This window comes from Anas acuta, chromosome 2, assembly GCF_963932015.1.
Source record: "Anas acuta chromosome 2, bAnaAcu1.1, whole genome shotgun sequence".
Classification (NCBI taxonomy): domain Eukaryota; kingdom Metazoa; phylum Chordata; class Aves; order Anseriformes; family Anatidae; genus Anas; species Anas acuta.
Window position 1 is genome coordinate 78,366,310 of NC_088980.1, and position 72,089 is coordinate 78,438,398.

The following is a 72,089-nucleotide window of genomic DNA, read 5'->3' on the forward strand; positions in this document are numbered from 1 at the left end:
GCCAACTCTTTCAGAATGGTTTTCTCCAAACCAGTAACCAGGAAACCAGATGTTGGCTTCTTCCTTGAAGAAACTGAAAGACTTGGCAAGGATTTGTAATAATTAATCTCTTGACTTTGAGGTACCTAAATACAACAGATATTTCCTACTTTGTATTAGCCAAATATGTTATCACTCCTTCTAAGATTAGAAATACACTGTAGTCTTTAGTATGTGCTAGAAAAAGCACAGTTTTTTTCAGCACTTGCCTTACCTGTGAGATTTTTTACTACTTTGCAAAGCCCCAGATTCACTGTATGCTGCATCTTCAGCTGAGTTTCTCATTTTTGTGGTGGTGTCTTGAACTTTAATTCTTGTAAATTGATGTGAAGACTACCTTTCCTTTGCAGCTAAGATCTAGTTTCTTGTTTTGAGTCCAGTATCTGGAACTGAGTACTATAAAAAGAGCATTCACCTTCTCATCAGTAAAGCAGGTAGAATAGAGAGTTAGAGCTTAAAAGGCCTTGATTTGCAGCTTTCTTCTTTACCATCAAACTGGAGCTTTGAAGGTGTGCTTGGCGGTGTGATTGTCTATGTTCTTGGCTGTTTTCTGTTGTGCTGTGTCATGTCTTTGTAGCAAATATCGTTGCATCTCTTTAGTTTGAATACTTCAGTTCTGCTATGCTTTCTGATGTGTTCATATGCTCTCATCTGCATGTCTGTGTTCCAGTGTAAGAAGGATTCCCTTCGCAGTTATTCAAATTATTGTTTATTTTCCAAAGCAAAGGTAGACCAACTTAAAGGTACTAAGGGGGTTGGGACTAATTGCACAGGTATTAGAAACATTACCATTATGTTTACATAGTATTAGAAATGATTCAGATAGTTTCATGTCTGCTCTTGTGCATTACCTTTTGAGAAAGATCTGCGCCACCTGGAGGCAATTCAGTGAAGGCAAGAGAAAAAAAAAAAAAAAAAAAAAAAAAAAAAAAAAAACACTTCTGCAATATATACCCTAATATTTCTCCTCAAACTCATATATTTTACTGCTGTATGCCCATATGAAGAGAACATAACAGCTGCCCTGTAGGACAGTCCATGTATTTCGTGTTGCTTCATTAAAGAGTTGGAAAATATCACAATTTCCCTTGGCATTTGGCAGATGGGTGTCAGAGTACAGTCCTCTCTACTGTAAAATGATGCAACTGTCGGATTGCTTCGTTGAGTCTCCTAATATTAAAGTGATTAAAGCTCCAATTGTTTCTCTTTGAAAGTTGTTACCCTTCTCTTAAGCAGTGGTATGTGTAAGATAGGTAGCATGCAGACGTTTAAATAACAAAATTTGTATTGCAAACAAACGGGAGGACTGAATGATAGAAACTAATGGCAACAGAATTGTGACCTGGAATAACCTACTCCATCCCCTGAATGCTATTGTGACTATTTACTTCAAACAGGTTTTCTAAGCTCACTTTAATTTATTCTGTCAATATAATTTTAACTATGTCCTTTGGGATATGAAACCAGCATGATACGGACCTCACCCACTAGGTGCTCTCTTTCCCTTATCCTGCGATGGGTATAACTCCCAGTACTACCCCTGCCTATTTGTGCTCTAACAGCAAGAGAGCAAATTCGATTTACTGAAATAAACATAGAAAACAAACCCTGTGTTTTAAAAGCTAATTTAATTTAGATTCCTTAATAGAAGATGCCTAAAAGATCAAGGGTACAGATCACTTAGGGCCTGGAAAAAAACTTATCACATCTCTTGCAAGTGTGCAAACGGTAAATCATTTCTAAACTAGTTTCCAAGAAAAGTTATTCTTTTTTAATCTGTGCTATTTAAGTCCATGATTCTCTTAACTTAGATAGATTTCCCAGTAAAATGTACTTTGAAGCAAAGGGGTCTTTCAGGGGTCATTTCAATTTCTACAGGACCACTTACTGGTTAATGTGTACATTCAGAATACAAAGGCAAATACAATTTGTATGATGTGGGTTAAAGACGGTGATGAAAGACCATGTAGGTTCTTTTAGAACTGCTTACTCTCTTGTAAAAATGCATAATGATTTGTGAAAACTGTATCAAAGGGTAATATTAAGCAAAGCCTTCTAGTATGCTTTCATCTGTCATTCTTAGGCAGCAGTGAAAAAATCTTATTTCTTGCTTTTAGTATGAATGTCCATCTGTCTCTTTCAGGATGTTGATGCAGACAGTTCTGGTCCTGTTCTGAAACCTGCCAGGCTGTGCCTCTCCCTCACGCTGAAGTTGTTCAAACTGCAGTAGTGAACAGTAAAAGGAGAAGAGGAGACACTTTATAGCCCTATGGCAATTTTAAATGCGACTTGTACAGAGAATTGTGTGGGCTTTAAATGTTACTCATCCTGACCTGGCTTCACCTCTGTCAGGATGTTTTCATCTTTCCTTTTCTTTCAACAGTTTGCATCTGCCCCTCAACACCACTATTTCCATCCCTCTCTGCCTCCTGTTTTTATCCTTTCCACCTGCTCCACCTAGTGCTCTTGCTCATCACTTTGTTTATGTTTCAGTTAAACCCCAGTGCCCCTTTCCATCTCCTCAGTGGAGGCAGACCTAGACTGCCCTGTAACATGTCTGAGTGAAGAAAGTCTCTTACTGCTTTGAAAAGACGATCTCCCTTCAGGCACCCTCATAGTCTGGAGGGAGATTGCCATATTGAAGGTTATTTATTTTACTGTCCTCATTTGTATTCTGTTGTTAAGAAGTTTTTTAATGTTTTTATATCCTCCCCATACTCAGATTATTATAAACAATTTTAGTTATCATTGTTTGGCACTCTAAAATATGCAAGATAAAATTAACTATTCAAAAAACTACCCAATGAACGCTGTCATCACCATAGCGGATTTAATTACTGTACATTATTAAGATGTGAGACAAGCTGGCAAATCATTGCTTTATTCCTTGAATTATCATACAAGTAGATTTCATTTGTTCCTAAATGCCAAATGTAAAACAAAAAGTGGATTCCTTCTCCTCTTTGCCTCTAAGTAGGCTCATTAATTTCAGCAGGGTAGGACTAAGAAATTGTCTGTTCAGAGGAATGTTTCATGCTGTTAAAAACCTGTTTTGTCTACCCACTGAGAGTCTTAACATAATTCTTCTTTTGGGCCATTTATATGAAATGTTAGTGTTTCTCGTAAGCAGACTAATTCAGCTCTCCTATAATTCAGTGCATCAAATCTAATTTTTTTCAAAAGCCTGCATTGTCAGTAGTACCTTAAGTTTACACAGTGATTTGCTGCTCAGTTAAATTACTTCAACAGTAAAACTAGGAACATCTCACTTAATAGGCATTTCAAGTAAAAAAAAAAAAAAAAAAAAAAAAAAAAAGTTGAAATTGAGCTATTGGCGGGATACATGCTATGACTTCAGATGAACAGAGACACCTCTGTTTTTCAATACCAGCAGTGGTCATAAAACTAGATTTCATTCAGATTTCAAAGTAAGTGATAGCTCTGGATACTTCTCATTTTGTAGGTCTTTGAAGCTTGCCCTGAGAGACTTAATTCTCAGCACGTTTGGAGAAGGAAGGTGTTTTAAAATATATTGACTTTGACACCCTATATGTGGGGGTGCTTTGCATTATTAATGATTCTAGGAAATAGAGGTTTACAATACTACTGGACAAGTCTGTCCAGCAATTCATTGTCAAAAGAATACCTGCTTGTTCTGTCGGCTGTGCCAGGGGTGTGAAGGTAGAGGGCCACAGGCAGTAAGCCTGCAAGAAAGGGATGAGAACTTGAGCCAGGAATAAAGCGTGGGCTGGTAGGGGATCCTGGTATCAAATGTAAACCATCCTGGCCTCATGACACCGCCATGCAGTAAAGCTGGCTAGAGACAATTTTGATCTAAACAACAAAGCAGACTGCCCTCAGCACAGCTCCCAGTTTACTCACTGTTCACGAATATGAAAAGAGTTGTAACTCACTTCTGTGTTGCATTGCTTGGGAAGAAAATCAATAAATGAGATTTTTACCACATTAACGAACAGCAGTTCTGACACTGCCCAGCACAAAGAGCAGCGCTGGTTCTGTGCTCTCAAGGACCTTGTGTCCGTGCAGGGAAGCAAGAAGACATGTTCCCATGAGTTAGGCTGTGAGAGCGTGGTGCTGGCCCAGGCTCGTTGTTGGGTCCATGATGAATCAATTGCTAATGGGATGCCTGTCGGGAATTACTCCTTGTTAGTGCTTCAAGTCTTCCTCTAATGTCCACTGGACTAGCTAACAGGCAGTCATTCCTCAGTCCTATATTCTGAGGGTCTGTCATTACATGGGGCTCCACATCTCTTGTCTTTCACAGCAGTTTCTGCTGAGTTCATAGAGTTATGAATTAGAATAGTTATGAATTAGAAACATGGGAAATAAGGCTGGAAAGATTCATCAGTTGTGAAGCTTTTTCCTTCAACCATCTTAGGGTGGTCATTTCCAAGTAACTGTTGAAATGAACTCTTTAGGAATTTTGCTAGCCACGGCTTGTATCATACATTTTCACTTGTATGCTCTTGTAGCTGAAAAACGTGAGATTCCAGGAGCTTTATTAGAAACTGCTTTAGTAATTCTGAAAGCCAGTCTATACATTGTGCGAAGATCCCTGCACCCTGTTTGAAAATCTCAGGAAAAATAGTTTGAAGTTTAATCCACCTTGTCTTTGCTGAAATAGTTCAGGAGATTTTTTAAAATACCTTCTAATGTTTCAGTGTATCTGGAGGAAACATACATGAATTTATGAAATACAAGCTTCCTGGCATTTGAGGCTTTTCTGCAAATGAGGTGTAGGAACCTTAGTTGCTGAAGTAATTCTGAAACTCCCACCTACTGCCTAGGGATTTTAAATTATTTTTTAAAGAAAGATACTAAGCATTACTTGAAATTTTAATATATGAATTCATTTGTCTTCTGCCATTGCAGAAGTATTTAAGGAACAGTTTCCAGTGAGTGGTTTAATTTTCTTGGCTTATTCATCAATAACAGCTCTGTGCTTTCACACTGTTGATCTAACCATCTGATAGTAATTAAACTACTCTGCACACCCGCCTCTAAGATGTTACAATACTACTTTGAGACTGAAACAAGGCAGTTCTGGAATAAAATTTAACTCTGACATAAAACATTAATGGAGATAGAGAGCTTCTCTCTGCTGTTTCCCATAAGTCTACAGAATTTGGATTACCAAATGAAAATGAAGCTGTTAGTGAGCTTGTTTAACTTTCATTGAGTCTGTTTTAATAGATGTGTTGTTTCAATAATAATAAAAAGCAGCATAATTAGCTTCCTTAGCATTAAATGTCTTCTACTTTATTTCATTCTTGCTGGAGTTATCTTGAAAAGAGGCAGTGTTCTGAATGCCCAAGTCAATTCCTGCATGCACAGATAGGATTTCACTGTTCTTATTTAGCAACTGCTGCTTGTGCCAGACTCCCACATCATGACTGGGCCATTAAAGTGGTGCTTGCAGCAAGCCTCACTTCATTCTGCAACCTCAGATAGGAGAGAGCATATGATATTTTGCATCATGTCTCCATCTACTTTGCTGGACTGGGCAGGAGAGATGAGGAATCTCTCCCTGGTCCCCTTGGTGCACTTGGAAATAAAACAGTGTCCATGCCTGAACAAATGCGGTGCAATGGTATGGTAAAACTGAAGCTAACCATCAGTGGACATTATGATGTGCCATAGGCTCTCCTCCATCTCCTCACGATGCTTGGCCAGAGGGTGGCTGGGGGTTATGGGATGCGTTTGGAGTCAGCAGGGGTTGAGGGTGAGCCTGGCGTGGTTCTGCTGCTCTGCCCTGGGTTGGAGGGAAGAGCCCAGCCAAGTCAGGCCTCTGGTGTTGTGTTTTTGAAGGATAAAACAACAGTGACATGTTGCATTGAGGTGGAGCTACAGCAGCCAGTGTTCATACGTGGAGGGTCTAAGGACCCCTTTGGCCTCCACTGTAGGCAGCAAGGATAAAAGTGGTGACATCTCTCATGCTATAAGCAACTTGCTTCTGAGTGCATTGCATTAGCATATTGAGACATGACACTGAGCTTGACTTAGTTTACTTGCTGCTGTGTAAGCCCGGGGATTTGGGATATTTTCTTTGCCCTGTGTGTCTTACAAACAAAATAGGTGGTAGGAAGTGTGGAACGCAAGACCAGGCAGATTGGCTGATCAGGGAGTGAAATCTTGAACCTCCTGGCTTCCAGCTCAGTGCACCAGGCACCAGAGCTCCTTATGCCTGTAGGGTCTCATGCTGCAGTTGCTACAGGATCTGTGGCTCAGCCTCCCAAGGCAGTCCCTGACTTGGACAGCCTAAGTTTGTATTTGGGAATGTACAGGATCTCAGTCCTGCAAGATGCTCTCTTTCCTATGCAAGATGCCTAGAGCTGTTAGCCCCTACAGCTGATTTCTTTTGTACATCATGGGAAGGAGAGGAAGTTCTAATGTCAGTTTTCTAGGTTCATTTTTTGATTATGGTCTCTTTGTCAGTATGTAGCTAATCAGATATTCTCAAATGCTGCCCAGAAAACAAACAGGACATAAATGTTAGCTAAAGATGGGCTATTGCATGGAAAGTCAGAAGATTAACAGTACTACTTAAGTCATCCAAATTAAGTAAGATGTAACGATGACTACAATGTAGTAATATTTGGGCACCTCTTAAGTTTTTAAATATATATATAATTAATATGGTGACAGTGAGCCTACTGTTTCAGTGATAATCAGATTATATTTCATAGGACCTCGCTCGGTCTTGGTCTGGATAAAAGTGGGTCAAAATGTTTGCCCTCCAGTAATGCTGGAAAAATTCAGGACAACATCATTGTCCCTCATTTTACTGTCCCTTGCTTTCTGCATGCCCAGGTTGGGAACTGAAGGCTTCAATGCCGTCAGAGTGCTGTCAACAGTCTCTAAACCAGGCCTCCAAGGAAAACCACTGTGGACTCTTATTAGTAGATGTTACAACGACAGCTCTTCCCATAGAGAGCTAAGAAGGTCTCAGAGTATTGTTGCCTTTCTCATAAGTGTAAGGAACAGTAGATATAAATGTGTATTCATTTATGCATGTACACATAAATCTGTGCATATATGTGTGTGAGAACATAATTAGGGAGCAACGATTAACAACTTTGATTGTTTTTCCCTATGTTTTATGCTATTGCATTAGTCTTTATGCAGGGCTAGGGATTTTCTTTGCTTGTTTTAATGCATAAAAACAGAGAAAGGTGCAGAAATAAACAATGGTTATGTTAATATGCATGCATCCCTATTCTAAACCCATTTCTTTTCCACCTAGCTCCTCTACTGAGTATGTGATAAGTGCAGAAACCTTTCTGATAGCACAAACAAGCATACAGCAAACAAATATTTTTGGAAGGGTACTCATGACAAGCTCTCTCTTCTGAATTATGTATTAGCAGTATCAAGTACATTGTTTAACTAAGTTGCATGTCCACAACAGTTCGTAGGACATAAATGGCTGAAAAGCTTCACAGACTACTCAGGGCTGAGATGCTTTTTTTTTTTTTTTTGTCATTAATATTCTAGTCTATGCAAAATCTATGTATTTTAGTGTCTGCATTTTTATTTCTCTAACTCTGACTGCATGTAGTCCTTGAATGGTTTAAAAATGTATGGGTACTGCCCTGGGATTGAATACGACTGCCTACATTGAGATGCAGATGTTTTTCAAGCAGCTAAACTGCTTTTAGTTAATGCATTTGAGCTGTATCTGCTGACAGTTCCTCCTTCACCTTTTTGTTATGTGTATTTTATTGGAAAAACACTCCTTTCTGCTCATTAGTCTACAGTAATTTATGGAGGATGTGAGTGTGTAGCAAACACAGCTCCAGATTACAAATGCCACAAAGCCTGGGTGTACTCAAATTCAGGAGTAAACTTTGGGAATTTGGTGGTGTAGTGTTACGTTAACCCACTGGCAAATCAGACCGAAGAAATTAAGCTTCTTCCCTGACCGCGTGTCATTTAGGGTGATTCCCTACAGGTAGCCAGGCTGTCAGGGAATTGCAATACTGGCAGGTTTCTTTACTTAAATGGTGAGGCTTGGCACAGGAATGCTCCCAACGCTGGGTGCTTGTACGGGGCACTCCTGTACTTCTTGCAAGCTTCCACATGGTGGCACAGACGGTTCATTCTAACAAACCCCTCCATCGGGCTGCAGGGGGAAGAAAACCTGGCAATTTAAAGTCTGGAAACGTCCTATTAGCTATCTGTGGGAATGGAAAGTGTGCAGGGTGCTGCTGCCTGTTTAATCCCCCTCTACCTGTGCCTTCTGGACCCTCCAGTGCCTCCTTGCAATGCTCATAATACTTGTAATACTGATTATAACTTTCTCAGGGAACATTTATTTTCAAAAAGTAATGTTAGCAGTGGATTCTATATAGTCAAATTTTTACTTCTTCTTGTTGAAGTGGTTAAACCTGAGCTGTTTTCCAAATTTGTTCTCTTGTTCTGTAAACAATGCCTGCAAGCAATTGGGGGGCGGTAGAAAAAAATTCTGCTTCTGTAACTTTCTAGAGGAAGCTAAAATCTCCATCTATGAATGCAGGCACAAAAGACATCACATCAGTGGGAGCTGGCATTGATTTGCTCCTCTGCTGTGTAATGATGCTGTTCCATGAAGCAAACACTGCACATTGCCAGTCCTGCATGCTAAGTGCATATTGTGGGTCTGTCTGCAGCCCTCTCAGCAGTGGAGATCTGAAGGCTTGAGATTCGTTGTCTGTATCTTTCCCAGCAGCAGGAAAAGATTTGATTTACAGAAAAAGAAAAAGAAAGTCACTGAGAAGTAAAGCTGCATCGCCTAAGAGACTTCATTTTGGACTTCATGATCTTAAGCTGTACACCTGGTTTCCACCAATGTACCTATGAGGATGTTCTGAGACTGGGTTCTGAAGTTAGCGGCATTGTCTTGTGCTGTACCAAGTGCCAGTAAAACAAGGCTGTAAATCTCTGCAGCTCTCTTTGGGTTGGGAAATGCTCCTTCTTCCTAAATCTCCTCTTCTCTCTGTAGTCCTTATCTTAAGGAAATAAGCATCAGGCTCTGTCTTGCACAGAAAGCTCTTGATCTGGCATTTCCTAGTGCCATAGGGAAAGAAGATCTGGCCCTGCTGTTTTGCTCTTCTCTAGACCTGTGATGTTACCAAGAGCAGAATCTGGTCCTGCTGGGAGTTGATATTAGATTTATCCCCCAGTTCCCCCACCCAGTGTCCTTCTCAAAAGAAAGATGTGTTAATGCTCCTGCCTCCTTGTCCTGGCCACTTGGCCTTCCAGTAGGAAGGTGAGGACATGTTTCCATCCATGTTACTGAGACCACTGCCACACAGGTCCTTTGGAGGTTCATCCTTGTTCTATGTGATGGCAATGATGAGGGAAAAGGCTGAGGAGAACAGGGATGGTGGAAGAGGGGGAAGAAAAAAAGATCAAACCCTTGAGCAAAAATGATGTGGGCAGAGTTGAAAAAAATAAAAACATCAAAACAATACTGAGACACAGAGAGGCTAGACAATCTTTGTTCTTGCTTCATTTCATATGAAATATTAATGTGAATTATTGGTGGCTAAGGAGCTGTTTTTCCTTTCAGGAGAGTCCTTTAAGGGTTAAGAACTTGAAAATGTTCTTAAATTGCTAGTAGATAAATAGTTGAATCAATCAAACTATTCTGATTTTGAAACATTTTTCTGTTGCATTTTTTTCCTCAGTATTAGTGTGCTGAAATGTCTAGACAAGAAGACACAGAAAAATAAAATATTTCCTTTTGAAACTGTAATACTGGGACATATCAACTATATTTTTTTAATATTAAAAAAAAAATCCCTGCTTAATCTAGAGACTCATTAAAAATAATCTTTTTCCCATTACCAATTCTGTCAACTCTACTTAAATTGTTTTAGCAGCAAATATCTGACCTGCTCTGCTTAATTAACATTGTGAGTCATTTAAGATTCCCTTGTATTGTTTGATGCCTGTAGAGGCATCACACAAAAAGCCTTGCCATACATTTTTTTCCCTTTAACTTGCATGGAGTCACACAGAAGATAACCAAACTGTTTCTTTCCCAAGCTGTGGGAGAAGCTAAACACTTATATTTGTATTAACGCCTCTAACTACTTGGGAGGCACTAAAATAATGCACTGGCTGGGTGAAATAATACCTAGGTGGCATTAAGTCATTAATTTCATTACTTGTACAATTATGAACACTGACTGAAAAGCACAAGCAACACAGTCAAGCAATAAAAATAATAATAATAAAAACAAAACAAAACAAAACAAAACAAACAAACAAAAAAACTAATGCAAGCTGCTCCCTTGTAGGAGCTGAAGACCCTTGGGAAGTGATATGCTTCTGCCTGCTCAGCCCAAGGGAGCGGAGTCTGCTGCCAGGTTGATAGACCCCTGAGAGTGGCCAAGGATGTGTCCCACACATTGAGCATTGCCCTGGTGTGGCTACTCAGAAAATCTGAGGAGAAACTCAAAGAAAATGAAAAACCTCAATTAGGGCAGAGCAAAGAGGTTTGTCCAGTGAGCCTGGAGCAGGTTTCCACCATCTAAATGACCTGTTCAGCCCCCCTCTGACTTCTCAAGTGCTCCTGTGGAAACGTGCTGCCAGGAGCATGCTACAAATGTCACCTTTTTTTTTCCTACTGAGACTAACAGATTCAGAGACAGCATCTGTGAGAGAAAATTGCAACTCTCAATGTGTCCTACTGCATCTTGAGGGAAATTTCAAGGGATATCTTGGAACCACTCTCAGTAATTTTTAATCCACTTGTTACTGTAGAAATTTATTAAGAGATTATGAAAACCGCAGTGTTTAGAGGTGTTAGCTTGAATCAAACTTCCAACATGAGTTCATGCTCAGACTGCCTAACTAAACCAGTGGCAGTAGAGCTCCACTGTGCCTTTTGAAAAAAAAAAAAAAAAAAAGTACTTGTTATTAAATAGTTGTAAGGTTTTAATAATAAAGACAATAGTAAGTGTGTAATTGTGTTCTCCGAAGTGTCTATGTACACCACTATAACCGTCTTGAATTACCATTGTGATAAATACAGTATAAGAGTTAAGACGACATTGTTTAGTTTGGAGTTGTCATGACAGAATTGTAAGTACTGTACTTCTTTGTTTTCATTTGATGTCATATAATCATCTCAGGGACCACGTACATTTGAAAAGGGAGCTGGGCTCCAAATATTAAGAAAGGTAAAATAACATATGTTATCCCTCTGCTTAATTAGCCTTAAGAAACACCAAGTCGTTTTAAAGAGGAAATGCTTTCAAATTAAACCTATTTATACATTTCTGCAACTTTTAATATTTGATTTACAACGAGTACACAAAGATAACTTTCTCCTAAACAGAGGTACCCAAAACCCTGGCTACACACCGCTGAGTGAGAGCTGAGTGCTCTCCAAAATGCCTCTCCCATGGGGAAGAGATATGGGTATGTAGCCCAGCAGGACTCCAGCGTACTGGGGCCAGGTGCCTGATCTAAAAGAATGGTAGATTAATACAAGTCTTTATGCTACAACTGCTCTTCTTGATACCTCTGTGACACCTAAGTATTATCTGGTGGAAATTCTACCAATGAGGTAAGTCTGGAAATTATTTCTTTAATCTCATTTTATACCGTGTAATGACTGTTGCCACATTTAGTGTTGCAGATCCATTTATTTAAATGAATGATATGTACCCACTTAGAGCAATTACCAGGAAGTCAGTGAAACCCACTGACTGGTGTTACAGCCAGAAGATAGCTTGGACTATTTAACGATGAAAGTACTTGAAAGGTCTTGACTCTTATTTTGACACTTTCAAAAGGAAATTTGGGAAAAGTGTGTGCAAAGGCAGAGGAGGGAAAGGAAGGGAAATGATGATTAAGACACCTAAAACCTTTACTTACAGAGAAATTAAATGGTTCAACTGATTTGAACTCCCCTTTCTGAGAGTACACAGGGGAAGCAAATGGATGGGAAGGTGGGAGATGGAAGTGGTTCAGCTGATAAGAAACCTCCTTTTCTTGAGTGAGGGGGTGGGAAAAGTGGTCAGAGAATAAGAAATCTATTATCCTTCTAACAGCTTTAGCTGTTGTGAATCCTGCCAGTCTACCTGATGGAAATATGGAAATGTACAGGGTACTTTGCATACATATAGATAATGCTATGTTGTACTCAGGCTTTATAATGTACTTTGAAATATGTACAGTCACTTGACAGGAGAAATAAACAGCAAATATTAAAGAGCACCAACTACAAACTTTGAATATTAATTCAAAGTATAAAGACAAAAGTGTAGTCTTTAAGCACAGACTTAAATCTATCCTCACAGGCAATAAAATAAAGACTTTACAACTCATGCAATGTAGGTGTTTGTAAAACCTCAGTCACCTTATTACTTTTTGGGGAAATGATCAGTCATCAGGCAGCAAGGATTAAAATGCTCATTTGAAAATATGTATTACTACTGGTGCAGAAACAAGTCTTCTGAGACAACTAAGTCCCTTTCAAAGCCAAGCAAAACTATTCATAAACTCAGTTTAAATTTGACCTCTAGTTTCAGTGAAAAAGAGAACCGAAAAACATTTGGAAAATCCACATTTCTAATTTAAACTTGAAGGTCAAATGCAGCTAAAGCTAGCACAGAAAATAAAAGCAGATAGTAGCAAGATTAATGATTCAGGAAAAATTCAACTCTTTTGGGGAGGAGAGGGGTATCCTGAATGACTAAAAATTATTTTTTGTTTCAGCAACTGAATTAAAACTCACTCACTGATGGGGCCACTAGGAGGCCAATTAGCCTGCTGCTGTGGTTCAGTTCAGAGGAAAAAAAAAAAAAAAAAAAAAGTTAAAAACCTGAGTATAGAGAAGTATCAAGAAAATAAAAGAATTAAAGAGAAATAGTTAACTGATTCAATTCTGATTTATTTCATAGCCACTATTATTTACATATCAGTCAGTACTTTTTACATCATAGAATCATAGAATCATAGAATATCCTGAGTTGGAAGGGACCCTTAAGGATCATCAAGTCCAACTCTTGACACCGCACAGGTCTACCCAAAAGTTCAGACCATGTGACTAAGCGCACAGTCCAATCTCTTCTTAAATTCAGTCAGGCTCGGTGCAGTGACCACTTCCCTGGGGAGCCTGTTCCAGTGTGCAACCACTCTCTCTGTGAAGAACCCCCTCCTGATGTCAAGCCTAAATTTCCCCTGCCTCAGCTTAACCCTGTTCCCGTGGGTCCTGTCGCTGGTGTTTATGGAGAAAAGGTCTCCTGCCTCTCGACACCCCCTTACGAGGAAGTTGTAGACTGCGATGAGGTCTCCCCTCAGCCTCCTCTTCTCCAGGCTGAACAGGCCCAGTGCCCTCAGCCGTTCCTCATACGTCTTCCCCTCCAGGCCTTTCACCATCTTCGTAGCCCTCCTCTGGACACCCTCCAACAGCTTCACGTCCTTTTTATACTGTGGTGCCCAGAACTGCACACAGTACTCGAGGTGAGGCCGCACCAGCGCAGAGTAGAGCGGGACAATCACCTCCCTCGACCTACTAGCGATGCCGTGCTTGATGCACCCCAGGACACGGTTGGCCCTCCTGGCTGCCAGGGCACACTGCCGGCTCATATTCAACTTGCTGTCTACCACGACCCCCAGATCCCTCTCTTCTAGGCTGCTCTCCAGCGTCTCATCGCCCAGTCTGTACGTGCAGCCAGGGTTTCCCCGTCCCAGGTGCAGGACCCGGCACTTGCTCTTATTGAACTTCATGCGGTTGGTGATCGCCCAGCTCTCCAACCTATCCAGATCCCTCTGCAAGGCCTTTCCACCCTCATTCGAGTCCACAACTCCTCCAAGTTTGGTGTCATCAGCAAACTTGCTCAAAATACCTTCTATTCCTACATCCAGATCGTTTATAAAAATATTGAAAAGTACCGGCCCTAAAATGGAGCCTTGAGGGACCCCACTAGTGACCGCCTGCCAGCCTGACGCAGCGCCATTCACCATAACCCTTTGGGCCCTGCCCGTTAGCCAATTGCTCACCCATCGTATGATGTTTTTATTTAGCTGTATGCTGGACATTTTGTCCAGTAGGATCCTATGGGAAACCATGTCAAAAGCCTTGCTGAAGTCCAAAAAAATCACATCAGCTGGTTTCCCTTGGTCCACCATACGGGTGATCTTATCATAAAAGGAAATCAGGTTAGTTAGGCAGGACCTACCCTTCACAAACCCATGCTGGCTGGGACCAATGACTGCTTTGTCCCCCAGGTGCGCCTCAGTAAGTTCGAGAACCATCTTCTCCATGATTTTACCAGGCACTGACGTGAGACTGACAGGCCTGTAATTGCTAGGGTCTTCTTTCTGACCCTTCTTGAAAATCGGCACAACATTTGCCAGCTTCCAGTCTACCGGGACCTCTCCAGACTCCCAGGATCGTTGAAAAATAATGGTTGTTTTCATTTGGAAAGGCATTGTTCTGTGCCTCAGAAAAGGATGCAAACTTTTGTACAGTGAAAGAATTATCAGGTTAATCATGGAATCATCATAGAAACCAAGATGGAGCACAAAGCAAGAGTAAAATGGCCTTCTTCTGTGTAAGGAATGGAAGTTCAAGCACACTTACTACCTGGTTAGTGTCAGCTGTAGCTACCACCCAGGTGCAGCCCTGTCTAAGTGTATTCACATTTGAAACAGCTTGTTCGAAGATAAACTAAAGTTTAATAGCAGCTGCCACTTTGTCCACTTTCATGTGTAGGTATAGAGCTGAGATTACAACTTTAAAAGCCAGATTCACCTAGAATCATCTACGAATCTGCTGTTTTTGCTGTAGATATTTGTATGTAATCAAACTTCTTATTTTGCATGCAAGGTTTTCTAGGACTTGTATGTTAAAAAAAAAAAAAAAAAAAAAAAAGCCATATTACTGTCCATATATAAACCATATATATTTTTAGAATTGGTAAAGGTTTTTACTTATATCAGGAAAATGTTGAATATAATATAATATTGTGCAAAATACCTAGTTCCTGATTATTTTGAATTTCAAATTCAAAAGGAGAAGAAAACTATTTCTACTATACCTACTTGTAATGCTGTGTAGTCTTTTTACTCACCCCAAGTCCCATAGAATGCTACATATCATTTCAGAAAATTAGGACTTACTTTTACAATGCATCTGTTCTCCAAATGAATGGAAATTTTAGTCATTTCACTCAATGACTGGTTTCACAGTATGGCTGCAATAATAATGCCAGGTATTTCGTGAAGTACCTGAATAATGTAGGCATTTCACGTAAGGACCAGACAGAGCAGTCAAATTGTGTAATAGAATACCTGTTGCGTTGGTCATTGTTCTGAGTGACTATAACTCAACCATTTCACAGAACAACAGATTACACATGACAAGATGCATATTTAACCTTACTCCTTTGCAGTTTGCATCGCCAGCTGGACCCACCACAGTTCACGTTTGCTCAAGTCCAGGCTGCTGAGTCCTGTCCTGGTTTTGTGGTCCCTTTCCCAGCTTTGTGACATCTGTGAGAGCGCATGGAGAGAGGGGAGTTGCTCCAGCTGCACCCAGCCCTACCAAATCAAGTGGTAAGATTTCGGTCTAATTAGCTGCCTCATCCAGCTCCACTGTGCAAGTCCAAATACTGGGGAGGAAGTGAGGGGATGTGAACCAAGGGAAGGAAGTGGGGTTAGGCTGCCAAGGAATCTGTTTTTTCCTGCTTCTATCTGAAGAGGAGGTTCACATGTCTAAATAAAAAAAAACAGTGCTTGGTCTGGCTGAAACATCCAAGGCTGAGTGGACCTTTATGGCTTGGCCACCTGTTCAAACAAAACAGTAGTCCAGGCCTTCTGGGCTCTTGTACAAAAAAACATCCAAACCTCTCATCCATGGCTGTTTCCAGAGTAAAGTGCTGAATCTGCTCTTGTGACAAGCATATAGTGGAAATAGGACAGAAGAGGGTGCTTGCAAACAACAAGTGTTGCTTTTCTCTAATGGCTTAGATGTTTTGTTTGCTCATTTCAGCATGAAATAACCAACAAATGCCACTTACCACTTTATTATTTTCCTCCATCTCTTAATTATATGAAAACATCAGCACTTTGTTTAGTCTTTAATTAGCATAATCCAAGTACAAAGTTCAGCCTGTGCAAGGACACAAGGATATTGATTACCTGTCCTTTCCACCACAGAGCCAAAAATCACTTCTGTGCTGTGTTTATTAATATATGTTCATAGCAATAGCATTGAAATCTATCACTGTGATCAACATTTATTTTCAGGCAGTCAATGGCCATTGACCCATGCAAATAAATTACCGTAGTGAATTTTGCAGTTGCTTGCTCAGACTCTTATATCAATAATTGACCTACTGAACGCTTATTCTTTTTTTCTTCCCTTGGAGTACAAATGATGCACACAGATGTGAGCAAATATATAATTAAGAAGCAGGTTGCAAATCATTTTCCTGTTTTCTGTCTACAGACACATGGTACATTTCTTATTTCTACCTGTTGGTGTCAGTAGAACATCCATTTTATTTACCTGAAAGTCAGAGCAGGAACAGTATTTGAAATAGGTGGAACTTCAGATAAGGAACTTTAGATAACTGTTGGCTACGAGAGATGTCTCTCCGATTTTGTAGATACCAGTAAAATCTTCCTAAATGATTATTAGACTATAGCCTACACTGCAAAGTTTTGGTCTTGATTCCAAATCCAAATATCCCAATGTTCAGCTGGATCACAGATTTTCTCTGTTCTGCTAAAAACCTAGAGAAGTCCTCTAACTGTGGGGTCTGACTCTGGCCTTTCCCAAGGATTTTGAGAGTTCAGAAACAAAATCTTAGTTTGACCCAGATCTGACCATTCTGATTTGGAAAATCAAAAAATGTCTTAGATCGGCTTCAGACTTCCTTCTTTATTAAAAAAAAAAAAAAAAAAAAAAAAAAAAAAAAAAAAAAAAGAGAGAGAGAGAGAGAGACAAGAAATAAATGCATAGCAAAAATGATATGTCAATTTATTTGTGCTCCTTTTATATTTGATTTGAAAAGGTCACCACTTTTACACAACTTCAGATCTGTTTCCTTTTGTTGTTTCAGGCAGCAAAGAGGGAGCCTTAGCAGGCAGATGGCCTGGTAGTTATCGTAAGGAGCAACATGTAAGTTCAGGGATGCAATTTCAATGCAAGTCTTGTGCCACTGAACTGGAAAATCTCTGAGATTCAGCTTTAGCTTGTTCACCCTAAAGTTACTATTTGAGGTAGAATGCAAGCTCAATAGATAAGTATTATGTTTATTGTGTCTGATGGGATTATTATTTAATGACATGATTCTATAGAGGGTTTTCTGAGTTATTCATGTGTCTTTCTTCAGTTCAAGACAGAATTAAAAGATTAAGGCTAAAAGATTTATTTTTTATTTTTTTGTCAGAGCTGTGAGGCAGAATGCAACTACACTGTCTTGCTCTTCTACACAGTTCGCCTCCAGATATCCCCAATATCCATATTTTGTTTTTGTTTTATGGTTTTAAAGTTAATCTCTGTTTGTCAGGGCCATAAGGGCACTGATAGGCCTTAATGGTGCTGACCAGCCTCACCTGGGCCCTCCACCGCTGGGCCCAGGTGCCCCATTTCAGCTCAGCTGGGAACCATTGGTCAGGCCTGAGTTATGCTGCACGTCCTGTCTCTGGCCCTGCTCCCTGGATGAATCTGGGACTCACATTGTAGTCCTGTCTTCAGCCCTACATCCTGCTGTGCTTGATACTATCAAAAAGATTTTGAACAGAAAGTCTCTCCAGTGTCAGATAATTTTGTGTGGGAGTCACAAGACGCTTAACCTTACAACTGCTTCTGGGTGCAAGAAGACCGATGAGCAACACTGGGAACTTGAGGAGGTAGATGGAGGTCATGTACTTGGAGACATGTGATGACCACCCTTTGTGTGGGATCCAGCAGCTGTGTCCCGTTATAGAGACCTACAACTGCTCTTTAGATGGAAAAACACTACCAGCCCTGTTAGATGGGTGGATGCCCTGGATCCTAGGGCCCCTCTGTAGGACAGTTCAGAGGAGCCTATGCATGCTGGGGCCTAGAAAAAGACTCCTGTGTAGATACATTTGGGGACAGTCCAATGACTTGTTTACTTCTACGCTCTGAGCATCCTATGGAAGCACCCTACACTGCAGTCTGGGTAGGTGTGATGCTGTTCTTTAAATGTTTTATGGGAGAAAGGAAGCATGTGTGTGAGGCTACTTACAGAGTTTGGGTAATGGACTCAGAGGAGAGATGATAAGCATCACCAGCCTGTTGTCTGTAAGGGCTGTAGTACTTTCTGACGATATTTCTTCGGCATTCTGAGAGAGGTCTCTTGCATTGTCACTAACCAAGTCAAAAGCTGTTTGTCCCATTCCCACCTTGTAATCAAACTTACTTCCCATGACTGTGTCAGCTGCGTGTGTAGTAGGACAGCTGTCCTCAGCTTTCCTGCCATGATTCTGCCGTGCATCCTTCCTCTGACTGGCAGCTTATGGGCTGATGGTGTTGTCATGATGCCATGTAGAGCAGAACTGCAGATCCTTTCTCTGCCTCTCATAGTCCCAACTTGGAGTGAGCAGGTGGCAGTGTTTCCCAGACAAAGTGAGCATCAACAGTGTTGTGATACTAAAGTAGGCTTTCTTTATTCTAAACAAGTAAGAAGTGGTGTGGAGGAGTTGAAATCCTGTCATATGTTGACTTATACAAAAGGTAGAGAGGAGAGAATATCTGTAAATCAGGACAACTTCTATTTCACCTTTGCTGCAAGCTTAAAAGCTGGATGTATTAATCAGACAGTAGGTACTAGGAAACCTTCTCACTTCTTTCTGCAAAAAATCAGAGGGGAAAACCTAGGAAAAAAAAAATCTGAAATTTGATTGAAGTGTTGATTCACATGAGCAATTCTGATAGGAAGACAAAGGCTAATGACTTAAAAAAAGTTGCAATGTAATTATGACTATTTAACAAAAACATTACATGATTCTATAGAATCCTACAGATGGAAAAATGTTTTCTTTTTGAAATTTGTATTTGTCAGTGGGAAGATGAAGTAGGATAATTGTATTTAAACTACACAAGGTAATGAGAAGTAACAAATTTCCTTACTCTGTTAGCATTTCTTATTCTACAGTCTAAAGTATTTTAACATCTTCTTTTAAAAATCAGTATAAATTGGCACAGTGGTCTTGATAGAAATCATTGTTCTCTGGGGACATAAACCTCTGTATACTCCCTTGTTTTCCTTATCTTTACCCACATCTCTCTCATCTGTCACAATTCCACAATATTCAGTGTTAGTCAGGTATGTCAGAAGTTTTATTTCTTTCCCGTATGAATGAAGATGTACTATCACAATACTTTTTATTTGTCATATGAAATCTACACAAAACATCTTGATCAATCATTCTTGTTGTGTGGCTCATGTTCAGTTTACACACCTGTGTAATTCATTTCATGACACACCAACCTGTTAAATCATAAAATGCTATTATTCTTGCTTCTTTGAATGACTCATGTAGTTTAGTAACAGAGCATTTAGCAATAAACATAATATAGGCTTTTCCCTTTTAGCAAAATTTGAGCAAAAATAGTCCTTTCTGTATTTCTGGTAGGAAGTACATGTTTGCATGAAATAAGCATGAGATGGTGCTGGGTACAGTATAAGTCAGTTTATTTTATACATCAATCAAATATTTGCAGAAGGAACAGGTCTGCTATTTGCTCAGCCTAGCAGCTATGGAATCTTAGTAGGATATGAACTAATACCGTGATCCTTGTCATGTACTGTGCTGAGAGACTTGGGGGCTCTTGTGGACAAAAAGCTTGACATGAGCCAGCAATGCATGGTTGCAGCCCAGAAGGCCAACTACATCCTGGGCTGCATCAAAAGAGGAGAGACCAGCAGGTAGAGGGAGGTGATTGTGCCCCTCTGCTCTGCTCTTGAGAGGCCCAAATTGGAGTTCTGCTGCATCCAGGTCTGGGATTCCCAGCACAAGAAGAGTGTGGGTCTGTTCCCAGGTGACCTTATTGCAGTTTTTCATTATGTAAAGGGGGCTTATAAAAAAGATGCAGAACAACTTTTTGCTCAAACAGATGTTGACAGGATGAGGGGGAATTGTTTTAAACTAAAAGAGGGGAGATTTAGATTAGGTATTAGGAGGAAATTCTTCACTCAGAGGGTGGTGAGGCCCTGGCACAGGCTGCCCAGAGAAGCTGTGGGTGCCCTATCCCTGGAGGTGTTTTGAGGCCAGCTTGGATGGGGTTTTGGGCAACCTGATCTAGTGGGTGGCATTCCTGCCAATGGAAGGGGGTTGGAACCAGGTGGTCTTTAATGTCCTTTCCACCCAGAGCCATTCTATGATCTCAAGAGACCACAAGTGATCAGGACCTCCGTTTGTGCTTCATTTGAAAGACTTTCTAGTAGTTGGGTACATCTGTGTGTAAGATTGACTCAAAGTAGGTCTGAAAGGCAGAGTAAAAGAGATCCAATTTAGAAGAGAGAGCATTTCCTACAGGTTCACCATGGTGCCAATTGCTTTTGTCTGTACTCAGTTTTCTTTGGAGATTTCCTGTGGAAGAAATAAGCACCATTCATTCTCACCGCTAACTTAATGTAATTCAAGATCTTTCCATTGCAAAGAGTATAAAGTACAATTGGGTGTTCTAATCATAGTAAGTACTGTATAATTAGTCTTCCAAATGAATGTTTCCACTCATCAGGATGACTAAATAACTTGTTGAGTAAAATTCTTAATTTACATAACTAAAAGCCAATAACAGCTTCATCTCCCTTCATCTGATTATATTCTGGTTTTATATCCACATTTCATTGGCCACCTGCCACTCTCTAAAGGATAGGAGGTAATTAGAACCAGTGATAGTGCACTATTGTTATACTTTTTACAGCACAGATGCAGTTGGGTGCTATTATCATATCTGATACAATTTTGTGGATAATATCATTATGTCTTTGCTGCCCATAAATTTAATTGGAAATGTGAATCAATTGAAAATGCATTTTAATCTCTGCATCATGATACATTTTGCTTAACATAATGGTACTTCAAAGTTTTAACAAAATATGTTCCACTTTGCGCAGACAGCGAATCCTCTGTTGCCTCTAACTGTTCTGTATACATGTATACAGGCGTAGAATTTTTTCACTGTGGTAAAATATACTGTACAACATGCAATAGAAAGTATACTGAAGTATGGCTTTTAATATACGTAGCTGATTTAAAAAAAAAAAAGGCACGAACTTTACACTGAATTAAGAAAAGCTACAGGAAGGAATAGGATGTGAAACTGTTACTTTAAAAGCAACAGAAAAATAAAATTAAAAAAAAAAAAAAACAGTAGGATTGTTCCTGATAAATAACAACTGTGTCTGTCACAAGGTTGGTATATTGTAGGGAAACGAGTACCGTGTCACTTGGCCAGGTTTGCAAGGTAAAATGCCAGCACTGGCATTTGCCTCAGGTGTGATGCAAAACCTACAGGAGGATGAGAGGTGTTGATAATAGAACTAACAGGAGGAAGCTTGAACTCCACCTGTCTGGTGTAGGTCCAGTTAGGTCTAGGAAATCATCTGGTGGTGAGGTTGAGAGGGAGTGATGTGGCCAAGGAAAGGATGTGTGGGAAAATGGTATACTGCCTGTGGAGAAATTAAGCAGAAGTCATGCTACTATTTTGGAGCGGGAATTAATAACATAAATATTAGCAGCTACTTGAGGCTCATTAAGAAGCAGTCATCTGAACCATGGTAAGTTGCTGATGAAGACTTGTTCATCTAATTGGTGAAGGTAATTGAAGCAGTTTCAGGAAGGAAAATATGGGTGCAGGGTGGGGAAAAACAACAAAATACTAATCTGATCTGAGTGCACTTGGCTAGGGAAAGGTGCGTTCATGAATAAAAACTTGCACTTTTTGGAAAGACTCTGTTAGTGTTTCCTGTAGAAGCATATGCTGTGACTAACCATGATCCAATGCTGATGTAAATAACAAGAAAAATCAGGAAGTGATCATTTTGTCTGAGGTGAAAACATTTGTTTTCAGGTAAAGACCTTACTTTTTTTTTTTTTTTTTTTCTGGTTGGTTTTGGCGAGTGAGGGAGCAATTAGTATCTATTTGCTTGGCTGTACATGGAAGATGTTGAACAAGGCTAGAGTGGATTTTCCCCACCCCTTTTTTAAACTAGAGGGAAATTTCACCAATGTAGTTTGTTCATCTAGTTGAACAACTGCCCTAGATATATACACACAGCCAAGAAAGTATTCTTTCCCTTTATTTTGCAGAGGCTTTGTAAATAGTAGAGACATAGTACTTGGGTAGATTTATTTATCTGAGCTAAGCAGAGAAAGGTGCACAAAAATACTACTATATGTCCCCTAATTTGCTTCTCCTATTAATCATCTGACTTTACCTCAAAAATATCTTAGGACTTGACATTATGGCTCAGCACGTTGGTAACTCTTTATTTCTTTTTCATTTGCCATCAGCTATATTGTCATTTTTCTTTTCTTTTACTTCACAATCTGTCTCGGTTTTATTCTCTTCCTAGATTTATCTTTCCCATTATTATCCCTCTTCTTTTTTCTTGTTCTATATCAAAATCAAAACATGTTGTACCCTCTCATATCAACATTCACTTGCTTAGCATTCTTTAATGGTGCATTCTCTTCTTTTAGACAGCTCAGCTGATATGCTTTGTCTTAGAGAATCCTAGCATAAAGAAATTCTTCTGATCTTTTTCCTTGATTGTAGTTGAAATAGTCTTGTAGTTGTCTCTCTGTTTTTTTATTATTTTTTTATTTTTTTTACCCTTCCTTACCCATATGTTATGGTTGTGTAGTTGCTCTTCTTTCTTTATTTTAGTATTTAAATTTTATTCTCTTCCACTTGATTGTCCAGTTGAGCATTTTAGTGCTCTTTTCCTTCATCCAGTAATCTTACATCATCTGCTATTTAGCACTCCAATTAACTTGCTCCTTATAGATTTATGCCTCCTTATGGCTGCATTTACTGCTTCTGATGTCTTCGTGTGGTTCTCAGTACATAGATTATTATTTTTTGAAGCTCAAATATGCAACGTTTGATTTGTCCTGCCACCCTTGCATATGCATGCAAATAAGCTTACCTAAAAATAACTAAATACTAGTCCTTTTTGTATGTACCACCACCTGACTTGCTTTATCTGATTTGTGTATGCAGAATAACTGTATCAGTTTATTGTATGATTTTTTTTCCTTTAAACCCAAAGGAAGAGTGCAATCTTTCTACCTCATGTACCTGGATAGTTGAAGATTGCTTGTTTGTTTTCTCTTCTATTGTAAGGCGAAAGTCCAGATGTGAAACAGAGCTCCTATAGTGACTTTACCACTAAACTTTCATTCTGACTTCTTAACTGTGATAACCACTGTTTATAATGCCTGACACTTTCTGCCACTGTTGATCTGTCTTTTTGTTTTTTAATGTCACCTCTAGCGCAGCGGGAGTTATGAGAACACCAGCAGAGCTTTCCTTTTTGCTGCTGAGTAGAGTTCTGAAAGAAATTATTTACCAATGCTGATTGCATCAGTATACTCCAGATTTATGGTATAAGCCATACATATATATCCAGCTTACAAAGTATTCAGACCTCATGCTTCTTTCCTCTCTTTTTCCATCCTGCATTTGAGAACGCAGTTTGCAAAACCTCATGTTTTCATGGAAAGGCCAGTAAACTGTTATCATGACATAGTCTTTATCACCCTAGATTGACCTAATTTAATCTTCTTCATCTATAATGGTTGGCCCATGGTTCAAGTTTGGCTTTAGGTCCCTATCAAGATCAGTTAAACTGCCTATATTTCTCAGTGGATGGAATATGTTACATGAAGACCCACGCAAAACCCCTCTTAAGAAATCAGCTGTGGTGGGACAAGAAGGCAGCTGCTCCAGGGAGGCACTGGAAGACATGATAGGGGTAGCACCTTCTACACTATCTGCTGTTTTTAAGCAAATCTGATGGAAGAACTTTCACTGGCAGGTCTGCTTGTGTGACAAGAGCTGACTTGAAATAGCAGACACAACCCACTTATATCTGATCTTCCTAACGGTTGACTATTATATTGTGCATATTCATTTTAGAAAATGACTGCAGCAAACAGTGTTTACAATGATTATGCTCAGTCAAGGAAATACAAGCAAATTGGAAAAAAGAAATCTTTCTTTTTTGGTAGTAGTGATTGACTATGCTGATGATATGTTGGTCTCCTGTGGATGAGTTTAGATGGTGCAATTCCAATGAGTACCTGAAGGTTGGCCTCTGTATTCTCTAGAGTTGTTCTGCCAAGAAATGTGTCATGCCCTCCTCATTACATTTGGTAAATGCTTTCAAAAGATACTGAACCAGCTTATGCTTTCTGAAGACAAGCAGCAATGTTCTCTGGTGTCTCAAGAGGCAATCTACTGATGCTTTCAACTGTGGTAGGAAATGATTTTGTTTGCAAACCTTTGTGGCACTAATGAGATTACCTAATTATAAAGTCTCTCTTAACACCCTCACAGAGTACTCCTACTTAAAAGAATTTTGCAACCACATATGAACTATGTAAATAAATCTTTTTTTTTTTTTTTTAACTTCTGTTAATATAATTCAAGGTTAACAACTTATATTTGTCAGCGCTGTAAAAGAAAAGGGCCTCACTCTGACACTCATTTTTAAGTGGCCTCATGGTGAAATCCTTCTTCCAGTTTTCACTCAGTGGTCAGACCTAATGAAAGCCACCTTTAATGGCGTGCTAGTGGTTTTGTAGCAAATCATTTTTACTGCATGTCTCCATGGACTTCTGACCTGTGGTATATCTTGGTTAGAAAAGGCATGAGTCCAAAATGCATAGGGAAAGTTTGTTATCCCACAGCAAGATAATGCTTTCCACAGTTTCAGTCCTCATAGATATATAATTGTGATGTTAGCTTTAAATTGAAGAATCTGTGACGTGTAACAGGAGTCTGAGTCATAACTCCTAAAGCCTGATTCTCAGTATAGCATAGAAAATTTTAATATGTCCCACAAATGAACTCATGCTGGTGTTTTCAAAGAGCATAGAGGAGGTGTGCATAGGTATCCCATTAATTTCCTCACCGTCCAGTGTATCCTGCTGCCATGGAGCTCAGCCCTTCAAAGAACTTCACTCTGTGGAGCTCGTGTGAAGAGTACAGTTTTCATCACTATTCCGTTTTCCTTTACCACCTCAACATTAAAGCAGTAATGAACTTCTTCAATTTGTGCTGGTATGCTTCAAAACTACAGATTTCTCTGAAATAAAGTGTATTGGAAGTGGGGAATATCTGTGTAACCAGTCTAATCTAGAGAAGTTTGGGATATATCATCATGGCAGAGCTGCATGTCCTATGAGGACTTCTAATGAAGAAAAATTAGGAGTGGTAGGAGATAGTTAGGAGCCTTTTACATCCTGTATTTCTTCTATGTTCCACATCCCAGAGCAGAGGTCATAAAGAATAGATTATGAGCTGGTGGCTTGGAAGGCTGTTGTATCAGAGGTAAACACTGATGGTTAAAATACAGTGTAATGTAAAACTCCATCAGGCAAAGTGGGTAACACTTGGCAGAGAACTTAAAGGTGAAATGACCACAGCTGATTTTTTTTTTTCCCCTTGATCTTAACTTTAACTCTAGAATTCGGGGAACATTGTTTTAATTTTTCCATTAATAGTGGCACTCTACTATTTGGTTTAGAATCAGGAAGCAATGGGGGGGATGCTTTGCTTCAGGTGACGGGGCTGGTTGTGTGGTGTTGGCAGGTTGGGGGGGCTACACCAGGAGCAATAGGACTCAACACTTAATGTTTTCTGTGAAAATTGTGTGCTTACAATGGTTTATTGATAGCTGAGTTTGTTTCTCAAGTGCATATATTTCATCCTGCTGGGGGGTAAGTTTGGATTGCAAAAGCTAAATATTGCATGTTGAAAAGGTGGAAGAGCTATAATATTCAGGAAGAATGCTAACACTGTATTGGGATACTTCTGTGATGTAAATCTTTAGTACGAGTAAAGAGTGTTGGCCTTCCCCCAGTAGCACACACAAATATGGGTGTTGCTGGTTACTTACCCCATCGTGCACTGAAGAAGCCCAACTGAACTGCCTGAGTAACTGCTTGGTTATTTCTGTGCTCCCTGTGTGGTACAGGCAAGCACTGCCTCTTGCTTAACTCAGACAGCAAAACTGTGATTAGCATCTGTGGCAGTGGAAAGAAGATTGACTTTTGATATGCTCAGGGCACATTTATTTTCTGCAGACAAAGAATAGTTGTTGTTTCTGCTTCTGCTGTGTAGGCTGAGATTGTTTCATAGCTGCCTAGAGGGGCCTGAAGACTTGATTTGAATCAAAAATAAATGGTACCTGGGTCTGCAAATCCTTGAGGTGACACTGAAAATTTCAGCTTTGGCACATCTGCATCTCAGCTTTCCTAAAAGGAAAAAAAAAAACAAAACAAACAAACAAAAAAAAAAAACAGACTTGCAGTACTTCATGTTTGACATCAGGACAGAAAGCTTTCCTCTACTAGAATCTGCAGATGTTGAGACGATGTGGGGTAGCTGTGCCAACGGAAAAATCATTTCTTGGAGCAACAATTGAGTCAATGCACTGCTTTGGAGCTTCTCTATCATTTTCATGTTGTTAGCCTTGTGAAGAAGGACTGTGCAAGGGAATTTTCCCATGTAAGGTCTGATGGCTCACCAGACAATAGAAAAACTGTCCTCTAACTGTCAGGACTACTGAGAAAGAAGCAGTTATTCCTCTCATTTCAAGATATTGCTAAATTTTATGTTAACATTAAATTTTTTCTTTATATAATACTGTCTTCAAGATATAACAGTTGTTAAAACAAGTGCTTATATTTTATTATTAATAGACCAAGAGATAAAACTTCAGGTTTTTAATTCATTTGCGTAACTTACGCATTCACTTTGATTATAGAGACATAATTAAGATGAGTAATTACAAAGCCTGTGTTTCCTAGTAACGTATTCATGCAGTAGTAACTATGGTGTTTTACAATATCAAGCTCATATGTAAAGCAAATTATCTATTTAGTTGGAATGATATCACTAGAGCCAATTTAAATTCTCTGATAAGCATGATTATTCATTAGCTGGCTGCACATTATCTAAAAGCCACTTGCATCTCAGTAAAAAGTTGGAATATTATCCCATCCTAGACACATTTGCTCTCAAAAGCTGAATATACAAGTTTAGCTAGTTCAGCTGAGACCGTTTTATTTTTGCAATTCCTAATTAACTGGAATTAAATTGCTGCTGACACATCTGTCTTAGAGTAGGTTTCACTGAGCTTCTGATCTGCTGCAAAACCTCTTTCAGAAAGTGGCTCCTTAGGCATGCGAAGGTCTACTTCAGAAATGACAAAAAGGAAAAAGCAGTTTTCAATAGGCAGCTGGGTGAGTTTCCCTGGATTGATTGTTTTATGATGTTGAATTTTAAAATGCACTGTTAATAGTATATTAGGTGCTGAACGTGCTGCAGAGGTGTCTTCAGGTATTTAAGTCAAAATAAATAAAATATTGACTAAGCTGATCTTGGTAGCTCACTGAATTAAACTGAAGCATTATATTCCAGTTTTAAACAATGCATTTGTAGGGATTTATTCCGGCTTAAATCAATGCTTAAAACTCTCCACTCTGAATTGATTTGGTACAAATTTGTGTGCGTAGACAAAATCTAAGAGGTCTGTAACACTCATCTGAAACTTGCAGGAAGGATTCTTACCTTTCCTTGAATGCTGTAATTTCCTATGTGACCTTCTAGTATCTTAGTATGCTATGTAGTTTTCACATATGTCAGGGACTGGGGATGTTGGGGAAGGTGGAACAATAAAACATGGTTTTCATCCCTGGAACAACAGAACACAAAAATGCTATTCTCAGTTCTTCTCCTTACTGCTCCAAGCTAGGGTCCTGCACACCTGCATGTGCACGTGAGCATGACTTTGGCCTCATGGTTTTAAAAACAACTAGAAAAATAGTGGAAGACAATTTTTTTTCTGCTTCAGAGTGTCTTACTGATAGTCTGAACTACCCACTGATGCGGAATTTCAGGTTGGTAGGATAGGATGGGACTTGGGGTCTCTCCTGAGAACCTCAGCAGAAAGTTTTGTCCAGAAAATAACCAGATCCTTGAAATCTGGTAATGTGTATGAATGTGGCTTTTAGCAGCTGCAACTTCCTTGCGTATTGAGCACTCCTTTCCTATTGCCATACGGTATCTTGAATGCATGTCCTGTATTACTGATGTATTTTGTAATGAATTAACATTTTCTGGTTTACACATTATGACCCTTTTTTGAAGGTCTCTTCTAACCTGGATGATTCTGTGATTTTTTTTTGTAGACTCTTGTTGATATCATGTAAATTTACTGATTTGAATATTAGTATTACTTTACATTTCAGTGAGAAAGAGTATATAAGTGATTTGAGAGAAGGATAAGACTTTAACTTCATGCTATTTATGGCTTTGTCTGTTTAAAGATGTCTACAGTCAAACCTGGATTGTTTATTTCTTAAAATGTCAGTGTTGTTAATCTCCATTAATTGAAGTATACGTATTTTGCATTGAAGTCATATGTACAGACCCATTGAATATGGTCCATTTCTGAGTTTCAGGTCTGAAACTCAAAAATCAAGGCCATGTAATGCAAGGATTTTTGGATCAGGTTCAGCTTCTGGTCTAGAATATCCTGTAGTAAAGCAAAAAAATTGTAATCGGAAGAAGCTTGCATACAATAGTAAGCAGAACAGAGAAACCCTTCCATGGTGGTTCAGATTTCTTGGAATACATAGCACTGGATTTTGGGAGGGGCTGGGGAGGAGCCCCAAGGACAGACAGAGCTGGGTCTGTTTAGCCTGGAAAAGAGAAAACTGAGGGGAGACTTCATCAGTGCATATAAATATCTGAGGGGAGGGTGTCGAGAGGATGGAGCTGGTCTCTTTTCATCTGTGCGCAGAGAAAGGACGAGAGGTAATAGGCACAAACTGAAGCACAGGAGGTGCAAATGAACTCCTGGTGGGGGTGATCCTGGAAACATGAGCGTGAGTGCTCTGTGATCAGATCAATGGGAGTGCAAATCATGCTGATGTGTTGTAACAGGTACAGCTCCCTAGCATGTTTAGCATCCAATTTTTATTGATGTATTGTCCCTTGGGTAGCAAATAACTTGGGAACTAACATTACACTGGAAAATGCCAGGCCATAAATTGGGTGACCTGATCTAGTGGGAGATGTCCCTGCCCATGGCAGAGGTTGGAATGAGATGATCCTTTGAGTTTCTCCCATCACAAACCACTCTGATTCTGTGATAAATAGCAAAATTTTGTTTTTTGTTTTATTTCTGTTTGTTTTAATTAAAAAAACAAACAAACTTGAAATTAATGGGGAGAAAGACCAGAGCAGATGATAGCCAGATTTTTCAGACCCTTCATCTGAGATGTAGAAGGCCAACGCTCTGATCTGCCCTGCTACATCAAGTCCCACCTGCAAAAAAAGCAGTATGGAAATAAATAACACTGTGTCAATGTGACCTTCCTTGTCATCCTTACTAGAACTGTCCTTTAACTTTTTTTTTTTCCTCCTCCTGACTTGTATGCTAACCTGAGGGTGCCAGCAAGGAGTAGCAATTGTGTAGCAGACCACAAGGAGAGCATTTTACTTGACTGTTTTGGGCATCAGCGTTTAGCCCAAACTATTCCTGGGGTGGTAGGGGAACAGACTAAAAGCCAGCCCATATGTCTATGTTTTAGAGGCAAAGAGTTTTCCTGCACTTGTTTGGAATGAATAAGGCTAGTGGCAGCAACTGCTATGCCTGAAAGATGCAATTTCCTACCTTAATAATTGTGGATTTTTTTTTTTTTTTGCTCTTTCACTTTAAAATTGAATCTTGCAGTGAAAATGCAAATCAATGCCATAATGATATAATAATTGGCAGGTTGGTCTGAACCATAGTGCTTAACTGTTGGGGTGGAGGTAGATAGAATAAGTGGTAAATATTTAGAGTTGTGCATTCCAATTACAGAAAAACATCAATTCCACTCCTACCACAGTAGTTACTGTCAAAAGTGAGAATACACATTTTATCCTCAGGTGCTCTCTGTTTTTTTTTTGTGTGTGTGTGTAATATATTGCATGTAAACAGCTACAGTGAGAGATGATGTTCATAAGGAGGAGATATAAATTGAAAGTTTGGTAAGGAATGAGATGAGCAAAATACTAGCAGTAGTTTACTTTTGAGTTGCTTTCTCCCACTCTTGACCATGTTGTCTGATGACACTTGCAAAAGTAGGCTAGTACAGTATAGGTGGTCACCTTAATCAAGATTACCCAACTGAAATTAGGCCCAGATTTATTAAACAAATAAATAAACAAAGGCATTTGAACTTCACTCCACAGATTCCAGGGCTCTAAGCCTGAAAGCCATTGCTGTCTGTCCTGTGGGCTGTCTCCCTGCTCCAAAAGCAGCTACAGTTCCCTCTAACTTCATGCATGCATTTGGTGCTTTGAACCCTCATCAGAAAGAGCAGAGGGTGTTTCTACCAGGGTTCATGAGCATGGCTGCATGTGCTTAAAACTTTAGGTAGATAACCTTGAAATTTTTTCCAAGGTCTTTACCAACATTAATTTACACGATACAGCAGCATTCCAATTTAATGAGATCAACTTAACGCTTCAGTTAATATCATGCAAATGAAGTGTGATTTGCTAGAACATATTCCACATGTCAAGTATTATACAGGAATAAGATTTATTAGTAAATAGTAAACAATTCCCATTGCTGGCTTCATTAAAGAAAATGTTTTCAGCATGGAGGATATGTTTAAGAAAGACAGTTTAAAAAAAAAAAAAAAAAGCAGAGGTATTTGGAATTGGGATGATTAAGCTTATTCTGTGTTTGCACGCTGAACAGACAGTTGCTTACAAATCTTGCTTCTATGGAAGATGAGAGAAGTGATGCTCCTGCTAGTTAAGCATTGCAAAACTGTTCTCTTCAGTCTGGTCAGCTGAAGCAGAAATCACTCGAGACTGAAGGTGAAATTGTTCTCTTCATATGCTGACATATGCAGGTTCTGTATGGATGGAGACAATACACCAAAAGAGGAGAGCTTGACTGTGTGATATGGCAGAATAGTATCTCAGGGAGTATTGGAAAGAAGTCAACTTGCTGCGTTAATAGGGGCTCCATGTCCCACTGTGCTGACTTCAAGTTTCAGGTAAGGGGAAAGCGTAGTGAAAGGAGATGCTGGTCTGCTCCAGGTGAGGATTCTGGCATCTCCTTAGTGTTGCTACGGTACTTTTCAAGTAAAGATACTTCTGAAACCTGCTAGGGAAGTCTGGTTGATTTATCGGTTAATTGAGGGACATTGTTTTCCGGTTGCAGGTTGATCCACATTTTGGATTCTTCCAATGTCTGCAAGACTTTACCAAGTAGCTTGATCAAACAGTTTTCAGACCGATGGGTCTCTTCAGTCTGTTTGTTCTGATTACAGGATTTTCTTTACATCCAGTGTTTACTGTTGGTTCAGCTTGGATGTCTGAAACTTCTAAAGCAGAACAATCAGTGGTAGATAATGAGTCACAAATATCCCTGTTCCCGTGTGAGCAGGGGCAATGGAGTATTCACATAAAACATTCCTACAAATAAATCTCTATTCTTTAAATACAGAGAACTTTGAAACAGTTGAACACAGAACACACATTTATAGAACACTTCAAATTAACTGGTCTTGGGGTTGTCCCAGTTTTAGGAGTTGAGAGTCTCTTGGGCTGGGCTAAGGAGTCTTATAATGGTGACTTTGAATTGATCTTAGTTGTCCTATCTAGCTGTGTTTTTAAATCTTATCATATCTCTCAAGTGAAGTCAGAGGTGGTTTGCAGAGTAATATTCTTTTGGGAAATGGATGAGAGGAAGCTCACACATTGTGAAAGAATCTGAGCTAAGATGATTAGTGTGAGACAAAAAGGATGCTTGTGAGTTGTTTCTCTAATTATATATTCCTCTTCTCAAAACTGGAGTGTAGACTATACAGATTTAGGTGCTTTTTAATTATTAGTTTCAGTTGTATGTGCCTATGTCCCTATGGGTAGCATTTATAAATATTCTTAGGTTTTTCTACACCTCTGCAATTATTTAATCTCTGACAGCACTGCCTTTTTCTCAATTTATGCCAATGTATTTCAGCTGAGATTTTTGGCCTGTTCTCCCTGACACTGCCTTTAAGATGGCTGTACTAATTAAATTGAAAAATTTATATTTTATATTCAATTGTTTCAAAAACATGAAAACTTGGGGCTTCCCTTCATCTTTGTAAATGCAGGCCCTATCTCTGTCAATGTGGGGAAAAAAAAAAAATGTTCCAGTTGCATAATTATACATTATGCCAAATAATAAACTCTACTTTGAAAATGATACTCAGTTCTGAATTACTCACTCTGAAAACACCCCCTTCTATACTGTAGTGTGCTATTGCATTTACATTTTATATGGCAACATTAATGTATCTAAACAATCCAAGCCTACAGGTGACATAAATGACAATGACAGGCACAGGGCAGTTTGTATGAAGAGGAAAGAGAGGATTTGGTGGAGGCTTTTTCTCCTCTTCCCTTCTTGTTTCTCAGCAAGATAAAGGTGAGGGAAGTACTTACAGCCCTCTGGGTTTGGAGACCCGCACATAGAACAAAGGCAGAAGTAAGAAGAAAAGCCCCATCAGGGTATGTGACTACACTGTACTTGGATTTGTTTAATGGCGTACCTAAACATCTCTCATTGGGACCTGACAGATTCAGTGTCAGGAAGCTAAACTGAATGAATGAGGAATGGAAAACAGAATTGCCTGAAAGAGAGGTGCTGGTGTTAAGTTCAGATGATTTCAAGGCTTTTGTGGAAATGCAGCATCTGGTGAATATTTAAAGGCTATCAGAGGGAAAGTCATCCTATATTTATCTTACTTCTTCTTATGCTGTCTTTTCCCAAATCTACTCTAACAGCTGTTGCTGGAGACCATCTACTTGGCTAGATGGGCCTGTTGTCCCAGGACTGTATGTGACTATAATACAGGTCCTGGTATTAAAATAGGCAGGAGATTCTACAGGCTTTAGTTTTATTTAATAACTTTGAGCGTTCATGGAAAATCTTATTATCAATAGAAAGTATGCCTTGACTTCAGTGTGTTTAGCTCTTTTACCTCTGTGGTAGCAAGAGGCATTCCAAATAAACATAGCAGAGTTTAATGAGCAATCAGGGAAAAAATCAGAACACTTTGTTGGTTCAGATTCCCTTTTATAATCATAATTTTGGCTCATATATTTTGTGATGTATTTGTTCATAGTTATTTGTAGAGTGCCTTTACTTTGGAGTTGCTCTCTGCATGTCTTCCAAATCTCTGTCATGTTGCCTGTTTCCAGCACTATGTCAGAACAGCGCAGACACTTCAGCTATGATCATATTGGTTTAGCTTTCTGATCTCTGGAGCTGATGTGTTGACCCAACAGGGCATGGTCTGTCCACTTCTCTCCTCAGAAGGAGTGAGCATATTTTGAGGGCAAAGCCCTCAGTAATACCTATTCCTTTTTCTATAGCAACATTGATGGTAAAGCCTTTTGCCGGGGGAAAGAAGGGGGGGGGGAGGAACCATAGCCTTTTGGGGAGAAAACCATTGATAGATTTCTCCCAGCACATAAAATCAGTGGGAGAGGAATGCTATTTGAACCGTCTTTACTCTTCTTTCTTCACCTCTTGGTTTAGGGCTTCAAAAACATGTCCCGAGGCTATGCAATGCTGTTTGCTCATGCCTCACTACACCATGCCAGCAACTCCACAATTGCAATTGAGTAGCCTGGAACTGCTCCGCATGAAGACATTTAGCTGTGTGAAGGCCTTCCATGCCCTGGGAGGGTCCAATGCTGGTGGAAGTGTGTTCCCACCCCTGTTGAATTCTGCAATGAGAACAAATTGACCTGGTGATGATGAGTTATCTATTTCTTTTAAAACAAAGAGAATACAAATCAATTGCTCTTGAGCTTTAATTGTTTTATTGAGCAGTATAAATAATATCATGTATCTAAATTAAATACAGTTGTTATGGTTGGGTTTCTCATCGAAAATTTAATAACAAAAAGAAGGTGGGGGGGAGAGGTAAAGAAATCCCATGTTTTGACGTGTGTTGCTGCAGCAACAACTGCATTACATACCATTTGTTTCCCTTCTGTGACCATGAGATGCAATTGAACTTGGTTCTCCATATCCGGACATCAGCTTTGCTGTATGATCTGCTTTCATGCTCAACACTTGCGAGAACCCTCCATGAAGCAGGGCACACATGGCACAGCTTTGTTTGCAGAGATCTCCCTTCTTTCTGGCAATTCCTGGTTGTTACGTGTCACCACAGGAGGCAGCAGCTGAATCACACAAGCCAGCAGTAAGGCTGGGAGCAGGAGGACGGGAAATGTATGGCTCAACAGCTGGAGCATAGCACCCAGACCACTGGAACTGAGTTTTCATCTTGTTTTAATCTACCTGAGCCACTGCATACACTGTCACTTCTCTCGTTTAGGAACTGCCTTCTCTTTGCAGTCTGTTTATCTCCCATTATGTGGGAGGCACTTGAAGCACCTCTAGCTGTGCAGAAGAAAGAGCCCCAGGCTCACACGAGCCATTTCTCACAAGCAGGGCTGGTTTGGAGCAACCTGTCAGGTGTGCACAGTATAGCCATGTGCTACGAAAAGATACCAGCTGAATGTCCTGAGCAGTGGTGCCATAGCAGCGTGCTGGTACTACTGGTTTCTTCACTGTACACACGTGCCCTTCTTGCAGTCCTGCAGCACGGCTGCTGGTGACACAGAAGTGGGAGGAGTGGCTGATCCACTACAAGGCCGTACTGCCATTCAGGTGCTGCAGACCTGGACAGGCTGCAGAGTTGGGCAAAGAGAAACGTCATGAAGCTCAGCAGAGGCAAACGTGGGGTCCTAAGGAGGAATCATACCACGTGCGCGCCTAAGGAGGAATCACACCACGCACTGGGGCAGGTTGGGGGCTGGCCTGCTGGAAAGCAGCCCTGTGGAGAAGGACCGGGCAGTCCTTGCAGACAACAGGTTAAGTGTAAGCCAGTAAAGGGCCCCTGTGGCCAAGAAGGCCAGTGGGATCCTGGGCTTGCACTGGGACGAGTGTTGCCAGCATGGCAGGTGAGGTGATCCTGCCCCTCCACTCAGCCCTGCTGAGGCCACGTGTGGAGGGCCGTGTCCAGTGCTGGGCTCCCCAGTGCAAGAGAGACCTGGAGCTCCTGCAGAGAGTCCAGCAGAGGGCTACAAAGATGATTAGGAGAGCCGAGCATCTCTGTTAGGAGGCAGGGCTGAGGGAGCTGAGCTCATTTAGCCTGTAGAAGAGCAGGCTGAGAGGGCATCTTCTCCCTCTGTACTGATAAGACTCCTCTTATCCTCTGGACTCTTTTTTTTGGTGGTGCCCAGTCACAAGATGGGAGAGCCACCGCCAGGAAAGGGGCCCTCAGCCCCCCTGACCCTCCTCCTCCTTCCATGCGAGGGCCTCTTTCAGGCCGCACAAGCCCCCTCCCAACACGGCCACATTGGGCGTGGGGCGTGGGGCGCCATCACAGGGGCATCACCGAGGCTCCCTGATGTCACTGTGGCATCCGCCCCCCGCTGTGTTCCGGGGCCTATAAAAGCTCCTGCGCCTGGCCCACCCCTCGCTGATGTCCCAGGCCCTCTGGCGAACGGCAGCGATGGTTGTCCTGAAGAGGTCCTGGGATGAAGGCTGCCCACGGCTTCGTGGGAGTGGTGCAAATTGGGCAATTGAGCCTAAGAAGAAGTGGCGGCGGAGGACAGAGAGCGGAGGCGGAGCAGCCGCGGCGGACGGTGTGGAGCCCATGGAGGTGGATCCACCTGTGGAGGAAGAGCTGATGGAGGTGGATCCACCTCCAAGCCCTCTGATGTGGCACAGTGTCATCGTGCCAGGGCTCCCACCTGCGACACATCACCACCGTCGTCGCAAAACCGCCCGGTCTGCTCCGTACTCCCGGCCCTGCCTCCGCCTCCACAGCTAGGGGGGAGAGGCCATCCGTTTACCATCTGGCAGGATTGCCTGCTCGATGGCCTCTTCCCCCATCCCCTGCCCCCCATCCCCGCCTCTTGTCCCAAGCTGTGGACAAGAGCGCACTCGGCTTCCTGTGGGCTGCTGCACCAGGGCGACAGGAGAAGCCCTCCGAAGGCCACGCTCGGCGTGGGGCATCTCGGTCTGAGGACGAGAAGGCTGCCCAAGAGGTGCTTGAAGACAAATCCGCGCCCTGCATGGCAGTGCACAGAGAGGAGCAGCAGATCCCTCAAAACGGTGATGCAGACAGGTGCTCCTCTGAAGAAGCACAAGTCTTCAGGTCTGCCAGCAAGGAGCGCAGGAGTGCAGCGCAAGGTCCATTCAAGATGCTTGGTTACCAGTTCTTCCCAAGACTGGACAGCAAACTGGTAGAACAATCCTAATAAAAATAAGAAAGAAAGAAAGATATTGCAACAACCACCACATTAAGAATAAACAAGAACCAGTGAAAACACTTTCCTCTCTTCTTTGGTGTCACTTTTGCAACTGCCCCTGGGCTCTGGCATCCCGTTCTGGTCTCCCTCATAGAGGAAAGATCCTGATGGGTGTGGAGTGGGCCCAGCTGACGGCACTGGAGGGAGTGAGGGGCCAGGGCACACGGCATACAGGGGCAGGCTGAGGGAACTCCTGTGGTCAGCATGAAGGAGAGGAGGCTCAGGGGTGGAGCTGACAGCTGCCTCCAGCTGCCTGCTAGGAGGGGGTAGTAGATGATGCCTGTGCCTACTCCGAGGAGCTCTCTGGCCGAGTGGCACCAGGCCTGCACTTGCAGGTGAAGATATCCCAGCTAGCAAAAAGGAAAAGATTGTCCCCACAATGGTGCTCAGCTGAGCATCTCTCTTGTTAGAATATTTTTTTTTAGTATTTAGATACTATAGTCCTTATGGGTCCCTTCCAACTTGGGGTATTCTATATTATATGATTCTATTTACATCTGCCCCTTTGTTCAGGTTAGACTTAGTGTGAGGGAGGAGGCATGTTTAGGAGGGCAATGGGGACACATCTAGCGATGCACTTTTGGGAGTGTTTACCCTGAGGGACTGCAGCCCACGGGAGTTCCTGTGATGGAGCAGAGGAACAGCAAGAATCAAGGAGCATGGAGGAATGACAGATGGAAAATGATCGTGAACTTTCTAGTGGCACCTGTTGCCATGTCCGAGGGACTGAACGTAGTGGGGGCAAAAGTGAGCTAAGGTGAAACTAGGGTAAGGAGGAAGAGCGGACTTGAACAGAGCCTTAGGAAGGGGAAGGAAAGTTGTTTCCTTAAGTGTCAGATAGTTCTTTGTTTTCCCTCAGTGCTCAGATCTGTAACTAACATTTTGTGTTAATCAGCAATAAGTAAAATTTCCTGAGTTGAGAGTGCTAGCTTGCAACACTGATTTTATTTGAATTCAGAGTGAATAAATTCCCTGTGCACTCTGTGAGATGCTCAAATGTTTCCTATTCATTCCCATTTCTTTTCCCTGTCTGAAAGACACATCCCCTCTCTGCTGGCCAACACTATCAGGGGTGAAACTGTGAAGAGTGCAAATGCTGGTCACTGAATTTGCCAGATTTTAAAGCTTGTTAGGCTTCTGAGTCCACCCTAGCCAGCGGAGGCTGGAGGTCTGTGGGAGTGCCTTTCTTGGCAGCTGGCTCTTTGGGGGCAGAAAGAAGCCTGCGCAATGAAAGATGATGCTGGAGTGCATGGTGCCATGCCAGGAGCTTCCTCTGGGAGGTACATGGGATGTTCTGAAAATCTCAGTGTATGCTGGAGGCCTTGGGACCCTTGGGTGGCAGTGCTGCTGCTGCTGCTGGCCAAGACACAATCGAAGGGTGGAAGGTTTAGAGATGGAGAGCCCCGGGTCAGCAGTGCCCACAGGAAGGCTGATCTGACATGCCTGAGCCCTGCAGGCACTGGGTGCCTGGGGCTTGCTGTTCAGCAAAGTGTCAGGCAGTCATGAGGCTCCTGTAGAATGCCTTAGGCTGAACACGTTGAACAAGCAGACAGCAGGGGAACCAATGATGCTTTTCTTCTGTGTAATATCTCCTGCTCTGATGTTAAATTTCAGAGCAGTTTTCATCCTTTGAGAGAGTGCTAAGAGACTAATATTTGAGTAGAATTTTCCCATGAATTGTTAACATTTGCTAAGCAAACTGTGTAAATTGGTCCTATATCTATTGCTTGGATTTCTCAAGCTTTTCAGTAACTACCTAGGAAGAAGTCACCAAAGACTGACAAAATATAGACGTAGACATAATTTCTTCACATTTGTTATAACTTTTTGTACAAGTGAAATACCAGAAATAAAGTAGATAAGAATAAACTGTACGCATCTATCTCCCTTATACCCACCCTAATCTCTGTACCTCTGCAACTAAATGCCAAGCCATTCACCTAAGCTTTAACAAGATTGGTTAATAAATAGACATTTAAAACCTATGTGAAATATCATTTTGTTAGAGTACCTCTTGGCTACTCTCCAGGAAGGCGTGTGGATGTCCATTAGCCCTGCCAACTCATGCCTCTGAGGTCAGCGGTTTCTCAGCACTGTCGGCACAATGATTCCTTATCACAGTGCAGTGCAAGAATGATGCTGGGTCAGGTTTAAGTCTGCAGCTGGGGTTTGCAAGTAAGATATATGTGCTGCAGGAAAAAATAATCTGCAAGAGATGGATGAATGTCTAAACAAATTCCAAAACGTACTGAAACTTTTTGAAAATGCTGAAGTCACTGTGTCTTCATATGATCTTATTAAGGGCTTGAACTTATCATACTAAGATGAATGCCTTGACTTCCACAGACTTCTGTGGGGAAACAAGTGCATGCATCTTTCTTTAAGTTACTGGGTTTAGCCAAGGTAGAGAAACAGTGATTAGATATAAATTTGATTATCAGTTTTCGTAAGCTCTTTCTGATGTTAAGTCTGATGTGGCAGTCTTTTTGTTGTTGGTGGTTTGCTATTTTGTTGTTAGCAAATTTAGGGATCGCTGTAGTCCGTGTTAAAAGGTGAATAATAAGTACACTAGAGGGTGTTATCAGAATATTTATTAGAAGATTTTGATAGTAAAAAAAAAAAAAGAAAAAATAAGAAAAAAAAGAAAAAAAGAAAGAAAACCTTCAGTAAAAAAACTTTCAGTAAAAAAAAAAATGAAAGCGACTTTGGGGACATGGAGAACTAAATGGGAAATCTGCAATATGGAAGGTCAATGAGAGGCTATGCAGAAATAGGCAGACAATAATACATCAACAGAAAAACAAAGCATACTTCTTGGTGAGTGCAATGGTGTTAGAAAAATTAACTAGAAAGATCATAACTCCATCCCTTGAGGGTTCTAAATCTTTCTAGAAGATAGCCTATTACTCAAATGGGATTTTTGGCATGGGCCTGATGTGGAACTTACTACAAAGGGCTTTGTGTTACAGAGAAAGTTAGTTGAAGTACCCATAGTGCTGTCTCTTGTCCCTCAAATCTGCGCAAGCCCCAGATCTTAACTCTTCTAAGGATTTTTATTCAAGATGTGTGTGTCTGAGAGGAGAGAAAAAGGCAATTAAAAACAGTAATTCTGGAGAAGTACCAGCCATGGGTTTATAAACTCACTGTTCTTCCAAATTGCAATGAAATCCAGAAGATTGCTCTGGATCACGTGAAACAACTGGCTGATGTCTGTTTGCTTTCTTTTTTAACTGTATGCTATAGCTTTTAAATAAAGTCAATTCAGAATAAACTAGCTCATTCTGAAAGTGTCAGAACAGTCATCCTGGCTTTATTAGAATTATTTACAAGGTGTCTTCTAAAATAAAATTTGAACAGTCAACCTGTTTTTATTGTCTTTGAGATCATATATTACTATGACTCACACTTTTATGAGACAAAATATTCTAGCCAGCTCCAGTTCTACTTTTTTTTTTCCTCATTACATCCACAGCTCTAGTCTTCCTCCATAATTTATTTTTTTTTCCTTTAAGGAGAAAATGAAACCCTAGTGTTCAAATTGCAATAACCATATCTCTTTTCATATTTATACAAAAATAAAATAAAATAAAAATCAGTTAGTTATTTTGCTACTGCTTTCGGTATTGACTTAGGTTGTCACAACCAAGTCTCAAATATAAGTAATATAATCTGGATTCTGCAATTAAGGCATGAAATTACTTTAAAAGGCAGAATCAGTGAGTCAAGCCCAACCTGTATGTGCGTCTGGATCACATTGTCAGTGGAACCCTCTATGATGGAACCCTCTGGGATGAAAAGGCTAGGCCACAAGTTATTTTTTCCATTCATTACAGCCGCTTTATTTTGATGAAAATCCAATAACTTTAATAGATTTCCCCTTAGCTTACACCAATGCAAATGGAAGGAAAATCAGACCCCAAGCATTTTAAGGAGAAGAATGACAATCGAATCTCTCTCTCTCAGGTTGTTTCCAAAGGGAGTTACAGTGAAGATGCTGCAGTTTCCACCTGCATATCCACCTGTATCACCTACAGACCTGCATGTGTGACCATGCTGCAGAACCACTGTTTAACCAGAGAAGTTTGTGTGCCTGAGGGTGCGTAGGGTTGTCCTGAAGAGTTCTGTAATGACTGGGCAGCCTGTAGTTTCTTCCCTGGCATTAGAAAAGCACCAGTGTTTCTACATAACAGGCTGTCTTTAGACAAGTAAAGTTCAGAACATGGTGTGTGCCTGGCATAATCATGTTTACACCTACAGATTAGTTAATATAAACATCCCTCTTTTGTAACTGTAAAACCAGATTCTGACATGTGGGTGCGTTCACTCAAGTATAGGGGATGGATGCACCAGCAGGCAGGTGCAGTTTTGTGGCCAGGCATAGAGAAAAGGTTTTGTTTATTTATTAAATTTTAACTTTAAATTCTATGGCTTTCACTTTCAGATGCTTAATGAGCAGGAATACTACAGCACATATGGAGATGCAAAGACTATTAGTATCAGGCAAGAGCTTAAAAAAATCAAGAATTTCTATCCTGAATGGAGGGGAAGGTACAGATAAGGAGGTGAGCATTTCTATTTCTGCTCTTCCTATTTTATTTATTTTTTATATGTGTTGGAAGTACGTCTGATGGTTAATTTTATTGTGCCATCACAAAGCTGAGGTAGCACTTCAGCTTCAGAACAGGCTGAGTTTATACATTCCGTCCATTAGCAGAAACTTTGTCCAAAGTTGTGATTCTTATGTTATATACTATTATATATGTTAAAGCATTTTCCATCCATCTTGGTATTTGCTTTTCTGAATGACCTTTTTCACATGTCTTTGAAAACTTTTTAAAATCAAAATGGTATCAGCTGTCACCATCTCTGCAGTGTGTTTCTGAATTGCAGATTAAAAAAAAAAAAGGATGAGGGGGGAGAGAAAGACATGACAACGACTTTAGTTTGTCCTCTTTTCCTCTCACAAAGTAGCAAACAAGCGAGGTAAGTCTTTACCTCTTCAAATTCAAAGGGCATTTTGTCTCAACTTCACTAGAATCAAGACTTTACCTTTGGGAGGGTGCAGAACCAGCTGACAGGCAAATAGTGAAGTATTTGGGTTGCTATTTACTGCCACTAGGAATACATGAGTTTTGTTCCACTGTGTGATATGCATTTGCTACAAAGCTTTGGAGGGATATAAATTCAACTTAAATTTGGACATTAATCAGATGATATATCTGAATCTTAAGTGTTTTAAAATCTTTACCTCCCTGCATCAGCTACACTATGAAATGAAGCTGCTGTTGATGATGATTGTTCAGCTTCAATTTTGAACATTCTTTTATTTAATATCATTAAATTTGGTTGTAAGAAAAGCAAAACCATACAAAATATATAACAAAATATTACCTATCTGGAGATTTTGAAAGCAGTTTTGCAATAAGTGTATAATTCTGTGCTCAGCTGCTACTGATTTAGCTCCCTTGAGCTGCTGAGTTTAGATAGGGGTAGGATCTGGCACAGGAAGTGCCCTAAGTGTAAAATTTCATTTGTTAATAAATGTCATTTATTTACAAGCATTTTTATCAATCCTACTAAATTTCCATAAGAAAGTTTTTCATCGAACCTCTATTAAATTCTTTCATTTTCTCTTTCGTAAGAATACTGGGGATTAGAAGTGCCAGAGGGGAGTTGGGAATTAGCTGCATTGCACGTACATTTGCATTTTGTTGTTGTTTGGTTGTTTTGCTAGGCTCTGAAATAAGTTAATGGGCAGAAGGTGCACAAAAAGCACAGAAGCTTACTTCTCTCTGCACAACAGTTGGTAGTCTGGAGTATTATTTAGTCTGCCTACAGTATTTCTGCTAACAAACTACCATATCTTGTTTTGCAGTGCAGGCTGGAAGCTCAGTATAGCCTCCAAAAGGGACTACAGACCATGATAAACAGCTTCAATTTTTCCTTCAATCTTGCTAATTTTGTTAGTAGCAACTGGCTCCATGCAGGACCACCCAAAAATCAGAGCAGGTATCTGAGAGCGTTGTCCAAATGCTTCTTGAACTCCAGCAGGCTGGGTGCTGTGACTACTGCCCTCGGGAGCCTGTCCCAGTGCCCAACCACCCTCTGGGTGCAGAACCTTTTCCTGATGTCCACCCTGATTAGAACACCACATGCAATTTAATGAAAACCAAGAGGGGAAAATCAAAACAAACCAATTTTGTTACCTTGTTGTTTATTGCACTAGACTGCTTGTGTCCCTGGAGATGTGTTTAAACTCTTCTCTGCAGATGTACACAGGGCTGTAAAATGCTTTCAGTGCCTAACCTGAACACATGTCCTGGTGAGTGCTCTCCCTCCGTAATGCTGGGACCACAAAAGGGTGGTAGCTTTCAGCTTTATATAGATGCAGAAAACTGAAATGCACATCTTCTCAGGGCTCTCATCCGAGTTCAGCCACTTGTGCTCACAGCAGAGACTGGTGTTACCTGAGGAGCCTCTCTGCTCATCCCTCTCAATTAGGCGCTGTGTTTGTGCTCAGCCCCTTGCAGAGCTGTGCTGCAGCTGTGGCTGGCCACAGACTCTGCTGACCCTGATCTGAACCGGCTTATTTACTTCCTGGCTTGACCTCAGGCCTGCCTTATCCCTAATGGTCTCCTGGTGATCTGGGCTCTTGGCTGACCCTGCCTGCTGTCACTGCTCCGGTCCCCTCTGCTCATTGTGCTCAGCATCCTTCATGGCTCTGACCCTGATCCATGGGGACACTGCCTGTGCCTGCCTTGCTCTCTTTCATCCTCAGCACTGGGCTCGCTTCTCCATAAAGAGCAGCCTGCCTTTGCTGCTCCCTAAAGAAACTGAAGTGTGGTAACACTTGCTTTTTGCAGATGTTCTGTGTGTTAATGACTCCATGTCAGCCCAGAGGGAAGTTATCTGGCCTAGTACATTCCTGTTTTGTTCTTTTTCCAAATTGCTTCCAAGAACAGTAAGACAGAGTGAGCAGGGATTCTGGCTTCTTGTTGTCTTACACAGGGATTAAGACATGGCCGTATGTGAGACAAGGCTCATCCTATTCCTGATTAGATATTCATATTAACAATTATTTGTCCACATTACAGTACTTCCTACATGTTCCAGCTAAGACTAAAGTTCCATTGTGCTAGGCAAAATACAAGCAAGGAAAAAAAAAATACACATGAGAGAGGATGTATAGAAAGATGTATAGAAGTACATAGAGATGATCAGAGACCAAATTTTTCGGTGCTTAAAAAAAAAAAAAAGTCTCAGGATGCTGTGGAGGGGGAAGCAAAAACATTCTAGTGTTGTCAGAAAATAAATGCAGTTTATTAATTGGGTGGAAAAACAAATTGAGTGTTTCTGGCTGAAAATCTGCTGCTTAGCATTTTGGGAGGCCCTTCTGTCACCACCCCAGTTAGCTGCCCCGCTCTCCAAAGTTCGCCGCTGCTCCAATGATCCAGATGTTTAGCTGGCAGCCTGCCTGCCAGGGTGACCTGAGGGGACAAAGGACCACTGTGCTGGTACCTGGGGATGCTGAGATGCTGAGCTGGAAAGCTAAATTTGTCTGTCAGATGCTTGCTCTGTTTCAGCTAGCTAGGATAAATCTGTTAGCCAAGGCTTTAGGGGAAAGCTACAGTAGAGATAGAAAGATGAGTGTCAAGGATCTGAATTATCACAAGCTCCAGATTTATCAAGAATTGTCAAAGCAAGAAGACAAACAGCCTTTCCCAGGCCCTCTGCACATGTGCACCCTACCTGCAACTGCCATTAGGGCTATTAAGAGACATAGCTCTATACAAGCCTTCAGTGGGGAGGTCTCGTGGGTGGGAAAGCCACCACTGAATAATTCCTTCTCACTACTCATGTAGCTGACAGCTCCTCAAAATCATCTCAGATGATATTTTGCTGTAAATGGCAAAACTCCACTGAAATCAGTGGAGTGCTATCCATTTACACATGCTGAACACTCTTTCAACAATGCAAGATTTATTATTTTGTTTTGCTGATGCATGAGAGTTGAAAGGGATAGTAAGGTAGATGATCTGTATTTATTGTAGGTTCTATTTTGTTCTAGTCTTATTAATGATAACAATAGTATGGAATATATGATATTTATTCAGCACAGGAGGGATTATGTCATCAGAACTTTTTTTTAAACTATTTGTGTTCTCTACAGAGCCTTCTCAGGAATGAGAAATTAACCAGTTGTAAAATTATCTATTCACAAGAGTAGATCAGAAATTGTGCTTTGATACTACAATAAATCTAGACTAGGGTTTGCATTTGTCAGTTAAATACATCCCAAACATCTCACGTGATCCAAAGGTTTGAACTGTTTTTTTTTTTTTTGAGGTGAACGTATAGCTTAGCTTACTATCAGGCAAAGTACTGTCTGCATTTTCATAAACTTCTTAAATCTAGAACAAAAACAGAAGGCTGTCATAAACTATTTAATGTATTCCTTATTTCAAGAGAAATATTTTAAATACCAGAGATTGTATTAATGCCTGATGCAGACCTGATGCCAACTACACTTAGTCACTTATAGTTCATGGTTTGAAACAAGCTAGAAACTTTCTAGCTACATTCTCTTCTGTTTTGTTTTGTTTTGTTTTGTTTGTTTTGTTTGTTTTGTTTGTTTGTTTGTTTTTTATGGACGAGGTGGGGATTCTCCTGAACTTGGATCTGAACCACTTTTTTCTTTGTTTAAATATATACTTGTGTAAGACTTTTTGAGGGGGGGCAAGTCTAATAGGATATTGCTGAAATGGATACCATACCAGAGGTGGCCACGATTCTTGGTATTTGAGGTGACAATTGCTAATACCCGGTTTGTTGTAAATTAACCTCTTCATTAGAAAAGAAAGACGGACCTTGACTTCAGTACTTAAAGTCCATTTCCTGTCCCACTCTCTAAGAAACTTCTTCCATGATTGTCTTCAAATGAGCTGTCTTTGTAGTGTCTTCTTGTCTGTAAAATGAGTGGGAATACTTATTTATTGTGATAAGAGTTGAGAGTGGGAAGGAAAGACAAGACGTGTACAGACTTAAAGGGTTTCACGTCAAACTTCTCACCAACCAATACCTCCAGGTCCTTCTCCTCTGGTCTGCTCTCAATCCATTATCTGCCCAGCCTGTATTTGTACTTGGGATTGCCCCAACCCAGGTGCAGGACCTTGCACTTGGCCTTGTTGAACTACATGAGGTTTGCACGGGCCCACCTCTTGACTCGTAACACAAATGCCTAGTGAGAGACAGTGAAATAGCTTACAGTCTAATCAGAGAAAACAAAGGTGGGGAACAGAAATAGGCAGGAAGGTTTGAAGGTGATGCTGTTGTATAGGAGGTCTTGTTGAGTGGGAAAACTATGTTTATCCCTTAAGGTTATTGTCTTTCAAGTACCATAGACTATTTTCCCACTAGTAGTATACCATATCATTTATGGTATTAATGCAAGGTATGGGTTTCTCTAAAATAATTTAGTTTAAAAACTGTAAAATGAAAATGCCTTTATTCTAGTTTTTTTTTTTTTCTTTTTCTTTTCTTTTCCTTTTTTTTTTTTTTTTTTTTTTAAGAAGGAAATCTGTGCTTTCTCTTTTAGTGTTATCATGGTACACTATAAAATGTGAATTCCCTTCCAAGTAATTATTGCTAAAGATTTAATCATTGTTTCTTGTTTGAATTATCAAATCTCTGTACAAAAATACATATCAGTTATTACTGAGTAGTTTGAAAATAGGTTAGAATAGTCTTCTTCTTTGCCTGATTTCCTGATGATTTTTGTGGTTTTGTTGTAGTTATTACAGGCTGTCTCAACTAAGATTTAGCTATCTGCCAATATGTCCCATTTAATTACAAAATACGCAATTAATGACTAATGGGTTTATGACTACATGAGCCTGGAGACATTGAAAAAATGATTTCTCTATTGGGAAGATATTATGTTCTCAACATATGGTCTGAGCTTTGGATTTTGTGATACTGAAAAACAGATCATCTCCAAGGTTAGCAAAGAGTGAATATTAAGATGTTAGAGGCAGATTTCAAATTATGTACTCAACATGCAAAAAGCTGTACATTTTGTCAGTCACCTAGCTAATGCACAAGTCAATAACACAGCTACAGATGTTTATCTCCCAGGAGAGCTTGTCATTCATATTAGCTAACTCTGTAGAAGTGATGAGGAAATTGCATCCTTTTTTTGCCAAGGCTGAGGTTCAGGAATCACTTCTGTAAGCCAGTATTTGATAGGCTGAGCCATAATTTTGTTGCCTGCAATATTTTGAATCTTGTAATAGACATATTAGAAATCTCACATATAGATCACAAAAGGTTTGAGAGCATGTCTCATCCTGAAAAATAAAAATACCCTATTATGCTATAAAAACTTCAACCTTTATATTTATATTTCCTGACCGGTCTGATTGTGTAATGCTCATTAAAATGCTGAACTCCAGCTTGCGTGCCTGTTTTTCTATGCCGAGGAAAGTGTAGTTTGAGGAGTAAGAATGTGTTTCTGAGTGTCATCCCATTGTGGTGGAAGGCTTGGACAGGATAATTATGTAGCTGGCATAGTTCAGAACGTATCCTACTCCCCATAGCTAAGTCAGGGCTGCAGTTTCCTGTGGTTCTGAATAGACTAAGCTGACTCACAGCCCATGGCTTTGTGGCAAGAGTATAATCTCAGTGTGGGAAACTGCATTTCTGCTCCCAGTTTTGCATTTATGGGCGGTATTGAAAAGTTGACTGCAGCAGTGGTAGTTGGGAAACCTTCCTTATTATTATTTTTTTAATTTTCTTTTTCTATTTTTTTCTTTTCTTTTATTAAAAAAAAAAGACTGAAACATTGTGTATGTTTTATTCTTTTCAGTAAAGTTTGAGATTAATTTTCTAAGCAATGTTTAGGGTTCTTTATAGGCACCCTGAGCCATTTATATATTCTGCTGCCCCTAGGTAGCAGAATTTAAGAGATGTGAAATCACAGATAGAACACAAGTGAGCTGTTTCTGTGAAACACCTCAGATACTCCAGAGTGCTAGAAAAAAAGAGGGGAAGGGGGAATTTATTATAGATGGGTTTTTAATATTCTTCGTAGAAATGGACAGACCATTATAGATTTTATAAATATTATAAGGAACTTTTGAAACATATTTATGAACCCTGTAGGAACTTGCCTGGTACTTCCTGTATTATAGTGAACTCCATTAACCTGGAGTTAACAAAATGCTGTAAAATCGGGTGTACCAATGCATTTCGTCTTGTTTCAGCCAGTGTAACTAATTCAAGTGAATGCTCTGGACCAGGCCTGGAAGTCTAATCTATGGAGATAGGAATGTCTGAGCATCAATGTACTATTATTGGAACCAGTGTTCGCTCTGTTGCCTGATAAATTCATATCAAAATAAGAAATATCCTGTACTGAGGGGGGAAAAAATAAGTATCAAGGAGAAAGACGAATAGTACGTGTCTTTGATTTAATTATTTTCAGGATGATTACTGAAGATGTCAGCCAACCTAACATGACTCGTCTGTGGTTTGCATTCTCTCTTTTTATTTCTTTCCCAGCCTTGTGTGATCAAATTCTATTTCTGTTTCAGGCTATAATGATGTACTTGGTTTCTATCTGTACTTGTACAGGTAGAAATGTATTCCTGCACACCATGATGTCTTTATGGACATTGTGGGGCCTATCTGTAGGTGTCTGCTTATGTCGATGGACCTGGGTTAATCACAGTGATGTGTGATTCAGTGTTTTGGGGGTTTAACCTTTAATGTCAGCTCTGAGCTGCCCTGCCTCTCTGCAAGCAATCAGTATTAAATATGCCTACTACTTCAGTCCACTTGACTTCTTTACCAGCTCTCTAGTCTGGTAGCATGGGGATGCCTTTTTAATTATTTGTTTTTAACAAGCTCACCATTGTTCATAGATACCTTAAAGGCAGGACAGTTTTAATGTTCCTGGACTGTAAGATTTTAGGAACTGCTGGCTTTGAGGTTAACCAGGTTGAATTTCAGCTAGCAGTGCATGGCTAGGCATTTTGCAAAGGCTCCTACATGCTGGTAACACCAAAGAACAATTCATGTTCTCTGGGCCTGGATTGTGCTGTGCCTTATGATGTCCACAAATAAAAACTGGGATAGGGTCATCAGGCTTGTATTTATAGGAGATTGAAGTGATTTATAAAATAGAGTCCCTTGAGAGTCTAATCCAAAACACACAGGCACACATGCACAGGGGCTTTGCATGTTCCACTGGTGTTAAATATTTGTGTTCTATTTGCAGTATTCATAACCTTGCCACTTGAACTGAGAGGTACTTCTCACCTTTGCCTGGCTTTAAGAGAAGTGCTTCCTCTCCTATCATTCTCAAGTCTGACAAGTGTCTGGGAGGTGTCATCATAAAGCTGCCATCTGAAATTCTGAAAACAAATGGTATTTGCCAATAGTCTTGCTGCTAATTGTTATGACCATTTGTACTCAAACTGAACATTCCCACAGTTATTGCTTCAAAGCTGACTTAGGGTATTTTTCCCCCACCCTAAAAAGAATTTGAGAACCAGGACAGTAGGTTTTCTCCTTTCCAGAGAAAGAAGAAAAAGGGTGGTGTTAGTATCTCCTACTCTACTGAAATTTATCTGTTAATTCTGGGAACAGGGTCATTAATTTTCATGGTTTTTTTGTGTTTTTTTTTGAGTGTTGATCTATTGTGATGGTTTGCAGGCAGCAAAAGGAAGGTAGAAAAAAATAATATACTATAAATTGGGCTCTTTCAGGAAATCTGAATTCACAATGAACATACAATGCTGAGGTCAGATAGTTTAGCTTTGATAACAAAAGTCCATTTTAAAATGCTAATTAACCCACCAAGTGTACACTTTTTTCTTTTTTCTTTTTTTAAATTAAAATCTCTAATCATTTCACTTTCAAGTTTCATTTTCTATTACAGACAAAAAAAAATATGTCTGGAAGGGACCAAACAGCTGATTAAAAGAATGAAATCTAAGTGTAAAAGGAAAATTTAATGAGATCTCATGAACAATTAAAAAGACCATTTGCATTCTTCTAAGTCTATTGGAAAAAGAGAGGAACTAACAAAAAAAAAATCTAAGGAAGGTTTAGCTATAATCACATGCTGTGAAGGGATAGAAAAGAGAACATCAGATGCTTTTCATGATTCCTCCTGAACCCCTCAATAGCACAACAGGATGCTCATTAGCATGCACATTGGTGTGACCTGGTTTACCACAGCTTTGCATTTCGGCAGGTGTTTAAAACAGGTGTACAAATCTTCTGCATTTTTTCCTTTCTCAGAACTCTGATAATATGGACAGGTTGTACAGTTTGTACGTCTGTTGTTTCCATTGAGACTTTCTGGTCCCATGTATGCTGCAGGTGGCTTTAGAAGATCTTGTTCAAATTGATTTATAAGTCTTCTGAAAGCAAGCAGAAACAAAAGCTGTCAGTCTCCAAGACGAATTTCCTTCCTTTCACATAACATGAAGCATTCTAAATGTGCAGGGTGTTCAGTGTGTCCCCCAAACTGAATATCACTTACCAGAAATTTATCAAGCAGCAGCTGCAATTACATCGTAGCCCTGGTAACAACCGTGACATAATTGAGATTCAATATTAATTTTCCTGTTTGACCGCTCCCATCTGTAGCAACTGTGTTATCTGACACAGAAATGGCTTGGAGGGGAAGTAACAGGTCAAGCCACCTGAGCTCTACCTATAGAGGCCAGATGGACAGCTGGGAACAGCTATGAGCATCCAAACAAGATCTGAATGTGTTGTGCCCTAGCATCATGAGAGAAATATACACATATATATATACATATATATATATATATATATATATAATATCCAATAATCTCTTAAGTACCTTTAAGTCTAATCTTGCATAGTTCCACCACTGATGTCAACCAGCACCAATGCTGGCGAGACATAACCAAGGTTCTTCTTCTGAGAACCTTGCTTTTCCCTGCAGGATCATCCACATGCAGTTCACTGAACATCTTTCAGTGACTTTTGGGGAGCAGTTTATTTAGAGAGCCACAATCCCCCTGTGAGACCATAACCCTCCACTTTTCAGGCACTTACCAAATAAACTGAGAGAATCAGCTTCTGAAAAGATTACAGAAAAAACATGTAATGACTATGCATTTGGTGCTGGTTCTGATCTGATCTGATTAAGATTCAGAAGGATTTTGGAGGATAAATTTTCTCTTCTTCATTGCCTCCAGAACAATTTCTCTGTGTTTGAAAGTGAAACCTTTCTCTTTTTGTGTTGTTTTTGTTTTTAACCTTTAAATAAGAAAGGAATTGTTCAAGCTGACATGGAACTTGTAATTCGTACACAAGCAAGCAGAGAAGGCACAAGAGCAACCTTCAAGGGATTAGAAGTGTCGAACTGTGTAACTCTAAATGGTGCTGATCTAATTGATACCTTACCTAGCAGGGAAGGAGAAAACTCTGGCAAAGAGTTAGCAGTTATTTTGCTTTCAGAAAGAACTTTGTCACCAACATCTTCCTATAAATGCCGCATCACTTGCTAACAAGTTGTTCTGGGAGAATCTTCTTGTTTATCTACCTGCTGCCACACATTTCTTTTTCAGTCACTGCAAATATCTTGGATTTCCCCTTTTCTTACTACACAATGACAGATTGCCCTGAACATGGACAAGAGAGGCAGTTAAACAATTCAGTTCTTGATGCTGGGAGCATAGGAAACTAATGAACATCCTGTTCTTCATATGTTAAATACCTGTGAAACAATGGAAATAGAGGTTGTTTTTTTGTCTCAGCTGTAGAGCTGCTAATATCTGACTATTATGGGGGGGAGGTTCATTCCTTGTAATCCAATAAATCCACATTCCATTTTAAATTTAGCACCAAGTGTATCTGAAAGGAGCAATGTTCCCTCTGCTTTTACAGAGGAAGGAGAGTATCTGCAGGTAAGGCATTAAATTGGGAGTCAGGGGACTCATGGTCAGTTCCTGGTTCTCCTGCAGGGTTTTGAGACTTTTAACAAATCACTTTCCTGCCTAACTGTGGTGCTCTGAGATCAAATGGATGCTTGGGAGGGATGTGGATACTGCAGAGGGAGCAGGGACTAGTGAGCAACTAGGCAAGTTCTCAGTCTTGTGACTTTTTTTAACTTGCCAGGTATATAGAAGAAAAGTGAAGGCTATATTACGTAACAGAGCTGACACCAGCCGCAGCTCTGGGTAAGAATACCTGCAATACACAGGTAGGGGCTTTTTTAGAAGATGAGCTGTGTACAGGGTTGCTCATTGCTAGACAGCTTCTGGGAGGTTTCAGGACATTTTACAGTAGGAATAATCCACATCTCATTCAAGGGCACACCCTTTAGTCAAACACAGACATGTGTCTCGTGGTGTAGGAATAACAACAGTGGTGTTAGGCTACTTTGAAGGAGGCAGCAAGGCTTCATACTTTTATCATTTGGAATGACAAAATCTAATTTTACGTTTCGTTTGCTCTCAGTGTGTGCAATGAAAACTTTCTCTTTGGGAATTAATGTCTTTATTGCCAAGAAAAACTAAGGGCTCTCTAGACGAGATCTTTAGTCAGCATAATACATCATTAATAATAAGTAAAAAAAAAAAAAAAAACACCTGTTGCTTGTTAACCCATTCAATCCAATGAAGTGCTCCAGTAATCATTTGCGGTATTATAATCATTGGTCATGAAGCCAGTAAGCATTTCCCTCCCTCCTGTCTACACAGAATAGGCACTTAAATTTATGTTCCCAGTTGCTTTGCTATAATTTCTGAAGGAGGATTCCTCCTGCTACGTGAATGTCACCTTTTACAAGTGACAGGAAGATTAAGTAAAATGCTATACATGTAATTATAACCAGGCTATTGGCAGCCTGTAACACCGTGTAGATGACACAACTAATTTTGCTTTTGAGACATAATGTATGTGGCAAGTTTTACCTGTAGCTGTACTTTGTGCAAGTTACGCTGTCTCCAGAGGCAGGCGATGCATATCACTTTGACCATGAGTCAGCCACGAACTCAGCATATCCCTACCACACAATGTCATTAGTGTGCAAGAAGCTGCCTATGACATTCATCTCAATAGCAATTAATCGTGTTATTTCTTGAAGAGCTTGTCTTGTTGCATAGATGTTTTTGTTTAAATTCAGATCAGCGGTTTTGTATCTGATGCTCTACCATGAATTTTCTCTGCTAAGAAAAACAACTAAATAATATACTATATCTCAGGGTCTAGAGAGAAGGCTTGACAGCTTTTATGCGCTTATCCTTGTGAGATTCATCAGATTCTGGTTATGCATATGTTCAGTGACTCCATCCCAACACGCCCTTGACTCCCTCAGAAGTAATATTGCAGCCATGCTGGTCTGAAAAACAAAGTAGCAACAACACAGCATAATAACCTGGTGAAATCTCCACCGTGAATGCTTTGCTTGCCCTGTTCTATTCTTCCCCAGGCAAACTCTTTCAGGGTAATTAATTAATTGTCTTCGAGGAAAAGCAGCTAATGAAGCTTTCTTTACCAGCCTTGCCCCATTGACTGGTTACTGAAGAGCCTATGTAGTGCCGAGGAGGAGCTGAATTATAGAGAAGCACACGGGCTGCATCATTTATACGTCTGTCAGGGATGAACCTTTTCAACTTGTTTATTTATATTGATGGCATCTGGAGGCAAGGAATTGTACAGTCAGCTTTTGATAGCCTAAAGGGCTTCTTTTAATTTTAAAAACTCAGGTTGCTTATTTTAAAATGCAAGCAGATTATATATCCGAGAAGAACATACTCCAGGGCTTGCATTTTTCTTTTTTACCTTGAATTACAGGGGTAAAAAAAAATCACTTCTAATCCAGGGCAGCATTAGCTCAGATGCTCAAAACGAATCACTGTGTTGTATATGGAGTAGCCATTTAGCCATTTATATCTGTGCAACTTGGCTTTAAAATGCTGCTGTTGTTATCCTCCTGTGTTTCACATCTGCTGGAAGGGACTGGACAAGAGAGAACTCAACCAGACATTGCACATAATTTCAGTTAAGCCTGGTATGTATTAGATACGAGAGCCCCAGATTTGTTGGGGCAATTGGATAGTTCTTTGTTTCACATCAACACACTAGAGAAAAGTGGTTTTTGTTTGTGCTTTTTGTTTGTTTGTTTGTTTAATGTTCATAACAGGAAACGTTAGTGAGTAAGGCTGCTAAAGACTTCTTGTTTTGTGACCCTGTTTGAAGAAAATCTGTCATCTTCCTCTTAACAGTGACTGTATTTTGGTGTTCAGTTAGACTAGGAGGGATAATTAATATTACCCTGATCCTGTCAGGGTCGTCCTCTGTGATTGTTCTTTTGTTCCAAGGAGATGCATAGATAGGATCCTGATGGATCTCCTCTTATCACTCGTCCTGGCCCATGCCTATGTGGTGCTGTTAGAAGGGATAATGAAGAGAGATTGCTGTGATGCCTGCATTACACAGCTTAGTGATTTACCTACTGCATAATGGATATGAGAGCGAGGATGAAGGCTGCCTGTTGAAATTCAAGCTGATTGATGCTATGTTTATGGACTGGGAGACAACGGTACAGAGTTGTTTGTGTCTATGACTTTAATTTGAAAGGATATGCTCTATTATCTATTGTACAAGATAATATTCCTCTCTCTGGAGGCCAAGGCAGTTAATACTTACCAGCTCCCCTCTCCTGCAGGAAACAGGCTGTGGTCTTTTATCTCCGAGGTGGAGCTCTCTGCAGTGATCCCTGACACCTCTTTTTAAATTGGGAATAGGCCCTCTGGTGATCTTTTGTTAACTTTTAAACTACACAGTGTGTCTAAACTCCTGTTTGATGTGACTTGCTTCCCCTCTGGTGATTTCACTTAGAGGAAACCAGTGTACTGCACCTACCAGCTAACGATATTGGTCCTTTCTCTCACATGGTGGAACCACATTGGTATGTCTTTTTCCCTGCTTGGCATCCTCTCTCTCTGGCACTGTACATGTGTACATGTGCCACTGTCTTGGCTACTACCTGTGACTCTCTCCCTCTCAGTTCTCAATTTTCAGCCTTTCCGAAATGAGCAGTAGAGTTAAATTGGTCTGACAAACCCCAAACACCCCAGGCAGGCTTGAAATGATGCACTATCTCTGCATATCACTGAAATTTTCAAAACATCATTTACTTCTTTTAGGAATACTGTCTCCAACTTCAGGTTTAGACAAAAAAAAAAAAAAAAAAAAAGACGTGAATTTTAGCCTCACGTGGTTAAGATGAGTTATCTTCTCTAAGCCAGGATACCTAAATCATAAGTGAAAGAATTTTGAAGAGTTTTTAAAGTAGCTTTTAATGCATCTGTCATTCCTTTCATAACTGAATTACTAAAACTCTAACAGTATTTTGTATTCTACTCTTTCATATGTAATTATAGCATTAGGTCATCCTAGGGTAATTTTTTAGAAGAAAATAACTTCGTTTATTAAATCTGGAAAGTTCAATTGAACCACTATAATCTGTTAAAATAATTGAAGAATTTGAAGATAATTGATATTCCATGAATAAAAGACATAAAGGTTATAAAAAATAGCCATTCTTTGATTGAATTAAATGGAATTAAAATCATAACATGCAATTCAGTTCTTTGTCACTCCTTTGTGTGTTATGAATGAAGTATAAGACAGCATACAAGAGGGAGAGGAAAAACAAAACCCTGCGTTAAAATCTGAAAGGTCACACGTGCCTTTCACTCGATTCTTAGTCAGGTAGTTCCTCCCATGTCCAGTGATATTTTAGATGAGCAAATCCCAAGACTCAAGCAACTGTTCTGATCATCACAAGCCTATTTGAAAAAGCTTATTTACTGGTGCTGGATGCAAGGTGCTGAATGATGGCTTTGGGAGCGACCAGCTGAGAGACTGCTCAGCAACAATACCTGGAACTGACAAACCATGGCAGGGAATGAAGGGGAAAGGTGTATGTTGTGCACGACAACCTCATTAGTTCTTCTCTCTCTGCCAGTAAGTCCTCCATTATAATTTTGGTGGTTCTTTTCAAAAGAATTAGGTAACCCTGAACAGGGAAGAATTTCACTTTTAAGTTGCATTTTCAATGTACAGATGACAAAGCAGTACTTGTGAACTGAGACCAAGGAAAACAGTTATCATACTGAAAACCCTGTGCCTTACCAGTAAAACCTACTATTGAATGGTTGGTTCAAGTCCTTCAGAACCAGTTCTTTTGTCATTTTATTATTGGCTTGGAATTTTGCCCAGCCTTCAACAAACAAGCTGTCCTGGAATAGGGAAGGGATAGAGCAAAAAGAAACGCAATTGCTTCTAAGGGAAAAACAACCAGTGGGGCAAAAGCAGCAACTGAGAGCTCAGAAGTTTATTCTAAGTCATGAGGAAGAGTTACTGAGCAAAGCACCTCAGGCTGCACATTATTCCCAGAAAGCACTCAGCAAGGGAATTTTGACTGCTTCGGTGCTGCTGTGTGACTGGGTTGTAACTTTTATTTCAGTTTATAGCGAGCCGGCAGTGGTAATCTCAGTGGTTGCGCTCACACATGCAATGGGTTCACTTCTCTTCATGCCTTGTCTTTCTGATCACCAGCATCCAGACTGGGCACGAGTTACAATATGGCCTACCTTCCACTCTGAAGATAACACAGGTTGTGTTTTGTTTTATTTTGTTGTTTTGAACAAGAGCAAGAGTGAAAAGGAAGTTCATGTATCCGAATTTCATTTTGACATGTCAGGACACATTCAGGGACTGAGTTGGTGAACTGCAATTGCCTTGCTGTGCAAGTATGGTTAATATTAAGGAAAAAACCTCTTTGCTTGCCTTTTCAATAATCAGGCTATTGCATCTGAAGCAAAAGCACAGCTGGACAAAGACGTTTGCTTCTATTTCAGACCTGTAGCGATAGATGTGAAGGTTTAATCTGTCTCACAAAAGTAACACCTGGTTTCACGTATAGTTTTCTATAGAAGTGGGACAAGAGACTGTGAGAATGTTTGTTTTGGAAAAGCAAATGCTTCTTTTACATGGAAAAAAGCCTCAACCAATTCAGTATTTTTGAATCATAAAGGTATTTATGACAAAAGTTAGGAGGGCAAAGAAATAGATAATGAGCAACTCAATGAACTAGAAATCTGAGCTACAACTGTCAAAGCAAAGAACAAAAAAACAAAAGTGTCTGATTGAGTTCAGCCTTCTACACCTCAGAGAACTTCTTGGAGGCCTTTTTTTTTTTCTGTAAGTTGTAGCAAGAGCTAACTTAAATCATCCCTGCTGTCATCAATCCTGTTTTCACTGCTGCAATTGGAAAGATGTACTACCAGTGATCAATTAGAAGACACTACTGCTTTTATAGTGCCATGGCCCATGAAACAATAGCGTCATATGAAGACTACCTTGTCCTTCTGAGTGTCCTTGATACCAAAGATGACCCATAAGAGGAACAAAATAGTGAGTAATATTCTGTACGTGCCTCATTTTCTTTCACTGAAAATTGAATTAACATAGCCCTGAAAATGGAAAGGAACCAGTTGAAAACGAGTGCATGCCTTCCTCTGTGACCCATCTAAGTGTATGTAACAAGCTGTAAAAGCTGTTTCAGCCTCTTCTCAGTTGGCTGAAGAGCAGCTTCTAATTAGCTACTTATCTAGTAAATTAAATAAAGTGAATCCTTATGGTATACATAGTAGCAAATGCAGGCGGGTTGGGAAAAGTAATGGTATGGGTTGCTTCAAGTCATGAACTGTCTGTGGGTTTAGCAATTTATTTTCAGGTGTTTTTTTTTTTTGTTGTTGTTGTTTGTTTGTTTGTTTGTTCTTAATTCAGAATATGTTTTTGGCACTGCTGCTGTTCAGGATACCCCATGTAAAGAGGCCCAGATCCCTCGTCAAGGTTTCTTGGTACAATGTAACATAAATTGCCCGACTCGACTTTCATGAGGTTGCTTCCTGGGGGCTTAAGGGAATTGCATAAATTGTCTGTATGATTCATACTGCTTATTAAGTAAATGCTTCAAGAGTTGCCAGTTGAAGTGGACATGTTTCAATCAGCAAGTTTATGTATCAGGCTCCAGCAAGCTATAATTGATCTGGGTCATGCATCTACATTCACAGATGTGATAGTCAAATGCAAGTTTATTGCAGATGGCATAGGTGGTAAAGACTTCAATAGCCTATGAGGGGCAGGGAGGAATAACATTATAATTTTACCAAACTGTAACTATTACATTGTTTTTTTCTTTTTCGCTCTGTCTGAATGCATCCATTTTGGAGGTTTTGGTTTGTTTTTGACAGCAAGATTAAAATAAATTGTTTTACTCAGGATAATTTGTCACAGCTACTTCACTGAAAAGCTGCAATATGTACGTGCTTTTCAGAAGCAAATTTTGCATGGTTATCAAGGTGTTTGCGTCTGTCATAGTTTGCTTAGGTTATACTTTGCTTAAAAACTCCTTGCTTAATAGACTTGGAAAACTAATCTCAGTGTTTTGCCTTCACTGAGCATGCTCCCTCCTCTCCTGCCTGCTGGAGGAGATGAGCCATGAATATTCCATCTTCTACCCAGGAGGCCTTAGGACAAGATTTCAAAAGTGAACAAAATTTCCCATGCAGGTGACACAACAAGAGTTCAAGAACAGTGTGGTAATTTGGCAAGGTTGTCTGCATAATTTATGTTTGTACAATTCACTTTTACTGCAAGCTTCCTATAGTGGTGCTATCGAAAAGACTGTGTTACAAATGACTCTGCTGGTATATGTTCCTGGCCTTTCAATACATAATTTCAGATTATGGCAGTGTTATCATGCTTGTTTTGAATGGTGATGCTTTGATCAGCAATAAATCTTATAAAGAGATTGCTGGGAACAGGAAGCTGATTTGTCCTAACTTTCATATGGAAAGCAAGAAAAAAAAAGAATGTGGATAGTCACTGGAAAAATACAGAAGAGACCCTGGAGTCCAGTCTGGAATAGTGACAGGAGGCACAGGTGTACAGGGGTGAGCTGGAGAAGTAACACCTGATCTGATTTTGCTGTCAAAGGACTCTGTAGAACAAAACATGGGTCTGAAAAACTGTAATAAAGAAAATAAATGTTATAGAAGACAGATCTTTGGTCAGCCTGAAAGACCTGGGTCCACATCTAGTAGCCTTTGATTTTGTTGAGGAAACTGAAGAGAGATTTCCATATGCAAATTGAATTAAAGGGCATACTTCTTCTTAAATAAGGCTGGATCTCCTACCTCCATCCAGGAATATCTAACAGAGGGGAATTAATTTTAAGCAGTGTGTGAATTCACCTAATCACCTCTATTGCTTAATTTTATTTTTAGGAAGAAACCCATTTTGTGTTTTTAGAAATCATATGTGTTGCCTCTCCTTTTTTCTGTATGAATCTTTTCTCTCACAGTTCCAGAAAAGTTTATACCAAAAGGCTAATATTTGCAGGAGAAAATGACTTTCTTAATGTGCAAGAGAGCCTCAAGTATCAGGACTGGGTGCTAGGGAAAGCGACTGGCAAGAGGTTTCGTGGAACTGGGAGGAGGTGCTCCAAGGAGCTCCCACAAGCCACCAACATGCCAAGAGACTTCTAGATTAAAAAGCAGAGCAGGGGTCTGGTGGCTGGCAGTGAGGATATACGACCAGATGACTAACATGTTCAGTGGGACAGTTTGGTATGCAGGGAATATAGAATAGAAAGAAGCTCACTAGTATTCACTTAGGTAGGAAGCACAGGATGAGGGGGATGTTGGGCTGAAAAGCTTTGGAAAGGAGGTAAGACTGAATACAGGCAAAGGGCGTATAGAAGGAGTAAGGAATGAAGCTTGGAAATGATGGGAAAGAAAAAGCTGCCACTCATCACTCATTCAGTAAGACTAGAAAGTAAAAACAGTAAGAACAAAACCATTCACCATTGCATTGCTTGACAAAATGGCTGTGATCTGAAGAAGAAAGGAAAGATGCCCAAAACCATGCCTATTCTCCAGCTGCAGAGATCAACCTGATCTCAAAGCTTTAAGCAGTCCGTTTACTCAAGTGGCACAGGTTTGTGTGGCAGATGTGAGGTTTTCCACCCTGCAGTCTGATGCATGTGGGAGTGAATTAGGGAATGTAGGGTGCAGTTTCTGGTCTTGACATTTATTTTAGTTTGCTTTTTAAGTTTGTGGGTATGCTATCAAAAACTCTGTTTAAAGAGTGCTTTGAGAAGGAAGGCTGTTAGCATTTCTTATTAGTAATTTAAATCAGTGTGTACTTTTGACAGTAATCTCAAAGGGTTATTGTGAAGATAAATTAAGGTTTATGAAGCGCTTGGTTACTATAATGATAGACTTCCTAGAACAGCCTGTGAGAAAATGGATAAAGCTGTATGTGGAATATGCTGCACGGCAAACTGTGTAGGGACACACTCTTTAAACATTCAAATTAAAATATTAAACAGTTCTGCTCATTCAGTGGAAATCATTAGAGGAAACTTGACCTCAAAATATTAACATAGATTTATTTATTTATTTATTTTCCCCCTGGAATTAAAGGAATTCACATTCCAGGCTGTAATCTGGTAATATTGTACACATTCAATTTCACCTCTTACAAGTCACTTTTTTTTCTGTTCTTGAAATAGTGCATAGTGATCAGTGGAGTTCAGGTGGTAAGTTTAGGAAAGCTGGTTTACTTTGCAGCTAGCTGTTGTTCAAGCTTTTGTTTTGATGATTTAAATGGATGCACCTGGCTGTACGAATCCCATATTCCACTTGAAGTACTTCTGTATTCTAGGGCTGCTTTCTCCTCTTAATTATATTGTAGGGGGTGAAAGATATAATTCATGTTCATTTTAATTAATTAAAAAAAAAAAAAGGCAAAATGAACATTGTAATATAAAACTACCTTGTGCTTCTGCGTGTGGCCTCTTGAGGGCAGTAGTCTTTCAGAGCTATAGAAAATAAACTTGCTTAACTTTTCAGTCAAAGCATGCTCCTCGTAATAATCATAATTATCCATTGGCAATGCAGAGGGATGCTAGAATTCATTGTGTCCTTCAATCAATAAAAATGCTGCACTCAAAATTTTCAAGCCAGTTTGTTCTTAAAAGTGTCACACAAGCATTTCTATTTGTGTTTCATTATGGTATAATCTGTGTAACTGGACCATATGTTCAGCTAAAGCTAGGCCTTCTTCTGAAATTCTCCAACTACACTAGAAATGAGCAAGCTTAGAATAAATCTTTTTGTTTCCTTGGAGATCAGGAGATTTCACAGATCTCAGAGCTAACATTGCAAATCTAAGGAGACCTTCAATCTTTCAAAACATATATTTTACCTATATTGATCTCATGAAAGTATATTGTATGTCTATTTGCCATACAAATGACATTTTTTAATACTTTAGTGTTAAAATACTCTAGTGTGGCAGGCAGTTATGAGATCCAGGACTGCCTGGTATTCCTAATGGGACAGAATCACAGAATCATCTACCTCACTGCTTCTTTGAACCTAGGAATATTTAAACTTTTAGTCAAGTACAGACATGGTCTGTTGGATACCAATCTAATTTGACTTGATTCACAGTCAAAACTGAGTTATAGCTCCAGCAAAATCTGGAAGGAAAAGGAGGGAAAAGCCAGTTCCAATCCTATCCATATCTTTCCTATTACATGACATAATCATTGAATAAAATGCTGGTTCTTGGAGCAGGAATTTCTAACACAACCTTTCCTTTCCAAATGAGTATCCTAATCCTGAGGCTACACTATCAAGCTCTGTGCAGCACAAGATATGATGAATTCTCTTTTGTTTGTTTAAATATCCTCAACAGGACGTGTTGTATGCCATCAACATGTATAACCACTAGACTTTACATCCATGTCTCTTGAAAGAAATATGCATCTGCATCTGCAAGCAGAGAGAGAAATTTATTCCAGAAGTCATCCTTTTCCCACAGAAATGTTCTAATCATACACTTTTTATGTAAACAAACAAACAAAGCAACAACAACAACAAACTTTTATTTTTCTCCAAGTGTTCATGCTTTCTTCTGTTTTAATATGGTGGCAATCACTGTGGTATCTGCGACAGCCCTATCCATAAATCATCTTTTGAGAATGAATCCTGGATTAACTCCTTCAGAAAATATAGGAACAAGAACTTATATTTTCTTGAGTCTGATAAATCATAAAGGCACAAGATGGACAATGAATTGTGCTATGCATTTATGGCCAGAGCACTGCCTGCACAGATGAAAGTGGAGAGTTAAACACTGGCCTGGAGAATATGGAAACCAAAATTTGAGGTACCTGTGTGGTCTGTGCTATGAAGTGATCCTTTTGGAGCATGACTGATCTGAATTCTTACTAGTCCTGCCTAAAAACTGTTAGCTGTTAGTAGGTTGAAAGCATGCTTCCAAGCTTTTTTCCTAATATACTCTGCTAGGAGCAACGAAAATGCAAATCCAGAGATCTGATCTCTTGAAGGGGAGCAATTTAAAACATCCAACATGACATTTGCAACTGCTTTGGGAGAAAATAAATTAACAGCAAAACAGTTTGAGAAACAGGCCTTGCAACAGTTATCTGTTTAAACTTCAAAAGTCTGAAATATTTGAAGTTAGCTAAATATTCTTGACTAATGTGCTGTTATTGGCAAAAAACTTTCTATCGTCTTCTTTTCACCTAAAGCCCGCTTTACTACTAAAACAAGACCATGTTTGGCTTTCATAATGACTTGTTTAGAAGCTCTTTAAAATGCAAACAGATTTCACGATGATGTTCTATTATGAGCTACCAACTGCAATTGCACTTCCACTTATCAAAATTATCATGCAATTTCCATCCCTGCAAGCGGAGAAAGATTCACACAAATACCACACATGGTAATAACAACTCCTCATACTTGCCCTATTTATGTATTAGTTGCCCGCTGCGCTGATGAAGCCACTTTGCTTACTGACACGCTACTAAAACTGGCCCTGGAGAGCCATGGGGTTACTGGTGTCCCCAAGCTGTGTAGTACCCTGCCCAAGTCCCCTGCCCGATCCCCTCCTGAGCATCACCCGCGTTGCTGTGTGGGACGATGCCGGGGCTGCCCCATGCTGGCCCCAATGGCCCCATGTCAGGGCATGGCTGGGCCCAGCAGCCAAGATGGCGGCGCCTCGCCTCAGGGACAGCCTGGGGAAGGGAGGAGGGCACAGCGCTGCCCGGCAGCCGGCAGAAAGAAAGAGAGAAAGAAAGGGGGAGAAACAGCCCTGCCGGCACCCAGGGGAGAGGCAGTTTTGCCCAACATGGTTTATTGCTTTCTCTGTCCAGACCCGGGAGCTTTCCCACCTCATTTTCTACCCCCTGTCCTGCTGAGGAAGGGCAGTGGGAGGGTGGCTGGTGGGTGCCTGGCAGCCAGCCCAGGTTATTTTTGGATTTGTGCAGTGTCAGCTCTGACACCCAGTTTTCTGCTGCCACACTTAGCGACCTCTGGTAAGTGAGATTTTGGACATGAGCTTTACCGCTGTTTGTTAGTGGAACAGCTCTCTGTGTGGAGCAATTTAGGACATTCAATTATGTCAGTAGCATAGTAAAAAGTATGCATGGTCTTTTACGCATTTTGCAGTAACAAATACTGGCCTTCTGATTCCCCTCACTCTCTGAAAAACAACACTTCATAAGTAAAAGGGTGAACTTCAGTAATCTATTCCAAATTATGAGCTACTAGCAGTAGCTAGGGTTGCTGTTTGGAACTATAAATTACTATGCATAGATGGTAGCTACTCATTTTATTTATTTTTCCCAATAAAGCTTCCTGTTGTGTTTAAACTGCTGTAATCCTTGGAAGTGGAAGAACACATGGGGCATAAAAGCTGTCTCTACTGTAAAATTATGAGACATGCACAGCACTCATCAGATGCAGGAAAACCAGCTCTCTGCTTTTTCTACTTCAAATATTAATTAAACTAAATATAGGTATAATCTTTTATTTTTGTCTAGAAGAATAGCAGGAGTTATTGCTATCTCCAGCAGTGCTGTGTGAATGGTTAAAGAGAAAAGAGAGAGCTAAGCTGCAACTTGCTATCCAAATAGAGATATACTAAAGGGAATGAAGGGAATGTGATATGTTCTGACAAAATAAAACAGTTGTGCAGATCCTAAAGAAATGTGAATACGGAAGCAGAGGTACAGAAGCAACAAGCCAGAGTTGGTCTGGAAGATCAGGGACCAGACTAAGCCCCCCAAAAGAGCAGCTTACCTGATTGAAGTGAGCAAAATCCTAGATATTTGCGTCTGTTCTCAATTTGATTTGACACTGGCTTTCTCTAATTGCTGCATTTAAGAGTGAAAGACTTGCCTCTGGAAGGCTTTTTGTTTGTTTGTTTGTTTGTTTTCTTCCAGTCATTTCTTCCTTCAAAATCCTGCTCAGGGTGAGACAGGCTAGCTACTGTCTAGTCAGGAACTTCTAGGCTGGTTAAAGACCTGGGCCTTTCATGTCACTGTGCAGAAAGCAAGCCCAGGGTGTGTGTTTCAAAAGGTGATTCCAGTGCTGTCCAAAAGGTTGAAATGATTTATTTTTTGTTTCAAGACCTCAATTAAGTAAGACCGTTCTTTGGCAGTTATGTCAATCAGCATATTTGGTCTGTGTGCATGCAATCCTCCTGCTGAAAATCTGAGCTCTTTGCTGTACGCTGTACAAGAGACTCAAACAGAGCTATCTGCAACAGCATGGGTTTCAGCTGTTTTTCATCTGGTTAAAGACACATGCAATAAATAAAATCCTGTTCTCCTGTTGGGCTATTTCTGAATTTGTTTTTGATATCTCCAGTAATGTCTCTACAAGTTTCTGGATAGTGCATGAAGAAAATAAAGGGCTGGATTTAAGGTAATTCAATATAAATTGCAGTGTTCATCTACAGAAGCTTCAGTAGCAGAGATCAGAAATTTGTATGTATTAATTCTGACATTTCTAGCTGTGCCAATTGCATGATTTCCCTTTTTTAACTGCACAGAATGTAATCATTTTTTGTTGAACAGTTAGGAGAGGTGCATTTGGTGCTTTTTTTCTCTACAGTTGTGCAGCTTTCCTTCTCTTCTGTTTTCAGGCAGAAGAAACAGGTAATTTGAAAGCAAAATGTGAGCACCTTTGCCACAAGTTTCTCTTTTCTGAACACAGAGTGTTTCAGACAAGGTGCAGGTAACAAATTCTTTATTTTCTAGTTCAACTTTGAGTTAGACTATAGTGCAAAATTTATACAGAGAAAAAAAAAAGTTAAAGATTGGATTTACTTATTTAAAATAAGATTTTCCTTAACTACGCAATGACATAGTGTTAATATTAAACCCAGGTTAGTGGAGCATTCCCCATGTGGAGTTCTTACATCCTATGAAGAAAGTGGAGAAAGATGATTGATGAGCCACTGTGATGGTATTGTTTCTTTCCTTCTACCCCTATTCAAAGAGGTGTTGGTGGGTGTGGAGCAGGGGTTCTAGGCACATAAAGTGGGCAGGAAAAGAGAGGGAGTCAGCTCTCTGGGGAACCAATAGTATTTACAGAAGAATGCTTTCCGCTGTAGTCCTGTGAAGAAAAGCCCTTGCAGAGCCTCTGTGAGTTTCCTGAATTACTCACTGCAGTCTCTGACAGGTGCAGAAGGAAGAACACGACTGTAGGTGAGTTGTACATTGGGATCAGACAGACACAGGTATAGCCTGTAAGTGGACAAATTCTGTTGAATAAGTCCTGAAGAGCCATGTCACTGTGGGGACATGGGGAATCATGATGAATGGAAGCTCGTGGCCTCCATGGAGCTTTTCTTGGCTTTTGACGAATTTTATTTTTATCCTCATTGTAGTTCTGTTTGCAGGTCCTGATGAATTGTTGACCTGACACTCACAGTTAAATATGTAATAAATTTTCGAATCCTTGCTCTAGGTATAATTACAGGAAAGTGCTTTTAAAGTACTGAATGAAACAGTAGAAACAGAACACAAGAGAAGGAATTGTCACCCAGTCTGGCAATCTGATTTCCTCCGTGCTGCTTCTTAAACTGTTTCTGAATAAGCTTTTCTTCTTCAGAAAACAAACCCAAACATTAAACATCTCATATTTGTGTTCTCTGATCACTGTTCAAGGCACTGCTAGATTTTTATCTGCCTGCCTTTGACAAAAAGTGATGAGTACGTGCTTTCGTATTGTCTGCTTAACTCAATTCAGAACTGCAATAGCCACTTCTAAATTTCAAATAATAGTAGAGATGGGTGCTACTGTTATTTGAGTATATACTAAAGAATGTTCAATCCAGGCCACCCCATTCAAGGCATAGATGAAAATGTGGGCTTTACAGAAAGAATCTATAACCTTGAGGAAATAGGCACATAAACAACACAAAGGTGCTCTTGTTGCAGCTGATGCAACATGAAGATCTACATAATACAGATAGTGCTGTTAGTTTCATATGCGCCATCTTCTACTTTCTTTGTGGATCACCATTTATGAGGCTGCTCCGTGTTAAAGAGGTGAATGAAGATGGGTGATATCACAAGTAATGTTGGCATTTCAAAGTGGTGAGATGTGAAGGAATAAATTAATGGGTGTTAGAGAAAGGAAGAAGCCTGGAAGATGAATTGGGAGGATAGAGCACATGCTTTTATTTCTGAATTTTTGCAGCCATTTGTATTGTTGGGACACCTAAAATAATATCTCAAATAAAGCTGGACATGCCAGGTCTCAGAAGACATCACCAGGCTTTGTTCTTCTGTCTTATTTGCACTTATTACTGAAAAGGCAGCAGATGCAGAAGCTTGATGGAGTTCAATGGATGCCTCAGTTTGTTGTTTCTTGAGAATGCACACAGTTAGGTGTTCACTGAGGGGAATATAGACACAGTTCTCAGAAATCTAGGGAACTAGAGGAGGCTGGACAGGAATAGCAGGTGCAGCATAAGGAAAATGAAGATAAAACAGGAGACAGAGTAAGGGATGATGTGCCACAGGTGGCTACTGATAATTAAATGCAGGTTCAACAGAAAGGGAGAATGGAATTGGAACAAGATATCAAAGTGAGAATTGGAAGAGAAACTGTAGGAGGGCATGAACTGGGAGACTCAGATAACCCAGACAGGCAAGTCAAATCAAATAAAAGAGCTTTTTTTTAATAATGGCTTTGATGAAAATACAATTTCTGTGTCGTAATAATGCACTCTGCTTTACCTGTTTTATGGTAACAGCCAGACTTTTCTCCATGACGGTATGCATTAGAGGTATTACCCTGTACTGAAAGGTATCTAACCAAGAGGCATATTGCTTCTCAGTGATTTGTTTCTCCATCAGTATTGTTTTGTCAATCAAACTTCATGATTTTTAGTATCAAGGTTATTTTTCTTGGTCTGGAAGTAACCATTACCCTTCAGAGATCTAAAATAAGTTTCTTACCAAGCTATTTGTATATGAGTTATTGGAACCAACACAAATTATTTACTTTTGGCATCTTTGTAAAGAAGTTAGAGAAAATGAAAAATTATTTGCACTAAATGCAGGAAAGAGAAATGTCATATTGTCCCCACCGGCTGCCTGGTTAAGGAACTCCATCAACGTGTGAGAGAGTGAGATGGATTTTTCAAAATAACCATGTATGTCTACAGTGTAAGCAAACAGTATTAAAACAAGTCTCCTGGTTTCCTTTTCTAGTCAGTGAATAAGTTGTTAATAGAGCGTCGGACAAAGCGCCCTGGTGCAGAGCAGTGAGCATTGCTAGCCTGGCTGAGATCTCTCCTGACTATAGAACTGATCCTAAACAAGTAAGTCAGAGAGAGGGTGGAAGGAATCCCGCCTGTACTGTTGGGTTGTTTCTCTGCTTAAAGACAGTTGAGCCCATATTACCTATTTTATGGGTGAGCAAATGAGCCATTGGCTACAGTGCAGCCTAGGACAGCTTTCTCATCCTCCATGGTGGTGTGTGCAGTCCTTAAACATGCTATAGCGTCATAGTGGGGATGGCTTGGTATACAGTGGGCCGTCTGGGTTCCTGCCCCTTCTCCCTCTTTCTTCCCTCTGTGGTTTCTCCACTTTGCTTACAGCGCTTACCTATGAATTGAACAACCCTACCCCAGTGGAACAGGGAGTAAGTTAGGGCTCTGTCTGGAGAAGATCCCTGATATCAAAGGGGTTGGATAAAAAAAAGGTCCTTCCACCTTTTCTAACTCTAAAATTGTTTTCCAGCTGGATGAAGTAGGTGAAGTCAATGTTGTTTATGTAAGTGGACTCTAGAAGATTAGGAGGACAACAAAGGAGACTTGAGGCATAGAAAATAAAATAAGGGACAGGGACATCAGCTGCATCTGAATGTTGGACTGGTGGCAGCTTGGGAGAGTATAAAGCCTCTCAATGACAAAAGAAAGGAGAAGGAATGCGATGTTCTTCTTTTCTGAGTTCCCAAGGTTAATAATAGCATAATGTTTAGTGATTAAGTTGCTGCATGTTCTTTAAGGGCAGATCTAGAAATTGAATTCATACTAGAATTGCATTTCCTCATTAGATCTTCTAGGATGGCATTGTTTGCCTTTTTGAATATTTTAGGCAGCTTTGTGCTTCTAAGGTACTGTAAAAGGTTATTGCCATAAATAATCATCAGGGTTTTGGTATTCTTGCCAAAAACATTTTCATTTTAATCAAAGCTGAGTATATTTGGAAAGCTTCAGCAGAAATTGATTAGAAAAGTTTTAGGTGGGGATGTTTGCTTAAAATATACCATGTCTTTAAAGTCATATTGCTACACTTTTGTCCCCTTTACCAGTTAATCCATCCAACTGTCTTTTTTCTCCTCCCATTAGGTAGTGGCAGTGCTGTGAAATCTGATATTTGTCCTAAGGTCAGGAGTGTTGAAGGAGCAGGGGTTCTGATTACAACTGATCTGCATCTTCGGAGATATTATCATCCAGAACTAAACAAAAGAACAAGCGCTCTTAAGAAAACTGAAGGTAAGCTATGCTAAATTCAATGTACCTCTCTTTAACACTCCTTGTCTTTACAAGTCCAAAATCTCCCTCCAGAATGAAAACTAGATTCTTTTCTAGTTGTCTACCTGTAAATCAATGTTGAGTACTTCTACTTGGAATGAAAGTACAAAAACTCTCTTAAACAAAACATGCGATAAGCTGGTGGTTATGCGAAATGAAGGGTCACAGCAATCTAGTAGTAATTCCCTTTTTAATTTTAAAACCTAAAATAATTGGACACATCTTGCCCTCATTTACACCTGTGCAAATCCTGTTATATTCAGCAAGGCTTTACAAAGAAGTCAAAACTCATCCTTTGCAAATTAAGAAATGAACACATAATGAGAAAGAAATTGGTTGCCTTCCATTTCCCAAAGTATTCATTTTTCTGTGATGAAAATTTTCTTTAGCGCCTTACACTTCATACCTGTCCAGGATGAGAATCTTGACCACAGGGTGTAGCTGTTGCGGCCACTGAAGACCATTTGGTGGCATTTAGATGTTTGGTTTGGTACTAATTGCTTACTGTACTGGAACATGGAAAACATAGCAGTGCCCTCAAAACATAGGAAGTGTCCAGGGTGATTGTTTGGTTCCCATTCTGTGCTGGATGAAGGTGGGTTGATCATGGGAGACTCTGATAGAGTATTTGAGACTGGAATTGTGAAAACTGAGCATCCTCAACAGTTTCAGCAAGGTGCTGTGAGACTTCTGTTACTTTAATGTACAGCCAGCTGTGACCGGCTAAAAAATAAGGAAGGTCTCTTAAATACACCGAGGCATTGATGGGACTCCTGAGCACCTCTCTCAGCTCCACTGAAGTGAACAGAAATTACAGGTGTGCAGTACCTCATGGATAAGGCCCTACTGGGCGATTTGTAGTCACCGTTGTCAGTGCAGAATCCCTAAAGGAAAGTTAATGCTCTGAATCCACATTACACTGGTCTGAGGGACTGATAAACAGCACACAAAGGGCAGCACATCAGGTACTGACTAAGGGACCAAAAGCATCACGGAAAAAAAAAAAACAAACAAAATAGCTTGTGAGAGCCAGTTGTGATTTTGGATTTGCGCAAACACTTAATGTGACTGTGGCATTTTTTCAAATTGTAATTTCCTCTTCACTATCATTATAGTCCTTGAAAAGGGATGACAGTCTACTACCTTCAAAAATGTTCTCGCTAAATAGTAATTGCTTATTTGCATGAATCCTTAACATGCTGTATTGTATAATTGCTGAAACACTGAAAAAAAATATTGAACAAATACAATATGACTATCTTCTAAAAAAAAAAAAAAACTTATCTTGCTAATATTACTAATTGTATGCTTACAGTGTTGCTTGCCAAGATAATGAGGAAAATTGTACACAGGCTACTCTTAAATTGCATGTTGGTGAAAAATCAATTGTTTTCTGTCTGTCATGATTTTGCCCAAAAGTAGAGTACAATTTACAGTCTTATTCTTCCATTTATATTATTTTGCTGTTGGTTGAAATTTCAGATATTCTGTGGGAAGGCATTTTGTTTCTTCTGCACTTTTTTCCTTTGTGTTTTACTACTGATATTTTTAATATATGCTCAAAAAAATAGCAAAGCAAATACTTTACTGTGACAAGTAGAATGGTACATCCACACCATTATGTCACCATAAACTAACAGCATTGTTGTAGCTGCGTAAATGCTGAAACATCTCAAACTTGAGATATTGTTAATATTTTTTCCTATGAGCATAGGGCTTAAAAGTAAAATATAATGTACCAGATATATTGTCTTCATGTCGCACCTCCATGATGAGAGACTGTAAGATAGTCTAAAAAATTTAACTTAGCTAAGCTTAGCTAAGTTAAGTTTTAATACAAAAAAAAAAAAAATCCTTTGACAGGTTTTCAGTGGTGGCTTTAATTATCTTTTGAAGGTCTTTCATTCTGTACAGTGATCATCATTTTATATGCTTTTTTTCTCAACTTTCATTCTTGTATTTTTGATTTTTTAAAATGGAAAACGTCTTATAAATGGTATTTTTAAAGCAGGCTTAATTTGAATGAAATCAGGAAGTCGTGTTGTCCTCTTCTGTGTTTGATCTATCACGCTTTTTCTCCTGCAAGGGTCAGCAGAACTAGAATGCTCTTGTTATCAGAAAAAAAAAGCTCACTGCATGTGGTCTGCTCTTCTGGAGCAGAGGCCTTCTTTTTATCTGATGTTTTTCAAGCACAGTGAGTCTTGGTCTCTGGGCAGACCTCAGAGCCACTCTGTTATTAAGGTTGGAAAGAAAAAGATTTGGATTGAGAATGCAGTCTTAAAATCATCTATAAACTGTTTGTCTCTGAGACACTCAGTCCTTCATATTTTGAGTAGTATTTATCTAAAGTATATGTGACCAGTACTCTTTTGTTCTTCCGAGAGTACTTTGTAGAGAACATTGTCTTTCAAAGTTTTTTTCCTGTAAGTATTTTGAAAAATAAGATAAACATTTAGAGGAAAAAAAAAAAAAACTGTAGTATTTCACTATAATTTAATATTTATAATGGTGATAATAAATTTGATGTAAAGCCATCTAAAGACAACTTAAAATTCACCAGAAGTTTCACCTTCAAATGGCATCCAAATGCATAACATAAATTTTCAAGATTAATTTGATTAAAATGCAGTCATAAGCAGATATTTTTTCAACACTGTAAATATGGGTGGGTTAGAGAAAAAATATTTTAAGCTTGTTATGTTGTCAAAGCAGCTTAAATAAGTTTAGAGAACGTCTTTAATGGAAGGTTGTACTTAAAGGTCGCTGTTATTACCTTATCAAAAGGTTAGTTGTGCCTAAATGTTCAAAACATTGCTGTGTTAGCTACACATCTCAAATGTTGAGCAATCACTTTGATTAGTAGCTGTATATTGATAAGTAGTCCCTCAGGTAATTTGATGCCCTGGGGGATGAATGCCCAGAGAAACAGATGAAGTCAGATTAGGAAATCGTTCACCTGCCAGCTGTTAGCACAGAAGAATTTCTGAAGCTGTGATCTGCAGTTAGCCTGGTGTGAGCCAGTTTATTAGCTTGTTTGGATGTTTAGAGTCTCTTTTACCAGTGTTTCTGAATATTTCCTCTGACAGTGGTAAGTTCTGAAAAATGCCTTCTTTTCAGTTCTTTTGGCCATATTGGCTTAGCTGAGAGGAAATTAATGAGGACCAACTAAAAAAACTACTACAGGTGATGAGCTATGTGTATAGTGTGCTGCTGTTATGGATTAAGCACAGTGTGTTGCTTGACTCAATGCACTCTGCTTTGCAATATAATAATTTTAAAAATTGCTGGTCTCTCCACCAGAGATCTACATGGCAGATGCACAATGATGCTGTACCAACTAATTTTTCAACATTTGCTAGCTTTCAATGTGTTACATTCATAGAGCCAGGAAAAAAACTTTGTCAAATATGTAGGCCAAAAATACTTATTC

The 72,089-nt window shown here is 39.9% G+C and overlaps 1 long non-coding RNA gene across 1 annotated transcript; it reads left to right on the forward strand.

The window, feature by feature from the left end:
- Positions 1-17,720: 17,720 nt before the first annotated feature.
- Positions 17,721-32,534, forward strand: LOC137850633 (uncharacterized). Its single transcript, XR_011092695.1, has 3 exons — positions 17,721-18,215; positions 31,192-31,338; positions 31,506-32,534. It is a non-coding gene; the product is annotated as an uncharacterized lncRNA (long non-coding RNA).
- Positions 32,535-72,089: the final 39,555 nt, after the last annotated feature.